General features: G+C 45.8%; 1 protein-coding gene across 1 annotated transcript; it reads right to left on the bottom strand.

The window, feature by feature from the left end:
- Positions 1-22,253: 22,253 nt before the first annotated feature.
- Positions 22,254-65,464, bottom strand: LOC115459612 (T-box transcription factor TBX18-like; the record flags this gene model as incomplete). Its single annotated transcript, XM_030189421.1, has 5 exons — positions 22,254-22,978; positions 27,460-27,554; positions 38,526-38,590; positions 45,912-46,079; positions 65,293-65,464. Coding segments are annotated over 5 exons (1,225 nt in total), but the record flags the coding sequence as incomplete, so codon positions are not given.
- Between the last annotated feature and the right edge of the window lie 6,625 nt (positions 65,465-72,089).

Below are 72,089 nucleotides of genomic sequence, written 5' to 3'. Positions count from 1 at the left end.
CAAAGCATGCGCACATTTCTAGAACAAGAAGGCATTCAGCATATCACAACAGTAGCTTATACACCAGAGCAAAATTCTGTTGCAGAGAGAAAATTTAGGTCACTTGTGGAAATGACCAGATGTATGCTGTCAGATAGCAATCTCCCTAAAAGACTATGGGGGGAAGCCATTCTCACAGCAGTGTACCTACAAAACAGAATGCCAACTAAAGGCGCTGAGCGCACACCACATGAGACATGGCATGGTAGGAAGCCAAACCTGTCACACATAAGAACATTTGGAAGTACAGCATATGCTCATGTACCAAAGCAAAGAAGGCATAAGCTAGATTCCACAACAGAAAGGGGCATTTTAGTTGGCTATGCTCCAGGACACAAAGGATATAGAATTTTGAATCTGAAAACTGGCATTGTTGGCATAAGACATGTTACATATTTTGATGAAAACAAAAGGGTTGATAAAGGCTGGATTATCCCAGATGAGCCTTATCATCCAGAATATGAAACTAGAACCATAATAGACATGCCAGTGTATATAAATGCCATACCAAGGCAGATGTCTGAAAGCAACTCACCTGTATCTAACGAGGAACAGGCAGAGGAAGCAGACACAGAAAGGATCATTGAAGAAGACAGTACAGTTGGAGAAGGGGAATCAATTGGAGAAGGACTCTCAGATTTAGAGGATGCGGAAAGGTCGGACCAACCTGTTGTCAGACGCTCATCCAGGGAAAACAAAGGTGTTCCACCCCCAAGACTGTCTTACCTAACAAAGTCAGCAGAAGCTCAAGAGCCCTTAACATGGGATGAGATTGAGAAAATGCCAGCAGAAGAAGCTGCTGAATGGCGTAAAGCTGCACAAGAAGAAATTGATGCATTGCATAAAAATAAAACTTGGATTCTTACAAAATTACCTCCTGGCAAGAAAGCTATAGGATGCAAATGGGTATTCAAGTTAAAAAGGAATGCACAAGGAAAAGTGGAAAGGTATAAAGCCAGATTAGTCGCAAAGGGATATCTTCAAAAATATGGAGAAGATTTTGATGAAGTGTTTGCACCTGTAGTGAAACACACGACAATTAGAACACTTCTGAGCATTGCAGTCTCAAAAGGCATGCAAGTCAACCACATTGATGTGAAAACAGCATTTCTTCATGGAGATATAACTGAAGACTTGTACATGGAACAACCAACAGGTTTCATAAATACAAAACAAAGACAGCTAGTGTGTAAATTAAACAAAGGTCTTTATGGATTAAAGCAAAGTGCAAAATGTTGGAATGACAAATTGCATGAAATATTGACAAATTTAGGATTTAAGCAAGGTGAAGCAGATAAATGCTTGTACACTAGGTGCAGAAATGGACAATATGCATACATTTTAGCTTTTGTTGATGATCTGCTCATTGCAAGCGAAAGTGAGCAAGAGTACAAGGACATTGTAAAATATTTAAACCTGAATGTTGAGATAAAGAACTTGGTAATGTGTCATACTATCTTGGTATAGAAATTGAGAAACAAAATGATGGTTCTTATCTTCTAAGCCAGAAGCAGAAAATAAATGAGCTTATTGAAAGTTTAGGTATGCAAGATGCCCAAGTTGTAAGCACTCCCATGATCACTGATTTTCTGAAGGATGAAACAGTAAGAGAACCTTTACCAGATAACATCCAATATAGATCAGCCATAGGTAAGCTTTTATATCTGACTACCACATACAGGGCTGATATAGCAAATGCAGTAGGAATTTTGAGCAGAAGGGTCAGCTCACCTACCAAATCAGATTGGACTGCAGTTAAAAGGATGGTAAGGTATTTAAAAGGTACCATTGATTGTAAATTAAAGATTTCAGCCAATAGTAATCCAAAACTAATATGTTACTGTGATTCAGATTGGGCAGGGGATCATTCTGATTATAAATCCACAAGTGGATATGTGTTTATGTATGGAAATGTACAAATTTCTTGGGCCAGTCATAAACAAAGTATTGTGAGTCTGTCTTCTACAGAAGCTGAATATGTGGCTGTATCAGAAGCATGCAGAGAACTGATGTGGATTGAAAAACTTTTGCTGGATTTTGGAATAGATGAACAGAGACCAATCCAGATAATGGAAGATAATCAGAGCTGCATCAGACTGTCACAGAATGACAAGGTTCAGTCACGCACCAAGCACATCGCAACGAAATATCACAACGTGCGAGAGCTGGCGAAAGAAGGGGTTATCAGTCTACACTATTGTCACACCAGTGAGATGACAGCTGACATCATGACCAAACCGTTACCCAGAGAACGTTTTGAGAATCTGCGAATAAAGCTTGGACTTTGTATGAATTAATAATTGCATGACAGTTATGCATGAGAAGGGGTTTGTTGGAATAATGTATTGTGTTTTACATGCATTGTCTGTCAGCAATGTTTTCTCTGTGATTACTCTGTGACCTCTGATGTGAATTGCCTAGAGAGGTCACACCCATGCAACTTCCTGTGGGTGTGGTTAGGAACAGCACATGGAGCTCAAAAGGGTCTCTCCTAACCTGAGGATCTATGGTGTGAGCATCCATTACCATCTAAGCACATGGAAAGAGCTGATAATCCAAATGTATTATATTATGTTATATAAGACTGTCTGAATATCAATCTAACTAAAACTGTGAGTAAACAGATGTTTTGTTAATTCAACTTTAAAGTGACTCAGCAGTGAATTATTCTGGGGTGTATGTGAGAGAGATGAAGAAAAGAAATTAACATTTCTAAAGCTGAAGCTGTGTGTATAAAATCTGCTAATTATTTACTACAAATAATCCAACACTTGTGACCTGGATTGGCCACTGTTGGAAACAGGATGCTGGGCTTGATGGACCTTCGGTCTGTCCCAGTATAGAAACACTTATGTTCTTATGTACTTTGTCAAATAGTTAAGCTCTGAAACTCATTGCCAGAGGATATAGTAACAGCGGTTAGCATATCTGGGTTTAAAAAAGGTTTGGACAAGTTCTTGGAGGAAAAGTCCATAGTCTGTTATTGAGGTGGACATGGGGGAAGTCACTGCATGCCCTGGGATTGGTAGCATGGAATGTTGCTACTTGTTGGGATTCCCGAATCTTTCTGTTCTTTGGAGTTCTACATGGAATGTTGCTACTATTTGGGTTTCTATTTGGTTTTCTGCCAGGTACTTGTGACCTGGATTGGCCACTGTTGGAAACAGGATGCTGGGCTTGATGGACCTTCTGTCTGTCCCAGAATGGCAACACTTATGTTCTTATGTACTTTGTGGAATAGTTAAGCTCTGAAACTCATTGCCAGAGGATGTAGTAACAGCAGTTAGCATATCTGGGTTTAAAAAAGGTTTGGACAAGTTCCTGGAGGAAAAGTCCATAATCTGTTATTGAGATGGACATGGGGGAAGTCACTACATGCTCTGGGATTGATAGCATGGAATGTTGCTACTTGGGATTCCCGAATCTTTCTGTTCTTTGGAGTTCTACATGGAATATTGCTACTATTTTTGTTTCTGCCACTGTTGGAAACAGGATGCTGGGCTTGATGGACCTTCGGTCTATCCCAGTATGGCAATATTTAAGTACTTATATGTACTTATGGCTAAAGGCACTTATAAAGGTAATTCTGGCACCCGTGTTTCTTTCTCAGAGAGGTTATCAATAGAAATCAAACAAAATAAAACATGGAAAAGAAAATAAGATGATACCTTTTTTATTGGACATAACTTAATACATTTATGTCCAATAAAAAAGGTATCATCTTATTTTCTTTTCCATGTTTTATTTTGTTTGATTTCTATTGATAACCTTTAAGAGTGGACTAACACGGCTACCACACCTTTCTCAGAGAGGAACCCACAACCAGCTCTTGCAGCATGCCAGTACTTTCACACAAATCTACACCAGCTCCAAAGAATGTGCAAACGTGGCTGAGTATTTTAAACAGGTACACACTTATTTTATAGTGTACACAAATGCATTGCAACTCCATCGCAGCTCCGCCCAAACTACAGCCTAGGGAATGCCTGCGAGTGGACCGCATAAACCTAGGCACGTTCTTTGTACCAACGTATTATTCACGTACATCCCTGTGCAATTTATTCAGAGCCCTTTCCACGTGTGAAACACGCTTTAAACCCGGAAACCGCTTTATACAATTACCCTCAAATGCATTTAGTGCATTTTATTTGGAAATAGCACTCACAAAAAAACAAACAACAAAATACACGGTTAATGAATACTGTGCATACAAAACAGACATGAAAAAAATATGAAATTTTGTACATTTTTTTTCCGTTTTTTTTCTTTCATATTGTTCACATTTTCTACATTGAGTGGAACAGCTACTCACCACCCTGTTAATGGAAAAACTATTTTGAATTTCCCTTCTTACAGTTTCAGACGATGACCCCTTGGCCTAGAACTTTCCTTTCCATGGAAAATACTTCCTTGCTACATATTGACTCTCCTTTGAACTTCTTTTAAACTTTTAAATTCTCTTTTGTAACTGTGGTCTCCAGAACTAAACAAAGTTCTCAAGGAAGGGTCTAAGTAGAGACAGATCTCTTACGTACCAGGCGGAAAACAGTGGAGGAACAGAAAGGAAAACCTCTCACAGATGCTGTCCAAAAACTTCTTTATTTCAGCGAACTTCAAGATCAATAGAGGAGACCTGACACGACTCGTGTTTCGGCCTGCATCAGGGGTCTAGGAATTTGTCATAGCTTACATATTTGCAACTCCTAAACACAGCCTCACACTCACTGTGTAACTATAGTGGATATAAGAAAGAGCTCTTATCTCAATTGCTGTCAATTTAAATAGATTTAAGTGGAGAGAAAAAAGGCTTCAGTATCGCCTCTCAGCCAGCCAGATATTATCCGACTACAAGGCGTGGGCCCGGCGCACCATCATCTCGCCAAAAAAACCCTCCACAATCTCCAATCTATTTATGTTCTCAATGTTGGGTATTATCAGGAAAGGTATGGAAAACAGGTGTGAGGATGTTATAATGCCGTTGTATCGCTCCATGGTGCGACCGCACCTTGAGTATTGTGTTCAATTCTGGTCGCCGCATCTCAAGAAAGATATAGTAGAATTGGAAAAGGTGCAGCGAAGGGCGACTAAAATGATAGCGGGGATGGGACGACTTCCCTATGAAGAAAGACTAAGGAGGCTAGGGCTATTCAGCTTGGAGAAGAGATGGCTGAGGGGAGACATGATAGAGGTATATAAAATAATGAGTGGAGTGGAACTGGTGGATGTGAAGCATCTGTTCACGCTTTCCAAAAATACTAGGACTAGGGGGCATGCGATGAAACTACAGTGTAGTAAATTTAAAACAAATCGGAGAAACTTTTTCTTCACCCAACGTGTAATTAAACTCTGGAATTCGTTGCCGGAGAAAGTGGTGAAGGCGGTTAGCTTAGCAGAGTTTAAAAAGGGGTTGGACGGTTTCCTAAAGGACAAATCCATAAACCGCTACTAAACGGACTTGGAAAACTCCAAAATTCCAGGAATAACATGTATAGAATGTTTGTACGTTTGGGAAGCTTGCCAGGTGCCCTTGGCCTGGATTGGCCGCTGTCGTGGACAGGATGCTGGGCTCAATGGACCCTTGGTCTTTTCCCAGTATGGCATTACTTATGTACTTATGTTACTGATGAGCACATTCATATATCCCTAATTACAGGGTTTCCATATATACAGTACTTTGCAATATAGTGATGTGTTGATACTGCCGGTAACTTATCGTAATTCCTATGCAGTTGGCTCTGTCACACCGATCAAAACCCAACAGGGAATCCCCGTTTCGCTATCGCTGCTTCAGGGGTTCACTACTTTTGTAAAGATACATTCCACACTCGTTTCATGCCGCTCATGGACACGTATATAATCCTGTGTCACGTCTGCTGCACTCCAAAGACGAGGTCTGTCATATTCCCAGAAAGATCATCGGAAAAAGTCTCCACTTGGTAATTACTGAAAAGGAAACGTTGGACAACACCGCTCTAGCTAAACTTGGGAATGCGTAAGATATGACAAATTCCTAGACCCCTGATGCAAGCAAGTAGGGCCGAAACACGAGTCGTGTCAGGTATCCTTTATTGATCTTCAAGTTTATTGAAATAAAGAAAGTTTTTGGACATCATCTGTGAGAGGTTTTCCTTTCTGTTCCTCCGCTGTTTTCCACCTGGTGCATCCTCTCTGTGGAGTTTTTTTTTTCCTTCTGTTTGTGACTGATATCTCTATGTACAACACACTTAGGCTTGGTGTCCGTCTGTTAGGGCTCACTTGCACTTTCTTTTTATCTTGCCCAACGTAAGCAGGATCCTGGTGAGACACAAGAGTTGCACAGTCCCAAAGAAAGACAGGCAAATGACCTCAACATCCACAGATGGACAAATATGAAGGGGGGGAGTGGAAGAGTGCTGCGGTCGGACTGGAAAGGGGACAAATAATGGGGTGGGAGGTAAATATATCCTTCAATAAATTTCACCTAGCGTCAGTTAGTAAGGAGTTAATATAATTCCCTGTTCCTAGTAGTGATACCTCTTTTTATTCATCCTTTATTTATTTACTACCCGTTAAGCCCGTTAAAACGGGCAAGATTTCCAGCTACCTTCCTCGCCGCCGCTCCCTCCCCCCTCCGTGCCGGGCCCCTGCACTGACCTGACAGCTGCACTGACCTGACAGCGCCTCTCACCTCCACGTGAAAGCACTGCAGGCAGCAGCAGATCGCTCTGCTGTTGCCTGCAGCGCTTCAACATGGAGGTGAGAGGCGCTGTCAGGTCAGTGCAGGGGGCCCGATACGGAGGGGGGCGGGAGCGGCGGGGATGGGGGGGAGGGTGGAGGTTGGTGCGCGTGATGTTCGTTTCCAGGCTCCAGCGGCCAACAGTCCGACTCCGTTTCCCTCTCTGTTCCGCCCTCAGACGTCATCACGTCTTGACACGAGGGTGGGATAGAGAGGGAAGTCTCTACTGCGCATTTGCAGGTGAGTCAGTCACTTGTCATTTATATGTTTGATTTAGATTTTGCTCACACCTTTTTCAGTAGTAGCTCAAGGTGAGTTACTTTCAGGTACACTGGATATTTCTCTGTCCCAGGAGGGCTCTCAATCTAAGTTTGTACCTGAGGCAATGGAGGGTTAAGTGACTTGCCCAAGATCACAAGGAGCAGCAGTGGGATTTGAACTGGCCACCTCTGGATTGCAAGACTGGTGCTCTAACCACTAGGCCACTCCTCCACTCTGGCAGCAAAAATGGTACAGGATTTGTGTCAGAACACTTATGAGGAGAGACTTGAGGAACTGAACATGTGTACTCTAGAGGAAAGGAGAGACGGGGGTGATATGATACAAACATTCAAATATTTGAAAGGTCTAAGGTGGTAGAACTAGAGGACATGAATTGAGGTCGCTGGGGGGCCAACTCAGGAATAATTAGGGTTTCCACATGTCCGGTTTTACCCGAACATGTCCTCTTTTTGAGGACATGGCCGGGCAACCAGGCGGATTTTTGCAGCCTGCCAGTTTGTCCGTCGGGCGGGCCTAATGGTACCGATTCAAAATGGCCACCGAGAGTTGAAGTCTCGCGACGCCACTTCAGTCTCGGTGGCCATTTTGAATCGGTGCCGGGACCGTGAGCACTCAGCATTGCAAGGGGAACAGGATGCAGGGCAGCACTTTGGGCAGGAAAGTGGGGGCTCTTTCCTGCCCTGAAGAGGTCACTAGACCACCAGGGCAGTAGAGTAAGGGGAGAGGAAGGGAGGACACCCTTAGGGGGGTGTGATGGGGGGTGAAAGTGGTGGGGGGATATGTGACAGGGGGCGGGGTGGGGTGTGAAAGGGGGCGGGAGGTGAAAGGGGGAGGGGCATGTGTCCTCTTTTTGGGGGGGACCAAATATGGTAACCGTAGGAATAATGTCAGCAAGTACTTTTTCACAGAGAGGGTGGTAAATAACTGGAATGCCCTCCCACAGGAGGTGGTGGAGATGAAAATGGTAATAATGGGATAAACACAAAGAAATCCATTGCATAAGAACATAAGTACAGTAGTACCTCGATTTTCGTTGACATCGGTTTTCATCGGTTTCGGATTTCGTTGATTTTTCCGTACGAGAAATTTGTCTCGGTTTTCATTGGTTGCCTCGGATTTCGTCGAAAAAGAAGGACGTCCATCTCCCAATTTGTATCAGAAGATGGACATCCTTCTCCCGATTTTGGCCGTCCTCGTTAATTGCCTCAGTTTTCATCGGTTTCGGATTTCGCCGATTGTTTTCGGACGGATTATCGACGAAAACCGAGGTTTCACTGTATTGCCATACTGGGACAGGCCAAAGGTCCATCAAGCGCAGTATCCTGTTTCCAACAGTGGATTCAGGTTACAAGTATCTGGCAAGATCCCAAAACAGTACAATACATTTTATACTGCTTATCCTAGAAATAAGCAGTGGATTTTCCCAAGTGCATTTTAATAATGGCTTATGGAGATTTCTTTTAGGAAGCTACCCAAACCTTTTTTAAACCCCACTAAGCTAACTGCTTTTACAACATTCTCTGGCAACGAATTCCAGAGTTTAATTACACCTTAAGTGAAGAAATATTTTCTCCAATTCATTTAAAATTTACTACTTTGTAGCTTCATTGTGTGCCCCCTACTCCTAGTATTTTTGGAAAGAGTAAACAAGTGATTCACGTCTACCCATTCCACTCCACTCATTATTTTATAGAGCTCTATCACATCTCCCTTCAGCCACCTTTTCTCCAAGCTGAAGAGCCCTAGCCACTTTAGCCTTTCCTCATAGGGAAGTTGTCCCATCCCCTTTATCATTTTCATCACCCTTCTCTGTATTTTTTCTAATTCCACTATATTGAGATGTGGTGACCAAAATTGCACACAATATGTGTTTCCATTCCTTTCCTAATAATACCTAACATTCTAGTTGCTTTCTTAGCTGCCGCCGCACACTGAGCAGAAGGTTATCATCAACAATAACACCTAGATCCCTTTCCTGGTCGGTGACTCCTAATGTGGAACCTTGCATCACATAGCTATAGTTCGGATTCCTCTTTCCCATGTGCATCACTTTGCACTTGCTTACATTAAACGTCATCTGCCATTTGGATGCCCAGTCTCCTAGTCTCTTAAGGTCCTCTTGTATAGAAGGCGTAGAACCAGACAAGCTTAGAGGTGATTAGATGGCAACACCAGTTATGGGAAGTGCTGAGCAGACGTCTATGATCTGTGCCCCGATCGTGGCTGGACAGATTGAGCTTCAGTAATTGGAGAACAAGGTCAGTGCTGGGCAGACCTCTACAGTCTATGCCCTGAAAATAACAATTCAATCAATCAACAAAAGGTCAATCCCAACAACGTGAAAGTCTGGCAACACAATAAAACGGACAACAGTAGAAAAATCCACAACTGAATACAAAATACAAATACATTCTTAAAAATAAATTTTTATAGAGTCCGAAGGAGAGTCCAGTATAGGCTGTACTTACAGCCGAGCAATACTTCAGTGAGTCAAGCTGCCACAAAAGCGACTCACTTGAAAGCTCTATACATCATAAAATACTCTCCAAATGAAACTCTCCATTTTTGATTCAGTGCATAAACACACAGTGAAATGTGCAATCACAACCAAATTATAAAGATAATAGAAAAACATAATAAAGTTCTCTATAAATGCCCTGCGTCACCAGAGTCCACCTAACGGAGGAGAAGAAAATGAACTCATTATTGAGTGAAGTAAAGTCTTTCAACCTCGTCAACTCGTATAACACTGAAAGATAAAGAAACAGACAGGAGCGAACTTATCTGAACTCGCAACTCTGTTGCTCATACACTGTAAGTTTTGCCTCTCCCTTGGGATTCCTATTAATAACAGCAACAAATCTTGGTCAAGTATGCATATGTTGTAGTTCATATCATACTTTATGTGATGAGTTATCTTGTTGGGAGACTGGATGAACTGTACAGGTCTTTATCTGTCTTCATCTACTATGCTATACTGCCATACTGGACCTGATTCTTAGTTTGGGCTCCCCCACATTTGGGATGAACAATATCTAGTCTTTGCCATTCTCCCTGACTGATCATTTCCTGCTCTTATTCTCCCTTTTGACTCCAAAAGTCTTATCATGCATCAGCGAGACTTTCGAGGAAAAAAACAGCATAAAATCTGTTTTACTGTTTCGGATCTTGCCAGGTATTTATGACCTGGATTGGCTCCAACAGAGGCCAATCCAGGTCATAAATACCTGGCAAGATCCGGAACAGGAAACTGGGCTTGATGGACCTTCGGTCTGTCCCGGTATGGCGACGTCTACGTTCTTATGTTCTTAATTGCAATACATTTCCACTCTCTACTGCACCCCCTCTTCCTTTCCAATGTGGACATGGAAACACTTTCCTTTATTGATGCCCCACCACCACCAGGCTCATTGGTAAAAAATAGCACTTTTCATGCCTTTAATCCAATCCCTGTAGCAGGAATTGATAATATTCTTCACTCCCTCAGCTCTGCTACTTCACCAGTTTCAGTCTGTTTGCTTAAGAACCCTAACCTGGCACTTTGTCCGTCCCTTTGCACTATGCTAATTTCAAGTTCATCCCAGAGGGTGGTAATTTCTTTCTGGAAGGAGGACAAGGTTAGACCTTAGCTAAAAATAAATAAATAAATCTAGACTCCTTTTGATGTCTTACACTATAGACCTGTGAATGAGGGAAATGATGTACTATTATGTTTAAATTTTTATTATATTGTTAACTTGTTATATTATGCTATTGTATTTTTATGCACTGTTTTTTTATGTTATTGTATCTTTTGCCAATTGAATTTTGTAAACCGCTTTTAAACCTTGCTGTATTAAACAGTATAGCAATGTAATAAATCAAATCAAAGCTCCCTCTGGTTTCCGATCTGAGGAAGAAGGGCAACCTTCGAAAGCTAATCAAGAAATGTATTAAGTTATGTCCAATAAAAAAGGTATCATCTTATTTTCTTTTCCATGTTTTATTTGGTTTGATTTCTATAGATTCTACATGGAATGTTGCTATTCCACTAGCAACATTCCATGTAGAAGTCGGCCCTTGCGGATCACCAATGTGGCCGCGCAGGCTTCTGCTTCTGTGAGTCTGACGTCCTGCGACTCACAGAAACAGAAGCCTGCGCAGCCTTCTACATGGAATGTTGCTAGTGGAATAGCAACATTCCATGTAGAATCTCCAATAGTAGCAACATTCCATGTAGAATCTCCAATGGTATCTATTTTACTGTCATAGTAATGCTTGAATGTTTTCACTTATATACACTGTCAGCTAGCACATTTGCTTATTTCCGATCTGAGGAAGAAGGGCAACCTTCGAAAGCTAATCAAGAAATGTATTAAGTTATGTCAATAAAAAAGGTATCATCTTATTTTCTTTTCCATGTTTTATTTTGTTTGATTGATTTCTATTGATAACCTTAAGAGTGGACTAACACGGCTACCACACTCCTCTACAAAAACAATGAGAAAGTGGTTCTGTTTCAGCTGACAGACTATTTAGAGAAGACTACTGCATTATATCCGAGACAATCTGAGTTCACAGCAGGTCATACTATCAAATTAGTTTTAATTATAATACTTCATGAAACTGTGAAAAAACGGATGCTGAAAAGTCTGCTTTCCTACTTCTACTAGATATGTCCGTGACGTCAGACTTAGTACATCACTCCCTGTCTCGATTCCATGATTTAAAAATGTACAATATATCCACAACTGTGTTCAACTTTCAATACCTTTATTATATGTGAACAATCTCTTAAAATCGAATCATTTGTGAGAAATTATTATTATACTGCACTTCTCTTCACTAAAACATCACCCACTCTCTTTCATGCCTCACTAATTAATATTCTGTTATGGCGCTTAACCTTCCATACACCACAGAGCTATTTCAACAACACCCACATCCACTATTTATATCATGCTGAGCCTATCAGGTCAACTCAGACCAGTCCTCCAATCCTCACTGCATAAACATTGTAGCTTGAAATGCCCAGGCATACGTTAACTTAGAAATGTCCAATGGATAAATGTCATGTTCTTCACAATTCCAAGGTACTTGAGTAATCCACCATAAATCAAAGAGTATACTGTTATAATCCCTGGTCACCAAATGCAGGAGCTTGTTATATATCACCTCCGAACCCAACACAGTCTGTGTTTCACTCGTAGTTGAGTCTTCAAGGGTCGGACCTCATATCATTCCATAATAGCTCACAGGCGAGAGGAAACTCTACTCCAAGTTCAACACACCACATGGCAGACCCACTAAGGATGTCCGCACATGAGGAGGGGACTTGCTGGACGTTCTTCCAATTGATTTAAAAATGAGAGGTACGGTGCTAGCATGATTTGAATCCTTCCAGACCACTGTATAATGGAATATATTACTCTTTGACCCTTTCTCTCTCACCTGTGTGATCTCTCAAGGATCTCTCCTAGCTCCACTTTCTTCAACCTCTTCCTTGACCCCTTAGCTACCCTAATACAGAGTCATGCGATCAGTAGCTATTATTATGTGGATAATGTTCAACTGCTGGCTTTCAGCGATGCATCATGTCCAAACCTCAGCATCACAAATACCTGTTTAGAAGTAGTGACTAATTTGTTGTATGAGCATCAACTAAACTTTAACCCTCAAAAATCCAAATCCTTATGGATTTGTAGGAAAAAGAAATTCCGACCCTAGCACCCTGCTTGTCAAAAGGTGCCACTTCCAGTTAAGGCGACCATAACATCACTAGGTATGACAACAGATTCAAAACTGACTTTTGGCTCCTCGATCTTATCTGCAGTGAAGAGAAGTTCGGAGTTTTGTACTGTGAAGCAATAAATTAAATGCTATTAAACTTGAAACTTTTGTGGTGCAAATGTCTTCCATGACCCTCCTTGAACAAAACAATCTTCATATACTGCTATCCACATTGGTGTTACGAAGGTTAGACTATTGTAATGTCACTTTCCATGGCATCACAACGCATAGGAGCCAACTTTTCAAAATTATTGGGGGTGCTAAGCCCAATTGAAATAATTCCTCCATGGACACATACAAGGAATTTTTCCAATATTGGGGGTGCTCAAGCACCCACAGCACCCACAGAGTCGGCTCCAATGCGGATTCCATGAAACATCTTACATTTCTTGATTAGCTTTCGAAGGTTGCCCTTCTTCGTGACGAAGAAGGGCAACCTTCGAAAGCTAATCAAGAAATGTATTAAGTTATGTCCAATAAAAAAGGTATCATCTTATTTTCTTTTCCATGTTTTATTTTGTTTGATTTCTATTGATAACCTTTAAGAGTGGACTAACACGGCTACCACACCTCTCTACTTATGGAACATCTTCAAACTGTCCAAAATGCAGCCATCGAAACTTGTCTGCAAGGCACACAAGTTTGATCATGATTCACCCCTGCTGATTGACGACCCTTGGATCGAGAGAATTAACTTTAAAATTCTTAGAGCCCTTATCACCAACCATCCGAGCTGCCTGGCAGATCTTTTTCTACCAGATACACCAAGCTGTTGTCCGAGATTTTCTTAAGCTTGCTTACTATTCCACCTCCAAGAAAAAATATGATTCAAAGTTACTCATTGTTCTGTCTTGAGTTACCACAATCCTTAAAAACAAATTGTATCTTCACCATTTTCAGATCAGGTCTTCAAACATGGCTCATTCTACAAGCCTGTGGGTTTCAAAACTGAGTTCTATCCTTCCACTTTTTCCCCATCTGATTTATTCCTTCCCTTTCTTTTATATGTATTGTGAACCGCTTTGATGTTCTGATTGAAAGGCGATATGTCAAGAGGAATAAACGTTATCTGAATACTGTAAAGGGGGGGGGGGGGGGTCCGCTTCCTCCTCTTAGGTGGAGCCAGCAAGCCTGCGGGGCTCCCAGGGTTCCAGGAAAGAATGCTGCTGATACTGGGACTCGGGCCCAAAGTATTTTATTATCAAGGCAATTTCATACCAAAAATCATAATATAGTCATCAAAACAAAAGGTACAGTCCTCATAAGATAATCTTCAAAAGAAAAAAAGGTACAGTCCAGGTCCCAAAATCCCTCAGCAAATGCTCAGCTCCTCAAGACCTCAGGTCTTCTATTAGGGCATTAGCTTTCCCCTCCCCCTCATTCAGAAGGGAAGAGTTCAACACACTTCCAATATAGCACAACAGTTCAGAACAAATCTTCATGGACAGTCTTTGCACATCAAACCAATACCACAAATCACCAGCCTTTTCCCAGCACAGAGGGAACCCTGTAAGGAGCAGTGTTGGCAGCTTCTCCCACCTCTCAGCACCACGCCCAGTGTGGCCTCCTCCACTGCCTTCAAGTTTTGGGCAGGGAACCTTTGCATTCTCCCACTCCGTGGTAGCTGGCTCCTCTCCCTTAGGCTGGGAATCCATTCCATTTTTTAAGGACTACTCTCGTCTCTCATTCTTGCAAGGACTCCTGGGGCCCGTAGTTCTGGGCTCAACTGCTTCACTGGGGAACCTCTGGGGCTTGCCTTGTCACAATACATATATAAGTTTATACACATATCTTATCCATATATACGGCTGCCCTCCAGCTCAACATTGAGTTCTTGAGCAATAAATATTTTAAAGCTGTAACACAGTTCTAGTCCTTGCTTGGAATTGTCTCGAGGGCCTTTTTACTAAGCCACATAAGCATCTACGCGTGCCCAATGCGCGCCAAAATGGAGTTACCTCCTGGCTACCACGTGGCTCTTGTGGTAATTTCATTTTTGGCGCGCGTCCGATACATGCATCCTAAAAATATTTTGGAAGCGCGTATTGGGCATGCGCCAAGTGGCACTTGACGCGCGTAGGTCATTACCGCCCGGTTACCGCATGAGACTTTACCGCTGGCGGTAAGGTCTCAGACCCAAAATGGACACGCGGCAATTTTTGGCAAAAATTTTTAAAAGGCATTTGTTTTGCAGGTGTGCTGAAAAATGATTCTGCGTGCGCCCAAAACATGCGCCTACACTACCACAAGCCATTTTTTAATGCACCTTAGTAAAAGGACCCTTTAGTATCTGGGCTTATGTGAATTATTTTACCTGAAGAGCAGAGACGGCATGCCACATTTTGGCAATATCAAAATGCTTTTTATCTTCTTCTGAAAGTTTTGCTAGGCTGTTCAGATTATTTGCCAACATCACAGATGTGCCAAAGTTTACAAAGATCTGCCAAGACCCTCACTGAATAAGTTTCAGGAAATGGCCATGAACAAGTTTACAGATTCATAGCTATGTGCGGTGGGTAGGGGAGGGGAGAGATTGCTGGTAATGAGAGAGCTAGTAGGGCTTTTACCGTGCTTTACAATGCGTTGTGCATCGCTCCACAGTTTACAGCTGCTAGAGAGAGTTATTTTCTCTGGCAAAACTACAGGAAAAGCAAAATGGGATGTGTCAGCACATCCACAATACCCTCAAACTGACATCAAAATACTCTCAACCCCAGTGGTATCTGACAGAAATACTATGGCTCCCTCACGTCTTTACAGAATGTTAGATAATAAATAATCTATATTCATTTGACTACGAAAATACTCCCTTATGATTTTATAATCTTCAATTACATTGGGGCTACCAACTACTGTATGTTTTCTGCGTGCTCTAAAATTATCAACATGAGAAAACTATTCTCTTGACACAGGGTGAACAGGGATCACGAAACACGAGGAGGAGGAGGTCAAACTGAAAAATTCAGTCTGAGCCCAACTATTCTTTGCAGAAAATGCTCTGTCCCCTTTCTTTCGGATGCTCTAAATTACGTATGTAAAGATGCCTTCAGCACCCTCACTAGTTCTGTACGTTCCTGCCCCAAGATCATACATTAGCAAAATTCGCCCCTTCCTCTCTGAGCACACCACCCAAACCCTCATCCACTCTCTCATTACCTCTCGCCTTGACTACTGCAACCTACTCCTCACCGGCCTCCCACTTAGCCATCTATCCCCCCTTCAGTCCGTTCAGAACTCTGCTGCACGTCTTATCTTCTGCCTAAACTGATATACTCATATCACCCCTCTCCTCAAGTCACTTCACTGGCTTCTGATCAGATACCGCATACAGTTCAAGCTTCTCCTACTAACCTACAAATGCACTCGATCTGCAGCCCCTCCTTACCTCTCTACCCTCATCTCCCCTTACGTCCCTACCTGTAACCTCCGCTCTCAAGACAAATCCCTCCTTTCATTACCCTTCTCCACCACCGCCAACTCCAGGCTCCGCCCTTTCTGCCTCACTTCACCCCATGCGTGGAACAAACTCCCTGAGCCCATACGCCAGGCCCCCTCCCTGCCCATCTTCAAATCCTTGCTCAAAGCCCACCTCTTCAATGTCGCCTTCGGCACCTAACCACTACATCTCTACTCAGGAAATCTAGACTACCCCAACTGGACATTTCGTCCTTTAGATTGTAAGCTCCTTTGAGCAGGGACCGTCCTTCTTTGTTAAATTGTACAACGCTGCGTAACCCTAGTAGCGCTCTAGAAATGTTAAGTAGTAGTAGTAGTAGTAAGTTACTAAGCAGCAGTAGGGCTAACATGCGGGTAACTTGCACCGAATCAGCACTTCCGCCAGGGTAGCACAGTAATTCCCAAGTTAGCATGTGATGTTTCCAGTGGTAAAAATGTTTTTTCTATTTTCTACTGCAAGGGGGGCGTTCCTGGCAGTAATCAGCAGCATGACCACATTAGGGCGCACTGCATGATTATCTATTGTCTTTAATTATCTTTTTATTATCTCTGTTGTTTTATACGTTGCATATTTGATTACTACCTTATTATTACATTGTTTAATTGTATTTTACTAACTGTAGCCTGCACTACGGTATTGTGTAAGCCACATTGAGCCTACAACTAGTGGGAAAACGTGGGGTATAAATGTGTTAAATAAATTAATTACTGTGCGAGTAACGCGTGAGCCCTTACCGCTAGGTCAATGAATGGCGGCAAGGGCTCAGTCAGTGGCGTAGCAAGGGCGGGGCAGTCCGCCCCGGGTGCACGCTGCTGGAGGGTGCAGAGAGCAGCCGCGCGTCTGTCAGCTCCGCTGGTTCCCTGCTCCCTCTGCCCCGGAACAGGTTACTTCCTGTTCCGGGGCAGAGGGAGCAGGGAGCCACTGGAGCCGACAGGCGCGCGGCTGCTCTCTGCACCCTCCAGCAGCCAAGCATGCACCCGGGGGAGGGGGGGACTTGATGCGCCGGGGAGGGGGGTGTCATTGTGCCGGGGGGGCTTGATGCGCCGGGGAGGGGGTGTCATTGCGCCGGGTGGAGGGGTGTCATGCTGCACCCTGGGGGGACGGACGCTGCTGCACCCGGGGGGGGGTGCGCAGCGGCGATCCACCACGGGTGGCAGTCGACCTAGGATCGCTACTGGGCTCAGGCAGTAAATAGCCTCATGCAACTTTTAATTTTACCGCACGGCCATTTACTGCCCCCATTTTTAAAAAGCCTTTTTTCCCAGCCGCAATTAAAAAAAATGACCCAGTGCGCCAATTTCCCATGTCCACCGTACTGTAGGCCACTTTTTACCACAGCTTAGAATAGTGAGAGGGTGCGACAGCTGAGCCAAATACTTAGTACCAGTGCCTAGCTATGGACAGCATTGACTATCTGGGTTGAATTTTGCCTGTGGCTGTCAGCAGCTTTAAAAACTCTTGCCCATCGTGGGCTGAATATTGGCTGCTACGATTCTAATCTCCTTTACCCCTATAGAATCCAGTGAAGAACTAATGAAACTTTGGTAATTAGCTATCCGTGGAACTGTAAGAGAGTGCCGCAGCCCATCTGCTGCTCACACCAAAACCAGAACTGCACGTCCACTCCACTTCATCTTTTACTACTCACTCCCTGTCTCATTTTACGCTTACCAAGACTTTTCCTGAAAAAGAAATGGGCAAGAGTGCAATTCGTCAGTAAAATGTTGTGGAAGGAGAGCCCCTAGGAGTCCTGGCATGCTCTGAGCCCCTTATGCCTACCGCAGGGGTCAAAACCACAAGCCATCCCCTAATGACATCTAAAAGAACATAGCTAAGCATGGCACATCAACAACGGAAACGCAGAGCCAGCTTAAGCAGACTGTTCTTCTGAAGCATGCCAGGAACTAGTTCCTGACTTGCACTCTGCTTTAGTCCAAGTCCCTCTTTTCCAAAACTTTAGTCTAGTCTTTGAAAAAGAGAACCCTTAATATATTTAAACCAGCCACTGGGGGGGTTACGGAGGGAGAAGCAACCCAGTGCCCCTGCGGGGAAATCAAATATTATTGTTACTGACTGAAGCAGGAGTGGAAGAGTAGCCTAAGAACCAGGTTTGATTCCCACTGACTCTGGGCAAGTCACTTAACCCTCCATTGCCCCAGGTACAAAATAAGTACCTGAATATATGTAAACCACTTTGATTGTAACTACAGAAAGGTGGTATATCAAATACCATCCCCCAACCACACCTGGGGGGGAGGGGAGAAGTACCTTTTCATGGAGAGGGTGGCGGATGCCTTCCCAGGTAAAAAAAAAAAAGGCATGGGATAAACACAAAAGGCCCAAAATTCAAAGGATTTGTGCTCCTAACTTTGAGAGTTATGCTGATAAACTAGCCTTTTGGGAAATTTAGTAGGTTTGAATGCATACAGACCGGTCAATATTCAGCCCATGGTGGTCAGCTGACTGCCACAAGCAACATTAGCCCAGATATTCAATGCCAGGGCACTTCTGGGCCCCTGCATTGACTATCTGGTCTAATTTGTTATGTGCTAGTCGCTGGAGCTTATGCGGGTCCTGGCTGAATATCAGTTGGGACCCGCATAGGTACTTCTGGCCACTCCTGACCCCCCCCTTCCTCCCTCCCACTCCCTGGAACATCCCCAAGTCCCTCCTCCAACCCCCACCCTCCCGAGGCATACCATGCCACCCCACAGGTTCCCCCTCCCTCCCACCCCTCAGGAGGAACATGAAGACTCTCCCTTGCTTTTACTTATGCAAAGTTCTGACTGAATATGGACCGGGACCCACGTAAGCTCCGGCAGCTTCCATATCAAGAATTAGCCCCAGATATTCAATACCAGTGCAGTCAGCACTTACAAAACTCTGATCACCATGGGCTGAACATTGACTGAATATCTTTCTTTAAAAAGATTTAAAAAGGATTATTGTTTGATTTTTATGAATGGAATTGTAATCTTTGTAATTATTGATTGTCTTTTGTACATGGATGGAGGAGTAGCCTAGTGGTTAGGGTGGTGGACTTTGGTCCTGAGCAACTGAGTTTGATTCCCGGCACAGGCAGCTCCTTGTGACTCTGGGCAAGTCACTTAACCCTCCATTGCCTGCCGCATTGAGCCTGCCATGAGTGGGAAAGCGCGAGGTACAAATGTAATAAAACATAGTATTGTTATCTTAGTTCCATGTTAGGAACTTCTTTGTTGTAAAGTGAGCAGTATCTGAAAATAAAAGAATAATTATTTTTACCCGTTTCTCCACGGCCTTTGCATGTTCCATGTGTTCATTTTGGCGGCTGATGTGTGGTAAATGAGAACACCTACCGCGGTTCAGTAAGCATATGCCCCTTTATTTCCCCTTACCTGAGGCACCTCTTTAAGGGGTCGTTTTACTAAGCTGTGATAGTGTGGGGGCATGGAATTGCCATGCACCGAGGCCACTTATTACCGTGGCCAGAAAAAAGACCTTTTTTTTCTTTTGAGCTCTTTAATGGCCGTGTGCTAATTTTACAATTGGCACACAGACATTTACTGCCTGGAGTAGCCTAGTGGGGAACTGGGTTCGAATCCCACTGCAGCTCCTTGTCACTCTGGGCAAGTCACTTAACCCTTCATTGCCCCTGGTACATAAGTACATAAGTACATAAGTAGTGCCATACTGGGAAAGACCAAAGGTCCATCTAGCCCAGCATCCTGTCACCGACAGTGGCCAATCCAGGTCAAGGGCACCTGGCACGCTCCCCAAACGTAAAAACATTCCAGACAAGTTATACCTAAAAATGCGGAATTTTTCCAAGTCCATTTAATAGCGGTCTATGGACTTGTCCTTTAGGAATCTATCTAACCCCTTTTTAAACTCCGTCAAGCTAACCGCCCGTACCACGTTCTCCGGCAACGAATTCCAGAGTCTAATTACACGTTGGGTGAAGAAAAATTTTCTCCGATTCGTATTAAATTTACCACACTGTAGCTTCAACTCATGCCCTCTAGTCCTAGTATTTTTGGATAGCCTGAACAGTCGCTTCACATCCACCCGATCCATTCCACTCATTATTTTATACACTTCTATCATATCTCCCCTCAGCCGTCTCTTCTCCAAGCTGAAAAGCCCTAGCCTTCTCAGCCTCTCTTCGTAGGAAAGTCGTCCCATCCCCACTATCATTTTCGTCGCCCTTCGCTGTACCTTTTCCAATTCTACTATATCATTTTTGAGATACGGAGACCAGTACTGAACACAATACTCCAGGTGCGGTCGCACCATGGAGCGATACAACGGCATTATAACATCCGCACACCTGGACTCCATACCCTTCCTAATAACACCCAACATTCTATTCGCTTTCCTAGCCGCAGCAGCACACTGAGCAGAAGGTTTCAGCGTATCATCGACGACGACACCCAGATCCCTTTCTTGATCCGTAACTCCTAACGCGGAACCTTGCAAGACGTAGCTATAATTCGGGTTCCTCTTACCCACATGCATCACTTTGCACTTGTCAACATTGAACTTCATCTGCCACTTGCACGCCCATTCTCCCAGTCTCGCAAGGTCCTCCTGTAATCGTTCACATTCCTCCTGCGACTTGACGACCCTGAATAATTTTGTGTCATCGGCGAATTTAATTACCTCACTAGTTATTCCCATCTCTAGGTCATTTATAAATACATTAAAAAGCAACGGACCCAGCACAGACCCCTGCGGGACCCCACTAACTACCCTCCTCCACTGAGAATACTGAATATATGTAAACCGCTTTGAATGTAGTTGCAAAAACCTCAGAAAGGCGGTATATTAAGTCCCATTTCCCTAGTTGAGATTCTACATGGAATGTTGCTAGTGGAGGAGTAGCCTAGTGGGTAGTGCAGTGGAACACGGAATGTTGCTACTATTAGAGATTCTAGATGGAATGTTGCTACCATTTGAGGTTCTGTTGCTACTATTTCAGATTCTACATGGAATGTTGTTATTCCACTAGCAACATTCCATGTAGAAGCCTGCCCTTGCAGATCAGCAATGCGGCCATGCAGGCTTCTGTTTCTGTGAGTCTGATGTCCTGCACATACGTGCAGGACGTCAGACTCACAGAAACAGAAGCCTGCGCGGCCACATTGCTGATCTGCAAGGGCAGGCTACTACATGGAATGTTGCTAGTAGAGGAGTAGACTAGTGATTAGTGCAGCTGACTCTGATCCTGGGGAACTGGCTTTGATTCCCACTGCAGCTCCTTGTGACCCTGGGCAAGTCACTTAACCCTCCATTGTCCCAGGTACAAATAAGGACCTGTATATACTATGTAAACCGCTTTGAATGTAGTTGGAAAAAACACAGAAAGGCGGTATATAAGTCCCATTCCCTCTTACCACCCCCTGTTTAGTAGGCAGTGAGGACTCACGCGCTAACCAAGCGGTAATCGGGTAGCGCCCACCAGATACGCCTACTCCCCGCCCCCACAACTAGAAGATAATAAAAGTATTTTCTGGCACAGGAAACACTCCGCATGGCAAGCTCAGAACTACCGCCGGGCATCTGGGCGTGGTTGGCGGTAGTGCTGATTTCGGTAGCCCTACCACCGCTTAGTAAAAGTGCCCTTTGAGGCAGTGGTCCATTGTATTTGAAACACATATAAACTGCTTTAACTTAAAATCAGAAAAGTGATCCAGAAATTTAAAAAATACAGATATATATGTATATTTGAGAAAGTCAGAATCAAGGAATGATTTTTGTTAGGCAAATGCTTTATATACCTAGTGCTACTAGAAATTTAAGTGAACTGTGTATAAAACCTTTTAATAATTAGTGAAGTCTGTGAATGTATATATATATATATATGTATGTATATAAGGCCACAAAAAGATTTAGTGCACCGTCCTCTTCTAAAATATACATAGTTTACAAGCTACAAATATGTTTCCTCAAATGACGGTAAAGGAAAAAGGTCTGCTAAAAGCAGATGGATATTTACGTAAAAAGAATCCTTTACACCATATGTGCAGAGGCTTGAGAGGATGACAGGGTTAGACCTCCTAGGGTCCGAGAGTCAAAGAATTTCTGCTGTCCCCCACTGCTAAGCAAGTGTACACTTTCCACGGGGGGCAACATCTGCCGATCGGTCATGGTTCCACTCGGTGACGAGCCCAGGAAACTTGCTTGGGAAGAAGGGAGTTTCTCAGGACTTGCAGCCAGTTTGGGGGACGTGGAAAAGTTGTATCCGTACAAGGCACAGGGGCTGTGCAGTCGAAAAGCATTGTATGAGTTCTGGTGGTGCTGATTCGCGGCGAAAGCGTTGCCCGATGGCGAATGCATGATGTACTGCAGCTGCGGGGACATTCCTGGCACCTGCACAGATAATCCAGGCTGAGGTCCGTTGAAGGTGTTTCCGTCGGTCCTAGCCATAGACATATTTATGGTAGTGGTGCTGGCCACCCCAACGTAGGAAGGTGTCCTTGGGGGTGCATAGGTCTCCGCAGTGGGGTTTGTGAGCCTGTTATAAGTTTCAGCCAGGGACGTGCTGTACTGGTTAAGTGTTAAGCCTGGGCGAGCACACGCTGCATAGTCGGCTGGAGCAAAGTTACAGAGTTGATTGGCGCTTGGTCCGAGGTGGAAGGCAGGAGAAGAGCAGGGGGAACCAGGCAGGAGATGAGGGTGAGTGACGGGAACTCCATTCCCCGATCCTGGGAGTAACGAGGAGGACCCTACAGATCCTGAAAACGAAAATGGAAGATGACATTGAAATATATCAAAGCCGAAAAATGATATTCTGAACTTTAATTTCCTACTTTGTATTACAGATATATATAATTTATCAAAATAAGAGCTGAATTTTATAATGACCCATTTACAAAAATCTCAATTAAAACAGCTCTCTATTCTCATGTTGTTTTACTCAAGGGGTAATGGACTTACGGTATACTAAACACAGTCTAAGTGCACATACATAAATGTTCGTTCATCAGGTGCACTAACAAGCAATGTAAATGATCTTCAAATGAGCCAAGGCACTGTAGTATGCATGTACGTATTCCAGGCATGGGCCCCCACAGATTACACCATGGCCCCCTCTACATTTCACCCCCCTGCCGCCGCCCGCCCCACCCCGCCGCCACATCATCAGGTACCTTGTTTGCTGGCGGGGGTCCCCAATCCCCGCCAGCCGAAGAGTCTTCTTCAGCGCCGGTCGACTCCGGCGCCTTCGTTTTGTGATCATCTGTTTCTGACGCCTTACATCCCGCACCGTGCATGTAGCCCCGTGCAGGACATAAGGCATCAGAAACAGATGATCACACAACGAAGTCGCCGGACTCAACCGGCGCTGAAGAAGACTCTTCGACTGGCGGGGATTGGGAACCCCCACCAACAAACAAGGTACCTGATGAGGCGGGGGGGGGGGGGGGTTGCGGCGGCGGGGAGGGTTGCGGTTGCAGGGGGGGTCGGTGGCTAAACAGTGTCCCCCCCATCTCGGGCTCTGCCCCCCCCCCCTCCTGCCAAGGTTTGGCTACGCCCCTGACCTCATCTACAAACTTTATCGTAAGAACCTCAAATACACATTCCCAGTTTCTTCAGTTATAGGTCAGTCACCTTAAGTTAGTGGTTGGAACATTTTCTCATTTATACAAGTGAATTGTTAACATGGAATGCACTGCACAGCTGGAGGGTAATTTTATAACAGGGCACAAACTTTAACCCATTAGTGCCCAATGGACAAATCAATTTGTTAATAGGGCAGAAAGGCATCTATTTTTAGTCCATTTTATAAATACACATAACCGCCTGATATTTAAAACCATTTAACTGGCCAGGAATGGCTCCTGGCTGGATAAATGGCACTTAACCAGCTGTTCGGCGATATTCAGTGGGAGATCACCAGTTATCTCCTGCTGAATATTTCCGGTTAGTGCTTAGCAGATAACCAGTTATATCATGGAACAAAACCGACTCTCCGCTAATATTCAGCATAATGCCGGCTAAGGGGCCCTTTTACTAAGCCGCGAAGGTGTCTGCACACTCCCGACATGTGTCAATTTGGAATTACCGCATGGCCAGGATGGTAATTTCATTTTTTTATGCGCATCCACTACGCGCGTCGGAAAATAATTTTAGTTTCCGGCGCATGGGCGATAATCAGCATTGGAACGTGCATCGACCATTACTGCCAGGTTAACGCGTGAGACCTTACCACTAAGTGAATGGGTGGCGGTAAGGTCTCGGATCCAAAATGTTCATTTTCAGTCCCAAAAAAAGGCATTTTTTTACAGGCACGCTGCAAAATGGACCTGCGCACATCCAAAACGCGTCTATTTCCAGCACAGGCCACTTTTCAGTGCACCTTAGTAAAAGGACCCCTAGGTTTTGCGCCCAAAGTTGGCCACTGAAATAGCAGGGCAGTGGTGTAAGAAGGGGGGGGCGGTGGGGCAGTCCGTCGCGGGTGCATGCCGCTGGGGGGGGGGGGTGTTGACTCCGCTGGTTCCCTGCTCCCTCTGCCCCAGAACAGGTTACTTCCTGTTCCGGGGCAGAGAGCAGGGAACCCAGCAGAGCTGACACAGCTCCCAGCGACGTGCACTCAGTGGTGGATCGGCTCTCTCGCCCGCCCTTCGCTTCCTAATTCAAGTAAGAATGTTCTCTGGGGGGGGAAGGTGCGCTCCGGAGGGGGGAGGGTGCGCGCCAAGGGGGGGGCGCCGTGCTGCACCTGGGGGGGGGTGCACAGCGGCGACCCGCCCCGGGTGTCAGCCGCCCTCGCTATGGCACTGTAGCAGGGTTTGGCCAGTTTCAACTTAACCAGCCAGCATTGAATATCGACTTGCCTGGTTAAGATGAAACCTGCCAGGAAACACCCAGATCTTCAATGCTGGTCATTTGAAATGGCCCACATTGAATGTCCAGGCTCAGCGCCAATCGCGGGAGTCAGCCCGGCTAATTCCCACGGTCTGAGTATCGGGCCCAAAGGTGTGTACACGCTAAATTCTGTAAATGGCGCCCAAAGATGGTATTAATATGGAAATATTTTCTAGAGAAGGGAATATGGTAAAACTCGAGATCTTGCATCGAGGTTGTGAGGCGGTAGACTTAGGAGTAATGTCAGAAAATTCTTTTTCACGGAGAGGGTGATGGATGCTTGGAATGCTCTCCCGAGGGAGGTGGTGGAAAAAAAACTGTGGCGGAATTCAAAAAGGCATGGGATGAACATAGAGAGGGGCATAATCGAACGGGGTGCCCAACTTTTCATGAGGGCGTCCTCGCAAGTCGGCCCCGTAAAGGGGCGGGGCAACCCGTATTATCGAAACAAGATGGGCATCCATCTTTCGTTTCGATAATACGGTCGGGGACGCCCAAATCATGAAATTTAGGTCGACCTTAGAGATGGTCGTCCTTAGGTCATTTTTGAGATGGTCATCCCCGATTTTCGGCGATAATGGACACCGAGGATGCCCATCTCAAAAATGACCAAATCCAAGCCATTTGGTCATGGGAGGAGCCAGCATTCGTAGTGCAATGGTCCCCCTGACATGCCAGGACACCAACCGGGCACCCTAGGGGGCACTGCAGTAGACTTCAGAAAAAGGTCCCAGGTGCACAGCTCCCTTACCTTGGGTGCTGAGCCCCACAACCTCCCCCCCCCCCCCCACACACACACAAAACCCAAAACCCACAACTGTACACCACTACCATAGCCCTTAGGGATGAAGGGCGGCACCTAGACGTGGGTAGACTGGGTTTCTGGTTGGTTTTGGAGGGCTCACATTTACCACCACAAGTGAAACAGGTAAGGGGGATGGGCCTGGGTCCACCTGCCTGAAGTACACTGCACCCGCTACAACTGCTCCAGGTACCTGCATACTGCTGCGATGGACCTGAATATGGCATTTGAGGCTGGCAAAAAAGTATTTTTAAAGGTTGTTTTGAGGGTGGGAGGGGGTTAGTGGCCACTGGGGGAGTAAGGGGAGGTCATCCCCGATTCGCTCCGGTGGTCATCTGGTCAGTTTGGGCACCTTTTTGATGCTTGGTCGTGAAAAAAAATGGATCAAGTAAAGACGGCCAACTGTTCCATTATCGGCCGAGGACGGCCATCTCCTAAGTACACCCCAGTCCCACCTTCGCTACACTGCTGACACGCCCCCGTGAACTTTGGTCATCCCCGCGACGGAAAGCAGTTGAGGGCGCCCAAAATCGGCTTTCAATTATGGCAATTTGGGCGACCTTGCAAGAAGGACGCCCATCTCCCGATTTGTGTCGGAAGATGGGCACTCTTCTCTTTCGAAAATTCACCTGAGATCTCTAATTAGAAAAACAAAACTTAAAGGGTTGCATAGGTGTTTGCTTGCATGTCAAGTGGTGCTTAGTTGGCGACTCTGTCTGTATCAACTAAGGCCGGTGTTGGTCTGGTTTGTATGGTCTGAGTCCCACATATAGCAATCCGGTTTAGGATGGGCTGGAGAGAGGAAACTCCAGTAATTTGGAACTTGAGGACAGTGCCGGGCAGACTTTTACATTCTGTATCCCGCAAATGACAAGATGGATTCAGATAGGCTGAAGTGGGCTTTGATGGAAACTCCAGTAGTTGGAACATAAGGACAGAGCCAGGCAGACTTCTACAGTCTATGTCCCAGAAACACCAAAGAAATTCAACAATCAAGTATATAATATCACGTTCATTGTTGATTTAATCTTAGATAGTGAATGCGACTGTTGGGCAGACTGGATGGACCATTCAGGTCTTTATCTGCCGTTACTATGTAAAGGGTGCTCTGTGTGGAATGACCTTTATAGACTGTTAGCTCAGTGCACATTTCGTGCTTAACTTTAGGCACAAGAATTTAAATGCTTGCGCCCAACTGATTCGCTGTGCAAATCAAGGTCATCTATAAAATTGTGCCTGATTTCTGGGAATACCGCTGACCCACCCAAGCCCCTCCCATGGCCACGCCCCCTTTTGAGTTGTGCACTATGACATTTAGGAATACATGTCATACCATAGGACGTAACTCCTAATTACTGCTAATTAAAGTGCTTGTTAATGCCAATACTCGATTGTTGTCACCTAATCAGCTAATTAGTTTACATGCGGATTTGTCATGCACCCCAAAATTTGCACGCTCAACTTTGGGCAACCTATACAGAATCTGGTGGTATGTGTCTATATGGTAGATGCATGCAAATCTGTATTACACACTGTGTGAAATGGTGCTACCTTGTTTTGCCATCCCAGGAATGTCCTCAAATGTGAGCGTCCTCAGCGATGGTCTCCAAAATGCATATGACTCAACCAAAGCCTCCAAGCCCATCCTGAGCAAAAGACAAACAATACATCACAAATAGCCTGGTCCTCTGCACTTTATTTGAATTTGGCTCATGCTTTTGTTAATTGTAGCTCACTACAACTTATATTCAGGTACAGTAGGTCCAGGGGCGTAGCTACATGGGCCCCCTTAGATTTGGCCATGGACCCCCCTGCCGACGACCATCTCAACCCCCCTCCTGCCGCCAACCTGCCATCAACCCGCCGTCTACCTTTGCTGGCAGGGGACCCCAACCTCCGCCAGTCAAGGTCCTCTTCTTCCTGTGAAACGGCTTCGTTCAGTTTCTGAGTGACGTCCTGCACGTCACTCAGAAACTAAACTAAGCCATTTTGTGGGAAGAAGAGGACCTCGGCTGGTGGAGGTTGGGGTCCCCCGCCAGCAAAGGTAGGCGATGGTGGCAGCGGCGGGGGAGGGTTGGCGGCGGGAGGGGGGGGTCGAGAGGGTCGGCGGCGGGGGGGGTCAAAGTTGTTGTTGGTGGCTGGCAATGGCGCGTGGGGGTCAGCAATGGCGCGGGGGGGCTAAAATGTGCCCCCTCACCTTGGGCCCTGGACCCCCCTCCCGCCAAAATCTGGCTACACCCCTGAGTAGGTCTATCCCTTGCACTGGAGCAGAGCCACCGAGAGACAGAGCTGGGCCCTGGGCAGGCTCCCCCACTCAGACCCCCCCTTACCTTCCTGCATCTGCTCCTTCCTCGGTCTGTCACTCTTCTGCTCCTGTGTGCCGGGACTCGATATACCGCATTAACGCAATCACCCAGGTCTCGACGCACAGGAACAAGAGACAGACTGAGGGAAAGAACCTGGAAGCCTTGCCAGTGCCGGGCCACCCTTGGAGGCTGGGCCCAGGGAATCTTTCCCTCTTCTTGGTGGTCCTGCCCTGGAGGGTTCACAATCTCAGTTTATACCTGAGGCAACAGAGGGTTAAGTGACTTGCCTAAGGTCACTAGAAGCCACAGTGGGATTTGAACCAGGATTTACCTGGTTCCCACCTCAATGCAATAACCATTAGGTTACTCTTCTATTCTACACTTTACTCTCTATTGGGGCAATGTTATAACTGAATGTCTCGAGGGCGAGCGGGAAAAGCCTGCTGTATAACGGATCCTAAGCGCCTTGGTTCCATTATAGAATACAAGCATAACCTTCAGGCACCTGCACTTACACCAGTGGCAGCATAAGTGGAAGCCCCGCCTATGCCTTGCCCATGCTCCACCCCTGTGTACGCCGCCCTTGCAAATATACCATCTGTAAGCTAAGCAGGTAATTGCAGAATAGTCCTCAGCCAGCATACTGGCATATTCTAGAATTCTAAACATTTACAGGCGCAATGGACACATAGGGCCCGCGGGAAGCATAAGTACATAAGTATTGCTGTACTGGGACAGACCGAAGGTCCATCAAGGTCAGCATCCTGTTTCCAAAAGTGGCCAATCCAGGTCACAAGTACCTGGCAAGATCCCAGAACAGTACAATACATTTTATGCTGCTTAACCTAGAAATAGGCAGTGGATTTTCCCAAGTCCATTTTAATAATGGTCTATGGACTTTTCTTTTAGGAAGCTATCCAAACCTTTTTAAAACTCTGCTAAGCTAACTGCTTTTACCGCATTCTCTGGTAACGAATTTCAGAGTTTAATTACACATTGAGCGAAGAAATACTTTCTCCGATTCGTTTTAAATTTACTACTTTGTATCTTTGTTGCGTGCCCCCTAGACCTAGTATTTTTGGAAAGAGTAAACAAGAGATTCACATCTACCCGTTCCACTCCACTCAGTATTTTATATAGCTTGATCATATGTCCCCTCAGCCATCTTTTCTCCAAGCTGAAAAGCCCAAGCCATTATCGGTGATAAGCATTGAATATCTGGTCTTTTTTGGGCCTCTATAAACTTAACCAGCTAAGTTAATATTCAGTGCTGCCTGGTTAAGTTTATAGCAGCCAAACATAAGCCTGTTATTTCGTCGGCCCAATCCGGCTGCTTAACATGGCCAGCGAAACCCTGAATATTCATGGATAGTTTGTTATATCGCATGATATAAACAGCTAGCCCATGGGCGTAGACTGTGGGGGGCGAGGGGGGGCAATGCCCCCCCAAACGACGACGAGGCGCCGCTGCGCCAGTAGTTAAAAAAAAACAGCAAAACACATGCAGGCACGCGCTCCTCTCCATCCGCTTGGCTTCCCTGCCCTCTCTGTCTGCGTTCTGCCTTCCTCTGACGTCAGAGGAAGGCGGGACGCAGACAGAGAGGGCAGGGAAGCCAAGCGGACGGAGAGAAGCGTGTCCGTCTACCCCCCTCTCTTCCTCCCTCCCTCCCTCCGGTGCAGGCAGCAGTCTTTTTCAGCGTTCCTGGCAGCGGTAGCGATGTACACGCTGCCTTCGGCTCTGCCCCAAAGCCTTCTCTTCAAGTTCCTATTCCCGCATAGGTGGGAACAGGAACTTGAAGAGAAGGCTTCCGGGGCAGACCGAAGGCAGCGTGTACATCGCTACCACTGCCAGGAACGCTGAAAAAGCTGAAGAAGACTGTTGCCTGCGCCAGAGGGAGGGAGGAAGAGAGGGGGTAAACGGAGTCACAATCTTGGACCTCGCGGGGGGGGGGGCAGTAGAAGGAAGACGGATGGAACTGGGAGGGGTGGGGAGCAGAGGGAAGGAGCAGAAGATGGATGGGACGGAGGGATGGTGAGCAGAGGGAAGGAGCAAGAGATGGTTGGGACTGGGAGGGGTGGGGAGCAGAGGGAAGGACCAGGAGGTGGATTGGACTGGGAGGGGTGGGGAGCAGAGGGAAGCCTACTGGAAAGAAGACACTGCATAAAACAGAAGACACTGGGACCAAAGCGAATAGAAAAACTAAATGATCAGACAACAAAGGTAGATAAAAGTATTTTATTCAGAATTTATTAATTGAAATGTGTCAGCTTTTTGAAATGTGCATCTGTGATATTTTGCCTGTAAATTTCAATTCCTTCCTCCATATTAGCATATTCATTTGCATATGTATATATGCAAATGAATATGCTAATATGCTCCGCCCATTCTTTGCCCCCCCAAATGAAACAGTCAAACTACGCCTATGAGCTAGCCTCTATGTGCTGATTGTGAATATTCAGCGGAAGATAACTGGCTATCCCCCACTGAATATTCATAGATAGCCAGTTAAGTAGGGTTACCATTTTGTGTCCTCTGAAAAAGAGGACACATGTCACGCCCCCCTACCCCGCCCCGCCTCATGCCCCGCCCCTGCCACGCCCCCTTCAGGTCCGGGTTCCGCCCCTATTCCCCCCCCCCCCGTCACATAGTCCCCTCCCCCCATCACATACCCCCCCCCTCACTTACTGTCTAGCCCTGGTGGTCTAGTAGCGTCTTCTCTTCGGGGCAGGAAAGAGCCCCCTCTTTCCTGCCCGGAGCGCTGCCTGCCCTTGCCTGCTGCATCCTCCTCGGTATGGCTGGGGATTCAAAATGGCCACCGAGAGTTGAAGCGGCCTCGCGAGAGTTCAAATCTCGGCGGCCATTTTGAATCCCCAGCCAGACCGAGAAGGATGATAGACAGGGGAGGCAGCGCTCCGGGCAGGAAAGAGGGGGCTCTTTCCTGCCCCGAAGACGTCACTAGACCACCAGGGAACATGGTAAGGAAGGGGAGGGGAGGGGACGGGAGACCACGCGCCGATCGCCCGCCCACACGCCCACCGCACGCACGCGCCTGCCCGCACCCGCGCCCACGTTTGTCCAGAAATCCGGACAAACGTGGGCGGGGGCAAAATCCGCCGGACGCCCCGGACATGCCCTCAAAAAGAGGACATGTCCGGGGAAATCCGGACGTATGGTAACCCTACAGTTAAGGGGCCATTTAACTGGCCAGGTCCTGGCTGGTTTTATAGCGCTGAATGTCGGCCAGAAAAATGTTAGCTCCTAGTTTATAAAACTGCCCTTCACAGGCTTGTTTAAACAAAATAAAGAGAAGATGAAAATGAATTCTTTTTGAAAAGGAAGCAGTAATAACAGTGCTGCGATTCCGATACCACAGGACCCTCCAGCTGATGCAGGCCCAGTGCATGGCCATATTCATTAAAATGGCTCCAGTTTGTGGAAGTGTCAGAATTTTACTGAGGGCTCATGCATTTCATTGAACTAAGAAAAATATAAGAACACAGAGACTATTTTACTTGTAGATGGTGTTGAGGACAGTCACACAGACTGTATTATATTATAAGATATGAACTTTTTTGCTGGGGGCTTCCCCAAAACCAGCATTAGTGCTTTTTTCCTTCCAATTTTCTTTTCCTCCAGCAATCTCCTGGTTTCAAATGATTCTGTTAAGTATACTTTTACTAGGTATGTTATTTCCTTTTCTTTGTGTTGATGTTATGTGTTATTGTCTTGGGCCCCATGTATTTATTTTATGTAGCCTTGCACTAATTGTATGTTAACTGCCTTTTGCAGCTATCAAGAGGTGGAATATAAAGTTTTAATAAATAAAATGAGGGTTCTGGGTTACCTTTGCATGGCTGCTTTGTACCTTATCATACTGGTATTCCTGTTCAGTTTACTCAGGACTAGCATTCACAGCCCCTGAGGGAATGGAGCTCCAGTCATTGTGCAACAGTGACACCTAGAGGCCGTATTCAGGGCCCACAACGAGCTCTGGTGAGAGGCCCTTAGCTGAAGGCTGTGATTGACCTGAGTTAGGTGGCTATAACTTAGTAGTAGGGGGAGGGGTGTATAGCTGCAAATGAAGGGATATCGTGACATAGACCTACTGGTGGTCTGTTCTTTCAGAGTTGGAAATTCATTTTCTCCTTACTCCCCTGAGAGAAAAAAGAAGCAGGAAGAAAGCCACCAGGTAGGAAAAACTAGGGTTACCATATTTTGTCCCCCAAAAAGGAGGACACATGCCCCGCCCTCACCACACACACACCACGCCCCCTTTCACACCCAACCCAACCCCTTTCACACCTCACCCCGCCCCCTTTCACGCCCTCGCTCCGCCCCCTGTCACATTTTCCCCTCCCCCTGTCACACACCCCGTCACTCCCCCTCCCCGTCACCCCCCTCACCTTACCTTACTACTGCCCTGGTGGTCTAATGACCTCGTCGGGGCAGGAAAGAGCCCCCTCTTTCCTGCCCGGAGCGCTGCCCTGCATGCATCCTTCCTGTTCCTGATCTCGATTCAAAATGGCCGCCGAGAGTTGAAGTCTCGCGAGGTCACTTCAACTCTCGGTGGCCATTTTGAATTGGCGCCGAGATCAGGAACAGGAAGGATGCATGCAGAGCAGCGCTCCGGGCAGGAAAGAGGCGGTAGAGCACTAGACCACCAGGGCAGTAGTAAGTAAGGGGAGGGGAGGCTAGCAATCTGCCTGTTTGTCCGGATTTCTGGACAAACGGGCAGATTGGCAAAACCCGCCCGGTTGCCCGGACATGGCCTCAAAAAGAGGACATATCCGGGTAAATCCAGACATTTGGTAACCCTAGGAAAAACAAACCTGCCAGATGTGTAGTAAAGGGCTAAAAATTAAAATGCTTAGTACATCTGGTTCTGAGTTACTGGACAGTGGATGATTAACTTAGGACAATTCTTTCCTTTACAGATATCAGTGGACAGCGGGGACATTTCATTCCAAAATGGTGTCTTACTCTTAAAACAATATACTCAAAGTTTGCATTCTATTGCCGTTACCTTAACCAACAAAGGACCACTTTAGGTATAGATAAATAGTAAGAAAATCAGTTTAATTAAATGTGAGAGACTTCTTAGAGCTACTGAGGCTGATATTCAGACTGTGGGAGTTAGCCCAGTCAGAACTATCGATGCCGGGCTGTTTCTGGTGACCGGCGTTGACCATCCGTTTTATTTTTAGCTGGCTTGAACATATTCAGGCTTAGCCAAAAACCGGCCAAAGATATCCAACCTATTCATGCAGCCAAATATGTTAGTTGAATATTTTTACTGCTGTAATTGCCTATCACTCATGTTTGATCTATTCATACTGTACACCGCGCCTTGAATGAATTCCTTCAAAAAGGCGGTAAATAAATCCTAATAAATAAATAAAATATAGCCACTAAAGTGGGACTGAAAATTGGCGGATAGCTGGTTATGTCAGCCGATATAACTGGCTATCCGCTAGCCTCTAACCGGCAATATTCAGTGGGAGATAGCCGGCTATCTCCCCCTGAATATTGCCGGATAGCTGGTTATGGGGCATTTAACCGGCCAGGTTTGAATATTGAGGGGACTATGCCTAGGGCAGTGGCGTAGGAAGGGGGGGGCGATGGGGCGGTCTGGGGGGGTCTGGTGCACGCACTGGGGGGATGTCGGCGCCACTGGTTACCTGCTCTCTCTGCCCCGGAACAGGTTACTTCCTGTTCCGGGGCAGAGAAAGCAGGGAACCAACGGAGCCGACGCAGCTCCCAGAGACGACTTGCACTCGGCGGGGCGGAGCGCCAGCGGTAAAGATGCACTCCGGGGGGGGGGTTGCGCGCACCGAGGAGGGGTGTGCCGTGCTGCACCCGGGGGGGGGGGTGCGCAGCGGCGACCCGCCCCGGTTGTCAGCCGGCCTCGCTACGCCGCTGGCCTAGGGAAAATATATGTGATGGAGCCTGGATGCCAAAGCCTTCACTGCCCATTCATCAGTGGTCCTGATAGGAGGAAATGTTTTTTCACTCAACGAATAGTTAAGCTCTGGAATTCTTTGCCGGAGGATGCAGTAAGAGCGGTTAAAAAAAGGTTTGGACAAATTCCTGGAGGAAAAGTCCATGCTATTGAGACAGACATGGGAAGCAACTGCTTGTCCTGGGATTTGTAGTATGCTGTGTTGCTAGAATTTGGGTTTCTGCCAGGGACTTGTGACCTGGCTTGGCCACTGTTGGAAGCAGGACATAGGGGTTAAATGGACCAAGGATGTGACCCAGTATGGCTGTTCTTATGTTCTTACATTACTTCCAGAAAAGAATACCTGCTGGTCATAGTTGCAGAAAGGATATACAAACAGCACTTCCTTGCTACAGGTGATGCATATACATAACATTTGGGGTGTGATTGGGAGGGGGGGGGGGTAATTCTATAACAAAAAGGTGCCAGCGTTTAGGTGCCTAGAATGCACACAAAAGACCAAAAACACCAGTGTCTTAATGCAATGGTGTGTACTTTGAAGGTGGGATACGCATGAGTTGGAATCACAGTAGAATATGGACAGAGCGCATAGTTATAAATAGGAAACTGGCCTCCCTCTTAGCCAGTGGCGTTCCTAGCTTGGATTGCACCCGGGGCGGATCGCCGATGTGCCCCCCCCTGGGTGCAGCGTGCCCCCCCTGTGAAATTGCACCTCCCCCCCCGGCGAAATGACCCCCCAGGTGCACGCCGCTGGGGGGGGGGTGCCACGGCGCGCGCCTGCGGGCTCTGACTTCGCTAACTTCCCTTGTTCGCTGCAGCTCCCTCTGCCCCGGAACAGGAAGTAACCTGTTCCGGGGCAGAGGGAGCTGCAGCGAACGACCGAAGTTAGCGAAGTCGGAGCCCACAGGCGCGCGCCGCGGCACCCCCCAGCGGTGTGCACCCGGGGCGGACCGCCCCCACTGCCGCCCCTTCGTACGCCACTGCTCTTAGCCATCTGTCTCCTCTTCAATCAGACCACAACTCTGCTGCGCGACTCATTTTCCGCCTTAGTCACTATACTCACATTAGCCCCTCCTCAAGTCACTTCACTGGCTCCCTATCCGTTTCCGTATTCAATTCAAACTTCTCTTACTGACCTATAAGTGCATTCACTCTACCGCTCCCCAGTATCTCTCCACTCTTGTCTCTCCCTAAGCCCCCCCCCCCTCGGGTACTCCGTTCTGTAGACAAATCTCTCGTCTGTCCCCTTCTCCTCTACTGCTAATTCCAGACTCCGTTCCTTTTACCTTGGTGCACCTCACGCCTGGAATAGACTTCCCGAGCCTGTACGTCTAGCCCACTCTTTGGCCGTTTTCAAGTCCAAACTTAAAGCCCACCTCTTTACCGCTGCTTTTGACTCCTAACCCTCACTTGCCCTGTCCTTTTATCCTCACCTCTTTATTCCCTTACCCTTAATTGTTCTGTCTGTCTGCCTGTCTTATCTAGATTGTAAGCTCTTTGAGCAGGGACTGTCTTTTTTGTGTATGGTGTACAGCGCTGCTTATGCCTTGTAGCGCTATAGAAATGATAAGTAGTAGTAGTAGGATTCTGGGTTCTGTGACAGCTTCAGGTACTATGGATGTTCATGGTATTATATATTTTTTTATTAATTTCTTATATACCACCTGAAAGCTATTGAAGCAGTGTACAGTCAACATGGGCCCTGTGGTTTTCAGCTCACTGCTCTAACCAATAGGCTACTCCTCTGTATGGATATCTATGTGTCCATTTCATATCACGCAGAAAATCAAAACAGTGGGTATTCATATCTTATGAAAATGAAAATCAAATGAGTTCTGGAAGAAATGACCTCATATGGCCAGCACAATGGTTGTAGTGCCAACGGGCAAGCGAGTCTTTACACATATAAGCCCTGCTATAATCACAGGTCAAAAACTCCCATGTAAATAAATATACATTATTTTAAAAATTATATTTAAATAGCATTTTATTACGAACTGTGTAATACTGCTCACAAATTCAGTTGTACTATGAAAGTCTTTAAAACTATGTCCTTTATAAAATGTAAGACTAGCACCATCAGTAATATACTGACATGTGGAGGGGCATAATCGAACGGGGACGACCATCTCTAAGGGCGCCCATCTCTAAGGACGTCCCGGCGAAGGGGCGGGAAAACCCGTATTATCGAAACAAGATGGGCATCCATCTTTCGTTTCCATAATACGGTCGGGGATGCCCAAATCTCAACATTTAGGTCGACCTTAGCGATGGTCGACCTTAGAGATGGTCGTCCCCGGTTTTCGGCGATAATGGAAACCGAGGACGCCCATCTCAAAAACGACCAAATCCAAGGCATTTGGTCGTGGAAGGAGCCAGCATTCATAGTGCACTGGTCCCCCTGACATGCCAGGACACCAACCGGGCACCCTAGGGGGCACTGCAGTGGACTTCATAAATTGCTCCCAAGTACATAGCTCCCTTACCTTGTGTGCTGAGCCCCCCAAACCCCACTATCCACAACTGTACACCACTACCATAGCCCTGGCGGGTGAAGGGTACAGTGGGTTTGTGGTGGGTTTTGGAGGGCTCACATTTACCACCACAAGTGTAACAGGTGGGGGGGGGGATGGGCCTGGGTCCACCTGCCTGAAGTGCACTGCACCCACTAAAACTGCTCCAGGGACCTGCATACTGCTGTGATGGACCTGAGTATGGCATAGAGGCTGGCACAAAATATTTTTAAAGATGTTTTTTGAGGGTGGGAGGGGGTTAGTGACCACTGGGGGAGTAAGGGGAGGTGATCCCCGATTCTCTCCGGTGGTCATTTGGTCAGTTCGGGCACCTTTTTTGTGGCTTGGTCGTATGAAAAACAGGACCAGGTAAAGTCGTCCAAGTGCTCGTCAAGGACGCCCTTCTTTTTTCCATTATGGGTCGAGGACGCCCATGTGTTAGGCACGCCCAAGTCCCGCCTTCGCTATGCCTTCGACACCCCCCTCCCGTGAACTTTGGTCGTCCCTGCGACGGAAAGCAGTTGGGGACGCCCAAAATCGGCTTTCAATTATGCCGATTTGGGCGACCCTGTGAGAAGGACACCCATCTTCCGATTTGTGTCGAAAGATGGGAATCCTTCTCTTTCGAAAATTACAAGAGGACCTTACGAGACTGGGAGACTGGGCGGCTAAATGGCAGATGATGTTTAATGTGAGCAAGTGCAAGGTGATGCATGTGGGAAAAAAGAACCCGAATTATAGCTACGTCATGCAAGGTTCCACGTTAGGAGTTACAGACCAAGAAAGGGATCTGGGTGTCGTCGTCGATAATACACTGAAACCTGCTCAGTGTGCTGCTGCGGCTAGGAAAGCGAATAGAATGTTGGGTATTATTAGGAAAGGTATGGAAAACAGGTGTGAGGATGTTATAATGCCGTTGTATCGCTCCATGGTGCGACCGCACCTTGAGTATTGTGTTCAATTCTGGTCGCCGCATCTCAAGAAAGATATAGTAGAATTGGAAAAGGTGCAGCGAAGGGCGACTAAAATGATAGAAGGGATGGGACAACTTCTCTATGAAGAAAGACTAAGGAGGCTAGGGCTATTCAGCTTGGAGAAGAGACGGCTGAGGGGAGACATGATAGAGGTATATAAAATAATGAGTGGAGTGGAACAGGTGGATGTGAAGCGTCTGTTCACGCTTTCCAAAAATACTAGGACTAGGGGGCATGCGATTAAACTACAGTGTAGTAAATTTAAAACAAATCTGAGAAATTTTTCTTCACCCGTGTAATTAAACTCTGGAATTCATTGCCGGAAAATGTGGTGAAGGCGGTTAGCTTAGCAGAGTTTAAAAAGGGGTTGGACGGTTTCCTAAAGGACAAGTCCATAAACCGCTACTAAACGGACTTGGAAAAATCCCAAATCCCAGGAATAACATGTATAGAATGTTTGTACATTTGGGAAGCATGCCAGGTGCCCTTGGCCTGGATTGGCCGCTGTCGTGGACAAGATGCTGGGCTCGATGGACCCTTGGTCTTTTCCCAGTATGGCATTACTTATGTACTTATGTCATCTGCTTTGACTCATCTACTCGATAAGGTGATATAGGAAGCTTTAATGAACTATAAATTATAACTATAAACTAAGTACCACTGAAGCAAAGCCAGCAGTTTCTTTACTGAAGATCTTTGATCCCAATGAATGCTGAAATTTACAAGAGTACCAACAGAAATTACAGACATGCTCATGAATACACACTTTGCACGCACTCTGTTTGCCATACTGTTTCCATACATACTAATCAGCCATTAATAAGCTGATTGAAACACATTGGGAAAAATTATTTCAGAATATACCTGTTGCGTCCAGAATCTCTAAATCCTTTGGCAAATGGATTCCTATCGATCTTTAGTCGCGTGATCTGTAAGAGGAGATGCAGAGTTGCATTAGAACTTTTTAAAAATGCAGATCAAATACTAGAATCCACTAGAAACACTTGCTCATCATGCCTCTAATTTCATTTTATTTTATGTATGTTTTTTGTTTTGTGATTATTAATGTTAATTGTTTATGTTTGTAAGTTGTAACCCACTTAGATTTTTAGATAATGTGGACTATGAATTTTAGAAATAAATGCAATTCTTCCAATGCCACTGATGCCATCTACAGTATACCCACAGAATTTACAGTAAGTGGACACAAAGTTATATTAGGGGCCCTTTCACTAAGCCATGTAAGCATCTACGCACGCCCAACTCACACCAAAATGGAGTTACCACCCAGCTACCACATGGCCCTTGCAATGATGTCATTTCTGGCGCACGTCTGATACACCCGTCTGAAAATAGTTTTTTATTTCAGACGCGCGTATCAGATGGAGCGCCAAGTGGCGCTTGACTCGCGTAGGCCATTACCGCCCAGTTACTGCATGAGACTTTACCGCTAGGTCAACAGCTGGCGGTAAGGTCTCAGACCCAAAACGGACGCGTGCCAATTTTGATTCTGCCGCACGTCCGTTTGCAGGCGTGCTGAAAAACGGATCAGCGCGCGCCCAAAACACGCGCCTACACTACTGCGTGCCGTTTTTTCAGCGCACCTTTGCTAAAAGGACCCCTTAATTCTTAAAGTAAGATGATTAGTAGGATATAAACATGGACTTCCTCACTGATCCGGTAAGATTTGAAGTCATTGTGAAAAAATGTTGAAATGCAATATAAAAGTATCACTTTCCTTATGTTTTATAACCACATGTTGACTTTACAGTTCTGTGTGTTTAAAAAGAAAATAACCAATGGTGATTGAGCTTAATGCACTAATATTATGTTATATTACACGATTCTTGTATTCTGTAATTACCATTGCTAGATCTATGCAGATCACATGGCAAGGCAGCAGGAACAATTTCCCAGAATTAACAATCCTATTTGATTACATAATTATAATTACAAGTATTTTACAAATAAGTAAAATCAGCTGGCAGCACCGGTGGTTGGGAGGCGGGGCAAGTACTGGGAAGACTTCTACGGTCTATGCCCCGAAAATGGCAAGGATAAATCAAGGTCAGGTATACACATATAAAGTAGCACATATGAGTTTATCGTGTTGGGCAGACTGGAATGGACCGTACAGGTCTTTATCTGCCGTCATCTACTTTTTTACTATGTTACTGTGTCATTTTTGATGGGAAAAAATTATCCCAGACTGCTTAGTTAATAACGACGGAATACTTCTATTCAGGTTCTTTGGTTGATGAAAACCTCAAACACAGATACCATTTAACAACAAATTCAAAAGAAAAATTAAATTGTATACTTGAAAAGAAACAATACAAACTATAAACCAGGCCTGCTGGTGGGTGAAGCAGCAACTCAGATGATGATGGAAGAAGGAATATCCCTCCAGTGATGCAGCTGGCCACGACTGACCATCTGAAGTGATGCAGATTGTCCTTCTGAAAACATATGGAAACTTATCTCCTTCACTTCTGTACTGAAAATGATGGCAATAGGGAATGCTGGTGACAGCCACTCCCACCAATTCCTATCCTCCAAGTGGGAACCACCTTCTGAAAGGGGTGGAGCCAGATGGCCAATTTTGGGTGGGCCTGAGGCTGAGGTGGGTGGGCATGGAATTCGTTGTCATCTCCCCTTCCTGGCTCCACTCTCCACCCGTTTTCTAAAATATTACATACCTGAGCTGGCGGGGATTCCCAAACCCTCCTCTTTGGCCAGCCAGCGCTCTTCCAAACAGCAGCTGTGGCGCTTGCCTCAGGCTGATGGTTCCGCCAGTAAGCCATGCATGCTCAGTGCTTGTACACGCACGAACACTGAGCATGTGCAGCAGGGCCAATGTCAGCGTCAGCTCGAGGCAAGTGCTGCTGTCTGCTGTTTGGAAGAGCGCTGGCTGCCCATGGAGGAGGAAATCTTCAGCTGGCAAGGTTTAGGGATCCCAGCCAGCCACAGCAACAGTGCCAGTATTTTGAGTAGGCCTGAGACCAAGTTGGGTGGGCCTCAGCCCACCCAGGCCCGCCTGTAGCTACACCACTGCCTTCTGATTTCCTTGCTGCAGACTTTTCAAGACTATTGTTCTCTGCAACCTGAGGGTACAAGAGGCTATTTCCCAAGACCAGTGTTTCTTAACCCACTCCTTCGCCCACATCCAGACAAGTCAGGCTTGTTTTCAGGTTTTCCACAGCAGGCTCAATATTCAAAAATTTGTCAGGAGTTAGCCAGACACATCTTGCTGTTTTCATTTTCTCAGCTTCTGACTAGCTCAGTATTGGTCAGACAAACTTTAGTCTGCACAAAACTTAACTAGACAAGAAGGGGTAACCCTGGGGTATTGGCATAGCATGGTTAATCCTTAGCTGGTCAGTTCAGCTAACTTTAGACTGGATATTCATCCCAAACATTCCCAGCCAAATATCCTGATGGAATGGATTAGACAGAGGTGTCTGGTTCACTTACCCACGCATAGATGACTGTATATTGGCTTCTATATGAATATGCCCAATTTAATTGAATAATGAGCCAATTAGTACAGATAATTGGGAGCAATCAGTGCTAATTAGCATTAATTTAAAATTCCACATGTGCGCCTAGATCCACAAGTAAATATTACACATGGCTCCAAAAAGGGGGCACAACAATGGAAAGGACATGGGCAGACCTTGGGCATCCCATAATTTATCCATATTGTTATATACAATAAGGAGGATCTTAGATGTGGGGATTTACTCCGAGGTCGCACCTAAACGTAGTCATGGTTTCCGGCCTATCTTTGAGCACTATTTAAAGAACAGCGCTAAGTGCTACTTTTTTCAGCGCTGATTTTTAGGTGCCATTTACTGAATTTACCGTGTCGCAACTCAGTTCAACACGCATCATGCCTGCTGTGTGCATCACCAGCGTGTGCATTAGCGTGAATTTAAGCATCATTTGTTTTTACGTATTAGTGTGAAATTGTTGAAATTTGCATGTGGAAAACTGTGTTGTCAAGTTATCGGTGAGACTAGAACAATGATGTCGGTCAGAAGTGCATTTAAATAGCCAGGAAAGTGCCTCCTTAGGTTTTGAGAGAATTGCACGCACAACTTAACTGATTAACGATCAGCACCAATAATTTGTATTTAATGACCAATTAGCAGCACTAATTGGCTTTAATTAGAATTTACGCACAAAACTTTCTAGGCATATTCTATAACATGGTGCACATAAATTCTAATGTGCTCAGCTGAAAAGGGCGTGACTCTGCTGCGCGACTCATTTTCCGCCAAAGTCGCTATGCTCACATTAGCCCTCTCCTCAAGTCACTTCACTGGCTCCCTATCCATTTCCGCATTCAATTCAAACTTCTCCTATTGACCTATAAGTGCATTCACTCTGCTGCTCCCCAGTACCTCTCCACTCTTGTCTCTCCCTACGCCCCCCCTTGGATACTCCGCACTGTAGATAAATCTCTCTTGTCTGTCCCCTTCTCCTCTACTGCTAATTCCAGACTCTGTTTTTTTTATCTCGCTGTACCTCACGCTTGGAATAAACTTTCCGAGCTTGTACGTCTAGCCCCGTCTTTGGCCGTTTTCAAATCCAAGCTAAAAGCCCACCTCTTTGACACTGCTTTTGACTCCTAACCTCTACTCACTTGCCCTGTACCCCACCTCTTTAATTCCCTTTAATTCTCTTTTATTCTTAGTTGTTCTGTTTACCTGTCTTTTTAAGATTGTGAGCTCTTTGAGCAAGGACTGTCTTTTCATGTATGGTGTACAGCGCTACGTATGCCTTGTAGCGCTATAGAAGTGATAAGTAGTAATAGCAAGTAGTAGACCATGAGAGTGGAAAGGGTGGGTCACAGGCATTTCAAACAACTATATGCGCTATTAGAGAATAAACCTGATCTGCGCCTAAGTTAGGTGCAGCTATTTAGGTCCGGTTTTAGGTGGCCTAAATGGGTGCACCTAAATTTTAGTCGCAAGGATGGCCGCTAAGTATATTCTATAAACTACGCCTAACTTTAGGTGTAGTTTATAGAATTGTGCTAAGCATACGGTTTTTCGGTGCCGATTTTTAAGGCGTCATTTATAGAATTTGACCCTAATTCCCCTTCCAGATCTTCTCCCACATCAAGGCTGTACAGAGAAGTTAGTCCACAGTTACTCCAGTCAGGAGTAAGTGCTGACAGAAATTATTTTCCGAAATATATGCATGCATTGCCATGAATATTTTAATGGATCACCCAAACCACACCCAAGCAGATATATGTGGTAGAATTTAAAAATCATAAGAACATAAGAGTAGCCATACTAGGTCAGACCAATGGTCCATCTAGCCCAGTATCCTGTTTACCAAACAGTGGCCAAGCAAGGTCACAAGTGCCTGGCAGAAACCCAAATCGTGGCAACACTCCATACTACAAATCCCAGGACAAGCAGTTGCTTCCCATGTCTGTCTCAATAGCAGACTATGGACTTTTCCTCCAAGAATTTGTCCAAATCTTTTTCAATCCCAAATATGCTAACCGCTGTTACCACCTCCTCTGGCAAAGAGTTCCAGAGCTTAACTATTCGTTGAGTGAAAAAATATTTTCTCCTATTTGTTTTAAAAGTATTTCCATGTAACTTCCTCAAGTGTCCCTTAGTCTTTGGCCTTTTGGAATGAGTAAAAAATCGAGTTAATTCTACTCGTTCTACACCACCAAGCTGAAGGGCCCTAACCTCTTTAGCCTTTCCTCATATGAGAAGAGTTCCATCCCCTTTATCATTTTGGTTGCTCTTCGAAGAACACAAGAAGAGCAGTCTCCACACATCAAAGCACAGCAACAAATAGTGAAGATGGCCAACAAGGTCTTCGAAAAGGTCTTTTATTAGCAACAACTCACATAACATACAAAGAAGAACACATTTCCACTCAAGAAATCTTTTTGGCTCGACTCTGCTATTTTGGTCATCTCCACTATCTGTTACCCAGCATTTTAAAATCACCACTTGTATGTAGATGATGATTTAAATATGTAAAGTAGCTTTTTACTTCCCCTACCTCCCAAAGGATTCCCCTCCCCCTCATGGCTGTACCTTAATTCCATGATGGTCTAGGGGGCACTGAGCAGGAGTGAACCCCAGTCACTCCTACTCAGTGGCGTAGCTATGTGGGGCCACGGGGGTCTGGGCTCCCGTAAATTTGGCCCTGGACCCCCTGCCGACTATCCTCTCGACACCCCCCCTGCCACCAACCCTCCCCTGCTGCCGCTGTTGCCGTGGGCTACCTTTGCTGGCGGAGGTCCTCAACCCCCGCCAGCCGAGGTCCTCTTCTTCCGGTACAACGTCAGACTCACAGAAACAGAACGAAGCCTTGCGCCGGAAGAAGAGGACTTCGGCTGGCGGGGATTGGGGGTCCCCCGCCAGCAAAGGGCGGCGGAGGAGGGTTGACGGCGGGAGGGGGAGTCAAGGGGGTCGTTGGCAGGGGGGGGGTCAAAGTTGTTGATGGTGGCGGCGGCAGTGGCGGGGGGTCGGCAATGGTGGGGGGGGTCAGCGGCGCAAGGGGGGGCTAAAATGTGCCCCCTCCCGCCGAAGTCTGGCTACGACCCTGCTCCTATCCTTCCAGCACCATCCCAAAAGGGTACAAGACTACTGCTAGGAGCACCATTGCGTGGGATATCGTACATCATGCCTATCACATCCAACAGCACCTTTGTAGACTCTTAGGTTAGGTGCCTAGTGCTGAAAATGAGCTGATGAACTCACTCGATGATCCCATTTTCTAATTGGGTGATAGTGTTTGCAGTACCTGATTTTACCATTGATAATTATCCATGCTAAGAATTAAGATGTTCTGAGTCAAAGACAAATGTATATATAAAGAACTGTTAAAAGCAGCCATTCTATCCTGTCTCTCATCAATGGCATTGCTTTCATAATAAAATGACATTGCAAATAAACAGCGGCATAGCAAGGGCGGGGTGGTAGGGGTGATCCGCCCTGGGTGCACGCCGCTGGAGGGGTGCAGAGAGCAGCTGCACACCTGTCGGCTCCGCTGTTTCCCTGCTCCCTCTGCCCTGGAACAGGTTACTTCCTGTTCCGGGGCAGAGGGAGGAGGGAGCCAGCGGAGCCGAGAGCCGCATGGCTGCTCCCAGCTGGGGGGGGGGGGGTGTCATTGCGCCGGGGAGGGGGGGGTGTCTTGCTGCACCCGGGGGGGGGGGGGGGTGCGCATCGGCGATCTGCCCCGGCTGGCAGCCGACCTAGGATCATCACTGCAATAAATTATCTTAGCATTAATCTGAATGTGTAACTTTTAGGGGGTCCTTTTACTAAGGTGCCCTGAAAAATGGCCTGAGCTGGTGTCGACGCGTGTATTGCACAGCTGCAACAAAGGCCTTTTTTTCACGAAAATGAACGTGCTGCAAAATAAAAATCAGCGCACATCCATTTGGGCCTGAGACCTTACCGCCAGCCATTGACTTAGCAGTAAGGTCTCACGCAATTAACCAGGCAGCAATCGTCAACACACATACACTGCCGATTACCGCCTGGTTAGCGCCACACAGTAGAAAATAAAAAAATATTTTCTGCCACCCGTATCGGATGCATGTAAAAAAAAATAGAATTACCGCCCGGGGCATGTGGTAGCCAGGCGGTAGTTCCAAATTGACGCACTTTGGACGCTCATAGGCGAATACGCGCTAGTAAAAGGGCCCCTTAAAATTTTATCCTTTGCAACTGTGGCCAGATTTAGTGGACTTCAGCTGCCAGGAAATGACCACTGAATCTGGCCAATGATTGGCTATTTTTTAATTTAAAAAGTTAGCGAGAAGAAGCAATGAGTCGACACTTGGAAAGGTTCTCGATTTGGATAATAATGGAACCTTTCCTCTATTTTAGCCTGTCCTTAGTTCAGTGGCTTAGGAAGGGGGGGTGGTCTGCCCGGGTGCACGCCGCTGGGGGGTGTCGGCTCCTATGGTTCCCTGCTCCCTCTGCCCCGGAGCAGGTACTTCCTGTTCCAGGGCAGAGAAAGCAGGGAACCAGCGGAACCGACGCAGCTCCCAGCAGGTAAGACTGCACTCCAGGGGAGGGGGTTGCTGCGCCGAGGGGGGGTATCGATGCGCCCAAGGGGGGGTATCGATGCACCCGGGGGGGGGGGTGCGCAGTGGCGAACCGCCCCGGGTGGCAGCTTGCCCTCGCTACACCACAGCCCTTAGTTTAACATATGTACCCTCTGCCCTACCAAAATACCCAAAACGATCAAGAAAGGTACCTGTTGATTCTGATACGCTGTAACAGTAGTGAAAATCGTTTCTGGAAAGGAGAACGCTTTCACTCCTTCTCCTGAGGGAATGGGTTTGGTGGAGGACAGGTCGTCGCCGCAGTCTTTACGAATGACGTGTACACGTGGTTGATACTTGTGCATAGAGTGAAGGATAATCTGCAAAGGGTAAAAAGTATACCGTATAAATATCTTTTGTTAGACTATGTTTTCATTTTGTTGAATATTAATACACTGTTGTCTTATAAGAGCGGTCACTGCACTGTAAAGTGATGCCATGATCGAAATGGAAGGAAGTATATAGGCAGAAATGGCTGACAGAGAACCCGGTGCATTATTGGCCTTGCAGGAGGACTGTGCAAATCTTGCAGCCAGGTATCACTACTGGACGGGCCGCCGAAAGGGGGGGGGGGGGGGGACAAAATTCCCCAGGCCTGGGCCTCCAGAGGGGGGGGCCCGGCACCGCCGCCGCAGTCCTGCCCGCCCGCCCTCCGTCGCTCCCTGACATTGAACTTAAGTGCCTCACCTTCGACAGCGCAGCAACAAGCAGCGGCAAACCACTCCTTCCTTCCGTGTCCCGCCCTCGCCTGATGTAACTTCCCGCGAGGGCGGGACAGGGAAGGAAGGAGTGGTCTGCTGCTGCTTGTTGCTGTGCTTTCGAAGGTGAGGCACTTAAGGTCAGTGCAGAGGGCCTGGGGGTGGAGGGGGGCCCGGCGACGGCCTTGTCCCGGGCCTGCCCCAGTCTGTCGGCAGCCCTGCTACTGGGTACCAATTGCTGTCAATTTCTATTAATGAGCAATAAAGTTTATTCAATAGTAATACAGCTCTGTGACTCAGCTTCTGGCAATCTAAGGGGCCCTTTTACTAAGGTGCGTAGGCACCTACACGCATCCAACACGTGTCAATTTGAAACTACCACCTGGCTACCGTGAGCCCTGGGCAGTAATTCCATTTTTTATTTTCTACCATGTGGTGCTAACTGGGTGGTTAATCAGCAGTGTACGCATGCTGACGATTACCGCCCTGGTTAAGGCATGAGACCTTACTGCTAAGTCAAAGGTCTCAGGCCCAAAAATGGACGCACGCCAACTTTTTATTTGCCACACGTCCATTTTCAGCCAAAATGAGGTGCCTTTTTTTGCAGGCACATGAAAAAATGGACCTGTGCATGTCCAATACAAAACGCCTTCAACAGCGTAGGCCATTTTTCAGCGCTCCTTAGTAAAAGGACCCCTAAAAGAACACTGGAGGGAGCTAAAGAAAAAAAGGCCCCATTTTCTAGTTTCCCCCTCAAAGATGCACAACAGAGAAAGGAAGCCTCAAAAAAACAGGGCCTAAGTGACATGTCCCAAGGTCACAGTAAAGGTCAGTAGTAGAAGCAGAAGACCTCAGCTTGATGACTCCTGGTCTAGTACACTAACCCCTAAAACCACTCCATCTAAAATGGATTCTTTTTACCCGAGAGTCCTTTTTGAATTTGTATTCCCCTTGGAAATGGAGCTTTCTCTTCTTTCCTATCTTTTTTGAATTGACCTTCCTGTCATGTGAACAGTTTACTGGATGAGGCATTTTACTTTGTAACTCAGAATTACAGCCTGGGAGTTTGTAGAATTGCATACATCCATATCCAAGAGATGATGATACCCTATTATATTCAATTTTATATGCTTCTATCTAGATTTTGAAGACGTTTGATTGGGCCATCCTAAACATTGAAAAAAAAGTTTATATTTTTTTTTTTCTTGTGCCATCATCAGTGCAACACTACTTCCTCAAAGCATTCTACTATTCTCGAAGAGTGCGTTATTGAAAAACTAGTTAAAAAAGGCCCGTTTCTGAGAGCAATGAAACGGGCGCTAGCAAAGTTTCATCAAAGTGTGTATGTTGAGAGTGAGTGTGTGAGAGAGAGAGACAGAAGTGATGTGCGAGTGTGTGTGTGACAGAGTGAGAGTGTGTGTGTGGAGTGTGTGTGCGAGAATGAGAGTGTGTGTGTGAGAGGGAATCCAGCTTCAGGGTGTTGACCCCCCCCCCCCTCCCTTGGCCTTTCGGATGGTGGTCCCTCCGTCGCCCGGCGTTTTCCCCCTCCCCCCTGTCTTCCCTCCCCCCCCTTCCTGCCCTCCCCCTTCCCCCCTCGCAGCTTCAGGTTCGAGTGCCCCCCCTTCCTGCGCCTTTCAGGGTCGTGGCCCTCCCTCTGACTGTGACGTTGAAGCTGGCTCCCTTCGTGGGCATGTTCAGGCAGGCAGGGCATGCTGGCTCCCTGCGTCTGTCCGACGTTCAGGCTGCCTGCCTGCGTCGCTCCCTCCATGTCTCCGAGTTTGGCAGGGCGATGGGAGTCCTGCGGATTTGGAAATTGGCCGTGGGGGGGGCCAAGGGGAGATCGCGCGTCGCCGATGCCACTGCGTCCCCGCCTCCCTCCCTCCGACGGTTGTGCGGCGGCGATGTTAGTCCTCCGGAGGGGGGAAATAGCCGCCGAGGGTCAGGGGAGATGGCGTTTGGCCGAGTGTCATTGCGCCGCCCTCGACGTCATGGCGTTATGACGCGAGGGCGGGCCAGACACTCCTGGCCAAACCGGATATCTCTGGCGCCTCAAGTTTCCGGCTTGGGGCTCATGGAACGTTGGAGGTGCCTTTATTATATAGAGATAGTGTGTTCCTGTGAAGAACAGGAACCCTGCTGAGAATTGTGCACACCATTGATGAGACTTAAAACCCCAAACAAAAAATGCTAAAACAAATGACAAACCCTGGAACAACATGGGAAAAAAGAAATATTCTGTCTGTGATCGCCTAGTAGACTTTCAGGAAGGAACATCCCGAAGGCTGGAATAGCTCAATTTATGAGGCCCTGAAAGCTACAAACGACATCTATGAAAAGATAATGTATCCTCCGACATTTTATTTTCCTTGGCCTAGCAGAGCAACAAACTCGCTCTGTAAGCTTGCTTATTTTAGAGGAAGTCTTAATATTTTACCGAACATTGTTACAGGATGCAGTATAGATACTGAGATAAATCAAGAAATGCTTGTTTTCAAGAGACAAGAAATGGATTCCATCACAGTTATGCATTCTATAATCAACCAAGGAGAATATAAAAACAAAGAAAAGACAAAACCGCAAGGTCTAGACATTGCTTGTTGAAAGCTCATATGGGGAGGCTGCGTATCTCACTGCATCAAAATCTGCCATTTCTCTGACTACTTGGGTTGGAGGTTGGGTTAAGTTCAGAGGCTTTCCCCCTTAATTCCCTTTAAAACAGATGCACTCCACAGAATCTTTAGTCTATTGTTGAAATTACTATTTTTTTGCCATTACATGAGAGAGTTTTGTACAGACTTATGCATACTGACACCTGGTATAAATGATAGCATCCAAGATAGGTGTGCTGAGGCAGTATTCTATAACTGTGCAACATTCGGAATGTCCCGACACACCCGTGGCCACGGCCCTTTTCAGTTACACGCTAGTTGTTAGGCTTCAAGGCAGAAACTAGGTTCGTGAGCCCTTGGACCACTGCCGAGGAGCGGCAGTGGCAGGCAAAACCACCCCACCCCAGAGTCAAGGCAGAACTCTGACAGAAACAGCTAGACTTCACCTGCACTTGACCGCCCCTGGGTGCCGGCGGCCGGCAGGACTTACCGGACTGGGCAGGAGCTGGATACCAACTAGGCTGAACAGGGACTGAGGGTCCGAGGGGAAAGGAATATACATGGGCAGCAAGGCAGAAACTGGGCTAGGACTCACAGACAGACAATACTACACAAGGCAGGAAATGGACAAGCTAAAGGACAGGAACTGAAAGCTGCCAAGCAGCCACTGAAAAACACTGATAGACAAGGTCAGACTGAAAGCTGCCACAAGACACACTGACAAACAGGAACTAGACAAGGAATACAGACCAGAAACAAGACTAGGGAATAAACAAACCTAAGCTAAACTACACACAGACTAACTAGAACCGGACAAGAAACTCAGACAAGAAACCAGGCTAGGCAGAAGTGCACAGAGCACACCAACATACCAGTGACCTTAGACAATGCAAAGGTAAACACAGAAGTTTCCAGGTGGCTAATAAAGCCCATCAGCAGCTGAAGTTCACTGCAGAAATCACAAGGCTGCTATGGGTGCTGTACAGGCACAAACAAGAAAAGCAAATCTGGCAGCCCGGAAGATCCGGACCGAACTGGGCTGAAGTCTGGAACGTGTGGACAGTCCATAGCAGCCACTGGTTCTGGCCACCAGAGGGCGTAGTTGAGCACAGACAAGGAAACAGTCACCATCGTGACACTAGTAGAGATAAGCACCATTCCTTATAGAATAGCGATAAGCACCATTCCTTATAGAATAGCGGACAGCTATCTGGGTGTACAAATTATAATAGTGCCAATTAACCTCAATCATTGGTTGTGAGCACCCAATTATTGATAGTTAAGGGCTTGTTACTCAATTAGGGTCCTTTTACCAAGATGCGGTAAAAGGACCCTGCACTAGCGACAGGGGCCATTTTCGCTGCGCCTTGAGGCCCTTTTTACTGTAGTGGGTAAAAGGCCGAAAAAAAAAGACATGGCCACGCGGTAGATTGCTCTTACCATGTGACCACGAGGGGAGGGAACACTTACCGCCACCCATTGAGATGATGGTAAGGGCTCCCGTGCTAACCTGGTGGTAACCGGGCAGCGGTGGCATTGCACGATTACTGCCAAGTTAGCACCGTGCTAAAAATTACAGGTCGGTTTTTCCTAGCACAGGAAATGTTGCGTTGGGACTGAAACTACTGCCAGCACCTGAGCTGGCCAGCAGTAGCTCCAGATTAGCATGCTTCACGTTTTGGGAACACGCACAAATATGGGCACGCAAATCTGGGAACCATATATACAACCCAGGGGCTAGCTTCTTTTAAATATTTACTTATTTATTTTATTGTTACATTTGTATCCAACAATAACCGATAAGCAAATCCGGTGTGTACGATATCCCAAATGATTGGAAGGGGGTGGAAAAGGACCTTAGACAGGTGATAGTCAGCCAAATTGCTGAAAACTGCTCGTAAAGCATCACCATACTTCAATCATCGGTCAACCCAACCTCCTCCCTTAGAATGGACGGCTATACTTTAAAAAAAAAAAAAGATTTTTATAAAGAATGCTACATCCACTGTGTCAATCAAAACCTCAAGACATCAAAATGTAAAAATAAGGAAAGAAAAAACTTAGCTTGAAGCAGCGTAAGGAACGGGCTCCCCTGCCTGACGGACCTGTTTCGCCGCTGGGGCTTCTTCAGGGGAAAGACACCCAATTAACAATCACTGCTCAATTGCGAATGATGATGCGTGCTTGACGGTCTGACTCGCAGCTCAAAATGGGCTGGCCATTTTCCCACCTATTGCAGGCTCAATGTGGCTACAGAGTACCGTAATGGCGTTCGCCAGTTCCAGTATGAACAAATACAAGGTGTTATTGCGTTAGAATAGGGTTCATGTATGGTTATATAATGGGGAGCTTAGGGAGGTGTGTCCATATACGTTCTTTGGATTTGTTGTGTTGCAGGTACTCAGTCTTTTTATGTTGGATCGGTGGGATATGCCTTCCCGAACGGTTTGTTTTTAGTTCTTTCCGGAATTGAGGTGGTCGTACTTGTTTTTACTATTTGGGCAGAGCGTTCCATATTGCCCCAAATATTCTTTATACCTCTCTAGTGTGTGTGAAGGATGGGGGAAAAGAAAAAGTGTTGAAATAAGAAACCTTTAATCTATATAAAAAATAAGTGATGCAACTATCAACATGGGCGACTATCACAATGGGTTTTTTGACCAAGTCATGCTATATTTTATGCAATGAGACTTTGTGGTAAACTACCATGAGTTGTGGTAAAATAATGTCTTAATGCTGGCCCATGTTGATAACTTAGAAACACAGAAAATGTAGGCAGATGAAGACCATCCAGCTTATAATCGAAAGTAATCGCCGGCTATTTCCCGACACAAATCGGGATATGGCCGGCGATTTCGCAAAAGCGGCGAAAAGTGTTTAATCAAAAGCTACATTTGTGATAGCTTCGCCGCTTTCCCTTCACCTCGCTGGCGAAAGTTCAAAGGGGCGTGTTGGCGGCGAAGCGAAGGCGGGACATGGGCAGGCTTGGACGTGGCTACCAGATGGCCGGCTTTCGCGGATAATGGAAAAATAAAACCCGGCGATAAGCAGTATTTTGCCGGGTTTACTTGGTCCTTTTATTTTCACGACCAAGCCTCAAAAAGATGCCCCAACTGACCAGATGACCACCAGAGGGAATGGGGGATGACCTCCCCTTACTCCCCCAGTGGTCGCCAACCCCCTCCCACACTAAAATTATTAAAATACAAACCTTTTTTGCCAGCCTGTATGCCAGCCTCAAATGTCATACCCAGCACCCAGACAGCAGTATGCAGGTCCCTGGAACAGTTGTTGTTGGTTGCAGTGGACTGCAGAAAGGCAGAGCCAGGCCCATCCCCCCCCCTATCTGTTCCACTTGTGGTGGGTAATGTTGAGCCCTCCCAAACCCCCCAAAACCCACTGTAACCACATGTAGGTGCCCCCCTTCAGCCCTTAGGGCTAGGGTAATGGTGCACACTTGTGGGCAGTGGGTTTTGGGGGGGATTTGGGGGACTCAGCACACAAGGGAAGGGTGCTATGCACCTGGAAGCTAATTTGGTTGTTTATAAAAGATGTTTGAAGTGCCCCCTAGGGTGCCCGGTTGGTGTCCTGGCATGTGAGGGGGACCATTGCACTACAAATGCTGGCTCCTCCCACGGCCAAATGCCTTGGATTTCGCCGGGTTTGAGATTGCCGGCAGTTTTTTCCATTATCGCGGAAAAACAAAACTGGCGATCTCAAACCCGGCGAAATCCAAGGCATTTCGCCGGGCCACACCGTATTATCGAAAAAAAAGATGGCCGGCCATCTTTTTTGAAAATACGGTTCCGGCCAGCTGTTGCGCCGCTGCCAAAATAGATCGCCAGTGACCTATTTCACTGGCAACATTCGATTATTCCCCTCCATATGGCCTATTCAGTCTGCCCATCAATGCCATCTACCCTCCCTATCCCTTCCTTAGGGCTCCTTTTACTATGCGGTGGTAAGCCCAATGCGGGCTTACCCGCTCGCTATACAGGAAGTACCGCTGGGCTACCACAGCAGCCTGGCGGTACATCCCATAACTATGCCATCCTGGGAAAGACCAAAGGTCCATCGAGCCCAGCATCCTGTTTCCAACAGTGGCCAATCCAGGTCACAAATACCCAGCAAGATCCCCAAAATGTACACAACATTTTAGACTGCTTATCCCAGAAATAGTGGATTTTCCCCAAGTCCCTTTAATAATGGTCTATGGACTTTTCCTTTAGGAAGCCGTCCAAACCCTTTTTTTCAACTCCGCTAAGCTAACCGCCTTTACCACATTCTCTGGCAACGAATTCCAGAGTTTAATTACACGTTGAGTGAAGAAACATTTTCTCCGATTCGTTCTAAAATTTACTACATTGTAGCTTCATCGCATGCCCCCCTAGTCCTAGTATTTTGGAAAGCATGAACAGAAGCTTCACATCTACCCATTCAACTCCACTCATTATTTTTCATAGACCTCTATCATATCTCCCCTCAGCTGCCTTTTCTCCAAGCTGAAGAGCCCTAGCCGCTTTAGCCTTTCTCATAGTTACATTGTGCTCACGCCTTTTCAGTGGTAGTCAAGGTGAATTACATTTAGGGATTGTTTACTAAAGCTTAGCTCGAGTTATCTGCAGCAGGGCCCATAGGAATAAAATGGGCTCTGCTGCAGATAACTCGAGCTAAGCTTTAGTAAACAACCCCTTAGTTAAAAATAGGCACTTTCCTGTTCTAAAACCTGTATTTTCTAACCTGCAGTAGAAACGTGTGTTTGTAAGGTATTTTACTACCAGAAAGTCAGAAGATTCACTAACCAATGGTAATTCAGTACCACAGACTAGTGAATCTCATTGGTAGATATCTTATTGTTGCTGCAGCCATAAACAATGCAAAAATAGCCCCAACTCAGCCCTGTTACTTGTCTTTTCATTTTAATTTTAATTAAATATTTCAGGAACCCATCCAAGAAACAACACCCTGTAAAGAAATTCAAAGAAGAAAATTAGGGCCCAAAATTCAAAACAGATGAGCTAAATTATGTTCCTAAATTTGGTTGAAAATAGATCAGAAATGGAGTATAAATTTTCAGCTGAAAATCCATCTTAATTTTGGAGTTTAAAAGTTATGCTTATAAATTGAGGCCTACTGTCCAATTTTCCTAGATTTATGAGCCTAATTATGACCCTAGAGCTGAAAATCAGTGATAAGTGCCCCAAAAAGGTTTTCCCTACCCTAATCCTCCCCTGTTACCACCCACTTTTTAAGCTCCTAAATTAGGACGTTTAGTGAAATCTTGAGTATAAATTTAGGCCTTCAGCCTAATAAAGTTTCAAAGAGGCCAGTTTAGGAACATAACTCTCACAGTTAGAGCACAAATTCTGGAATATCAGGACCTCAAATTACAATTTCATCAATCCCAACAAATTCTGTTATTTTCCTTCAAAATCATCCACCATGTAACGAGGGAGAGGAGAATGCCACACCAGGGAATTTTAAGCAAGAACGTGGCCTGAGTAATTGGAAAACCCAGTGGAACCTGATGTGCAGGTAGCCTTACTTCACAGAGAGAAAGAGCGCAACTGTACCTTATGTATCTACAATGAAAGGGAGGCTGCCAGCGGCAAAATGACCTCCTTATTATTCAGAAAAGTAGCAAGCTGCGTAGGTCATAAATAATGTACTTAACAGAATGATGGTCGATAAAAATTTACAAGGAAATTTCAACCAAAACATTCCACCCAGCTGCAGCACTTGGGGTCACAACAACAAAAACTGACTACATTTCTTCTGTGTGGCCTTCATCACATCTGGAAATACTCTAATTTAGCAGGCCAAGTTGCAAAACATCATCATGCTTGGAAATAATTGAAGCACCCCTAGTCTCTATGTGCATCCAAAATAGCTATATACCTAACTGCTACTACTACTACTACTTAACATTTCTTGAGCGCTACTACGGTTACGCAGCGCTGTACAAATTAACAAAGAAGGTCGGTCCCTGCTCAAAGGAGCTTACAATCTAAAGGACGAAATGTCAAGTTGGTGCAGTCTAGATTTCATGAGTAGAGGTGTGGTGGTTAGGTGCCGAAGGCGACATTGAAGTTGTAGGCTTTGAGCAATGATTTGAAGATGGGCAGGGAGGGGGCCTGGCGTATGGGCTCAGGGAGTTTGTTCCACGCATGGGTGAGGTGAGGCAGAAGGAGCAGAGCCTGGAGTTGGCGGTGGTGGAGCAGAGTACTGAAAGGAGGGATTTGTCTTGAGAGCGGAGGTTATGGGTAGGAATGTAAGGGGAGATGAGGGTAGAGAGGTAAGGAGGGGCCGCAGATCGAGTGCATTTGTAGGTTAGTAGGAGAAGCTTGAACTGTATGCGGTACCTGATCGGAAGCCAGTGAAGTGACTTGAGGAGAGGGGTGATATGAGTATATCGGTCCAGGCGGAACATAAGACGTGCAGCAGAGTTCTGAATGGACTGAAGGGGGGATAGATGGCTAAGTGGGAGGCCAGTGAGGAGTAGGTTGCAGTAGTCAAGGTGAGAGGTAATGAGAGAGTGGATGAGAGTTTGGGTGGTGTGCTCAGAGAGGAAAGGGCGAATTTTGCTAATGTTATAGAGGAAGAAGCGACAGGTCTTGGCTATCTGCTGGATATGCGCAGAGAAGGAGAGGGAGGAGTCGAAGATGACACCAAGGTTGCGGGCAGATGAGACAGGGACGATGAGGGTGTTATCAACTGAGATAGAGAGTGGAGGGAGAGGAGAAGTGGGTTTGGGTGGGAAGACAAGACTGCAACTCACCTTTGAACTAGCAATGAAAAGCATGATCTAAACATTATAAAAAGTTAACTTTCATGATATACTACACATTTACAAGGAAATCTGAGCTGAAATTTAGCCCCCAATAGTATTGTCTCTTGTCTCATAAGCAAAAAAAAAATGTTCTCCTCTCTTGTGTGGATCTTGAAACATCCGGAAATATTTGAATTCTTTCCCCCATAAATATTACTGAGGAAATTTGTCTTAAATACCATTTCTTTGATCCACTGCAACTTCGCTCTTTTTAAATGCAAGACTACCTAAGCCACCATAGGATTCTACTGAAGGACTTTAATTTGTTTAAGATGTAACATACCCGACGCCTTTCTGTTTCTAAAATTAATGTTGTCTTCATAACATAATAAGGGATAATCCCCATAAAGAAACATATATATATTCATAGTCTCCCCAAGTTTTGAGGACTATGAATCTATGATATATATATATATATATATAATATATATACCGTATTTTTTGGACTATAAGACGCACTTTTTCCCCCCAAATTTGGGAGGAAAATGGGGGGTGCGTCTTAAGTCCGAAGGTAGCGATTTCCCTCCCTCCTGCCCTCCCCCCGAGTTCGGGATCGTCCTCCCCCCGGCCCTGTCACCACTTCTCCCTACTCACGTCACGCGATCTTCCCTGGTGGTCTAGTGACGTCGGGGCAGGAAAGAGCCCCCTCTTTCCTGCCCAGCGCGCTGCTCTCCGTCCTCCTGTATGCAGCCTGACGGTCTCGGCGAGATTCAAAATGGCCGCCGAGACTTCAATTCTCGGCGGCCATTTTGAATCAGGCAGCATACAGGAGGACGGAGAGCAGCGCGCTGGGCAGGAAAGAGGGGCTCTTTCCTGGCCCGACGTCACTAGACCACCAGGGAAGATCGCGTGACGTGAGTAGGGAGAAATGGTGACAGGGCCGGGGGGAGGGCGATCCCGAACTCGGACAAGATGCACCGGAGCACCTAGGTTTTAGAGGAGGGAAAAAGGAAAATTTTTTTTTTCCTATTTCCCTACTCTAAAACCTAGGTGCGTCTTATGGGCTGGTGCGTCTTATAGTCCGAAAAATACGGTATATATGTTTCTTTATGGGGATTATTCCTTATTATGTTTATTTCTACTGAATTTATATTTGTGTTTATTTCTTGACAAAGCTTTGCTTTGGACTGTAATTAAAAAAGTGCATAAATAAAAAAAAATTTTTTTAATTAACAAAATAGACAGAATAGGCTTTTCATCATCAGTTGAGTCAAATTAGAAAATTCTATACAAATTGTTATTAATACCTCCCCATCCTTTTCATCAAGGGGATGGAGATAATACCATCGGGAGACTAGAAGACTGTCTGGAATATTAAATATTTCATGCAAATATCATTTAAACCTACTAAATTTGAAAGTGCCAGGCCATTACTTTATAAACTCCATTGGCTTCCAATGGAGGCATGCTCAATTTTTAAGTTTAATGCCATTTGGTCTTTTTAATTTTATATGGCCAAGGACCACAGTATATGGTAAATTTAATTTCTATACTTAGTAAGAATTGCGTTAGCAGTTCCAGACATTATTTGATGGTTCAGTGTCATTCACCTCACTGCACAATTTATAAGACATAATTCTCCTTAACTGTTTCATATCAAGCAGCAAAATGGTGGAACATGCTGCCGAACAACACACGTTATGAGTCTAATTATATGATTTTTTTTTTCAAAAATTGTTAACTACTACTACTATAAATCATTTCTATAGCGCTACCAGTCGTAAGCTGCGCTTCACAATTGAACATGAAGAAAAGACAGTCCCTGCTCAAAAAGAGCTTAAAATCTAAATCAGGACAGACAGACAGGACAAATAAGGATAAGGGTAGGACACATAGGAATGATTCTAAATGGAATGTTGCTACTATTGGAAATTCTGTTGCTACTATTTGAGATTCTACATGGAATGTTAATGTTGCTAATCCACTAGCAACATTCCATGTAGAAGCCTGCCCTTGCAGATCAGCAACGCGGCCGCGCAGGCTTCTGTTTCTGTGAGTCTGACGTGAACGTGCAGGACGTCAGACTCACAGAAACAGAAGCCTGCGCGGCCGCATTGCTGATCTGCAAGGACAGGCTTCTACTACTACTACTACTACTACAAATCATTTCTATAGTGCTACCAGTCGTACGCTGCGCTTCACAATTGAACATGAAGAAAAGACAGTCCCTGCTCAAGAGAGCTTACAATCTAAATCAGGACAGACAGACAGGATAAATAAGGGATAAGGGTAGGACAGACAGATAGGACCAGGGCTTTTTTTGAGGGGGTACTTGGGGGTACTGAGTACCGGCACCTTTTCCGCTGTCTGCTAAACTTGACCCATGGTTCTCATATTTAACTGAAAGAGCTCAGGTTCTACATACAAATTCTGCCTTGTCATAGATTCTATGACTGGCTGCAGGGGTCCTGGCTATTGTGGGGTGAGTCCCTCAATGATCACTCCACCCCCACCCCCCCACCCCCCCGAAGGGTGGCCTGGCATTTGAGTACAGGCACCTTTTTTGCTAGACAAAATGCCCTGGATAGGACACATAGGGAAAAGGGACTATTGAAGACAGGAAGACAAGATAAAGGTTACGAGCAGATGACGTTAGGAACTAAAAGCAGCATCAAACAGGTAGGCCTTAACAACGTGGTTATTCAAGAAGTTTGCTTTAGGCTGAATTATGACAACTATGGCTTTGATTTTATGTTAGAGCTGTTTCATTTGTAAGTCAAAAACCATATGTGATGTGTTTAATGGTTTGGCCTACTAACAGAGTGGAGGAGTATCCTAGTGGTTAGAGCACTGGTCTTGATATTCAGAGTGTCTGGTTCCAGGGGCGTAGCCAGACCTCAGCGGGAGGGGGGCCAGAGCCCAAGGTGGGGGGCACTGTTTAGCCACCTCCCCACACCGCCGACCCCCCCTCGCCGCCGCCGACCCCCCCCCCCCCTGCCCCACTTTGGACCACAACAGCAACCCCCCCCCCCCCCCACTGCCACGGCCGCCACATCAGGTACCTTGTTTGCTGGCAAGGGTCCCCAATCCCCGCCAGCCAAAGAGGCTTCTTCAGCGCTGGTCAACTCCCGCCTTCATTGTGGGATCATCTGTTTCTGACGCCTTACGTCCTTCACGGGGCTACATGCATGGTGCAGGATGTAAGGCATCAGAAACAGAATGTCCCACAACGAAGGCGCCAGAGTCGACTGGCGCCACAGAAAACTCTTCGGCTGATGGGGTTTGGGGACCCCCGCCAGCAAACAAGGTACCTGATGTGGTGGCGGGGTGGGGGGGCAGGCAGCAACGGAGGGGGGTCAAATGTAGAGGGGGCCAGGGCGTAATCTGTGGGGACCCATGCCCCCGTGGCCCCACGTAGCTATGCCCCTGGCTTATAGAAATGATAAGTAGTAGTAGTAGTACTTCTTGTGATCTTGGGCAAGTCACTTAACTCTCTGTTATGTCAGATACAAACTTAGGTCGTGAGTAGGACAGGGAAAATACCCAGTGTAGCTAAATGTAACTCACCTGGAATTGCTCCTTAAAAAGTATGAGCACAATCCAAATAAATGATAGCTTGGTTATTTTAGAAGCTTTGTTTGAAAGCCGCATAGAATTAAATTTGAGTAGATGCGGTCTATAAGTACTAACTACTACTACTTATCATTTCTATAGTGCTACTAGACGTACACAGAGCTGTACACTGAACAGAGCTTACAATCTAATCAAGATAGACAAACAGGACAAATAAGGGATAAGGGAATTGCTTAAGGTGGGAATGATAAAACAGACATGGGTACTGAACAAGTGAATAGGAGTTAGGAGTTAAAAGTGCTTCAAAAATGTCGGCTTTTAGCCTAGATATGAAGATGGCCAGAGCTGGAGCTTGACTTACTGATTCAGGAAGTCTATTCCAGGTGTATGGTGCAGCAAGATAAAAGGAACGGAGTCTGGAGTTGGCAGTGGAGGAGAAGAGTAAAGATAAGAGAGATTTACCCAATGAACAGAGTTCCCAGGGAGGAGTGTAGGGAGAGGTAAGAGTAGAGAAGTTCTGAGGAACTGCAGAGTGAATGCACTTGTAACCCAATAAGAGTTTGAATTGTATTCAGAAACGGATAGGGAGCCAATGAAGTGACTTGAGGAGAGGACTAATATGAGCATAGCAACACTGGCAGAATATAAATCATGCAACAGAATTTTGAACAGATTGAAGGGGAGAGAATGGCTTAGTGGGAGACCTGTGAGAAGCAAGTTGCAGTAGTTTAAATGAGGTGATAAGAATGTGGATAAGGGTTTTGGTAGAATACTCAGAAAGGAGGGGACGAATTTTGGTGATGTTATAGAGAAAGAAATGATAGGTTTTAGCAGTCTGTTGGATATGTGCAGATAAAAAGAGAGGAGTCAAAGATGACCCCAAGGTTATGAGTTGATGAGTCAGGGAGGATGAAAGTGCTATTCACAGAGATAGAGAATGGGAGAAGGAGAGGTGGGTTTAGGGGGAAAGATAAGAAGCTCGGTGTTGGCCATGTTTAGTTTCAGATGGCGGTGAGACATCCAGGCAGAAATGTCAGAAAGGCTGAGATATGAGCTTGGATTCCTGCTGAAATTTCTGGTGTGGAGAAGTAGATCTGGGAGTCATCAGCATAAAGGATATTGAAAACTATGGGAGGAGATCAGAGCACCAGAGGAAGAAATATAGATGGAGAAAAGAAGAAGTCCCAAGACAGAGCCCTGAGGTGCACCAACTGATAGAGAGATAGAAGTGGAGAAGGAACCACCAGAGCATAAACTAAAAGTGTGATGGAAAAGATAGAAGAACACAAAGAAAGAACAGAGCCCTGAAATCCAAGTGAAGACAGTGTATCAAGGTGTAGGTGGTAGTCAACAGTGTCAAAAGCAGCATGAAGGATGAAGAAAGAATAGAGACCTTTGGATCTGTCCAGGAAAGGTCATTGGAGACTTTAGCAAGGGCTGTTTCAGTTGAATGTAGATGGTGAAAGCCAGATTGAAGTGGATCAAGAATAGCTTGAGATGAAAGGAAGTCAAGACAACGGCAGTAAACAGCATGTTCAAGTATCTTGGATAGGAAAGGGAAGAGGGAGATTGGTCAATAGTTGGAAGGGCAGGTAGGGTCCAATGAAGTTTTTTTTTAATGAGTGATGTAACTACAGCATGTTTGAAGGCATCAGGAACATCACTTTCCACTGCAAATGTTGCCTTAGAAAGTGAAAGATGGGTGGGAATAGAATCAGAAGAACAGGTAGTCAGTTTGGAGGAGGAAAGAAAATGTGCAATTTCCTCTTCAGTGATTTCAGAAAAGGAAGAAAAAGAGGCAGGGGTTGCAGGAACATTGACAGAATGGACTGGGGAAAGGAGAGGTGACTTGGTTCAGAACTCGAGCTTAATCTTGTGAACCTTATCATGAAATTACTCAGCCATAATCTGTGGAAAAGTGAAGGAGGGGTTGGAGGTGAAGGAGAGAGTTCAGTGTGGCAAAGAAATGCTGAGGGTTTGAGCCAAGAGAGTTTGTCAAATGGATGTAGTAGTCCTGTTTGGCAAGTGAAAGAGCAGACTGGAAGAAGGTCAGCAAGAATTTGAAATGTATGAAGTCAGCATGGGCATGAAATTTCAGCCAAAGGCGTTCAGCAGATCTGGCATAGGAACGTAGGTAGCAGATTCTAGAGGTTGGCCAAGGCTGGAGTTTGGTATGCCTTACAGAACGGGAAATGGGATGAGCGAGAGTATCCAGAGCAGAGGAGAGAACAGTATTATAAGAAGACAGAGCCTCATTGACAAACCTGGATAACATGGTGGTTGAGAAGAGGGATGAAACGCTGGTGGAGAGTGCAAGAGCCAACAGCCTGAAGATTCCTAAATGTATTGGTGGAGATTGGACAGGAATGGGGGGAAGGGGTGTTTAAGTGTGAAGGTTATCAGATGATTGTCAGAGAGGGGAAGAACAGATGTGCAGAAACTGGAGACTGAGCAGTTGGAAAATAAGACAAGATCAAGACAGTGGCCATTTTGGTGAGTAGAGGGAAGTGGAGCACTTCTGAAGATTGAAGAAGGATGTTAAAGCAAGAACTGAGAGGCATAAGAGTCAGAGGGATCATTAGATTGAATGTTAAAATGTCCAAGAATGAGGGAAAGAGATGAGGGTTCGAGAAAGAAGGAAAGCCAGTGGTCAAAGTAATGTAATTTAATTGAATGTAATTTACACAAATCCGCAGAAGGAACAGCTACCAATTTTGGAAGATGGCTAAATCTTATCATATTTTCCGAAGGCTCCATTTTATAATGAAGCACCAAATTATCCTTTACCAGAGAATCCACAGATATTTCCAATGTCTTAATTTTCTTATCGGCAGAATCTAGATGCATAGAGTTTTCATCAAACTGTGTTTGCAAACCTGTCAAATTAACGCAGAGACTGCTAACTACTGCCTGCTAGATAAATAACAATGATATTCCACCATTTTCCATGTAGCTAAGTGGTTTCAGTGAAAACAGCCTTTTTGCTGTCCTAAATTAAACCACGGAGCAATATGAAGAGCGGTTGAATATTGCCAACTATCTGTACAATTCGGTGGATTACCCTAGTTCCACCCTCAGTATGGCCTGGCACAATCCAGGTAGTGCTGGGTTGGAAGAGTTTTCAGTGGCACTATCAGTTAGAGCAAGCTCTGTTCCTCCATCTGGTTTGCCGTAGGACTAGGGCACCACAATTACTGCATTGAGGAGTCCTTTTACAAAAGCGTGCTAGTGTTTTAGATGCGTGCTAAAAATAAGCACTGCTACATGCTATAGAAAAGCTGTATTATGGAAAGAAAAACAAATTTATTTGATTGCCACTTAAATCTTAATTGTCCTGGGAGGCATTTCTATAGGTGGGTTCCTCTAGTGCCCCGATGCCACATGGTGAGAACCTATTCTATAAAGGCATCTTGGCACCCAGATTCCATTTAAGAAGACTGGTGATCTTGATATCAGCATGCCTCACATTACACCTCACAGTTAACACCAGCTATAGACCTGGTGTAATGAGCACATAAATGGAGGAACTCTATAGGATGTCCAAGTTGGAATGTCTCAAGTTCCACTAGTGTCTTAGAATAGAATCTGCCAAGATAGAGCCTGTTCTCAAATGCATGGAGAAATGGACACTTATGCACTGCTACGTGCAGAAGGAACATCTATTTTAGAAAAATAGACATCTAATACTCAAGAGTAATCTAAGGAATTATGTTTTCATGGAAAGGGTGGTGGACGTGTGGAATTGCCTCCCGGTGGAGGTGGTGAAGACAAGGACTATGTCTGAATTTACGAAAGCGTGTGATATGCACATAGGATCTCTTAGGGAAAGGAGGAGATAGGGGTTGCTGTAGATGGGCAGACTGGATGGATGAGAGAGAGAGAGAGAGAGAGAGAGAGAAATTCAAACAAGGAGAACCAGGTTTGATTCCTACTGTGGCTCCTTGTGACTTTTGGCAAGTCACCTAACCCTCCATTGTCCTTGATACAAAAAACTTAGATTGTGGATTTTGAGCACACTCTGAAGTTGCTGCTCCCCTAGGCAGAGGCTTCTTAACAATGTAGAACCCCAAAGAAGCGAAAGATTCTGGAATCCTAAAGAGTAACAAGATTCCGGAACCCCAAAGAGTAGCAACATTCCATGCTACCAATCCCAGGGACAAGCAGTGGCTTCCCCCATGTGTAGCTCAATAGCAGACTATGGACGTTTCCTTCTGGAACTTATTTATTTGTTACATTTGTATCCCACATTTTCCCACCTATTTGCAGGCTCAATGTGGCTTGCATAGTACCGTAGGGGCATTCGCCATCTCCGGTAGAGAAACAAATACAAAGAGTTGTTGTGGTCGAATAAGGTTCATGTGTTATAGACACATTGGGGAATCGTATAAAGGAAGAGTTATACAATGTCTATTACAAGCTTTGGTTTCATTGTGTTGCAAGGTTTAGGCACTTAAGTTGGGTCGATAGGGTATGCCTTTTTGAACAGGTTGATTTTTGGTGATTTCCGGAAGTTTAAGTGGTCATACATTGTTTTCACAGCTTTCGGTAGTGCGTTCCACAGTTGTGTGCTTATGTAAGAGAAGCTGGATGCATAAGTTGATTTGTATTTGAGTCCTTTGCAACTTGGGTAGTGGAGATTTAGGTATGTTTGTGCTGATCCGATTGTGTTTCTTAATGGCAGGTCTATGAGGTCTGTCGTGTATTATATCACAATTTCAGAATTGCTGTTAACACAGAGAAAGATCTGTGCTGATGGGAGCCCACCATATAGTGCAAACAATGCAAGAAGGATGGGAGCCAGCTGGCACTCCGACGAGCTACTTTCTCACTTTTTTGCCCATGGTGACATTACAGGGGCAGGTCCTGTGAGCCAGGGGGAGGCTGAGCTCAACAACTGGAGGAGACTTGTATGACTTGTGAGATTGTCTGCAAAAGTTAAAGAGGGCCTTTTGGACGGTCCAGCCCCTGTGTTTCAGCGGGGAACATGGAACTGACATTATTAATGGACGCTTTGCTAGTTACAATGCCCAGCTTGTGAGTAAGGCGGGCGTAGACTTGAACTGTGCTGTCTTTGACAACACACAACCTAACTGGACAAGGAGGATGGCAGGTCATTGAATACACCGAGAGTACGCAATGCCCCAACTTGTAGAAGGCAGGGCAAGCTGGAGAGCAGTGATTAATTTAAGCCTTGAGTGTTCCAAGAATTGTTTAATAGATACGCTAATAAAGCTTTGTTCCCCACAACTTATTGAATCCTGACTGTATTAAAGTTAAGTAAGCGAATATATAAGATGACAGGTGACGCAAGCGCTGCCCTGCCTATGTTATATCTTTAGAGGCGAGAGCAGCAGCGTGGCTGAGCTCTTCTACTTGCTGAAATTCCTGGCTCCTATATGTTGGACACCGCAAGTCCCTGACATTGAAATGCTGGCGATCGTCGGACAGATGCGGTGGCAAAAGATATTAAGTTAATTACTTATCTGATCATAAAACATTGTTAAAAAAGGCACAGGGGGTCTTTTTATGCCGATGATAGAGACAATGAACCAGAGGCGTTGCTAGGTGGGGCGCCAGGGGAGCGACTGCTCCCCCAAATGAACTTCAGACAATGTCAGCGCCTGTTTTTCAGGTGGTCTGTTGCATCTATGCAGTGCGTGCACGCATCTGTCCACTCCCCCTGGCATCACAACCTGGCTGTGATTCTGCACTGAACTCGTTCAGACCATAGCTATTTTTCACTCCTCATTTTCCGGTGTGAGGGGGGGGGGGGTTCTTATTTAATTTATGTTATATCTTTATCACTAATTTTCACGAAATCCTGACCTGTACACCATTTTCTCTCATTATAAACAGAAAGCCCTAAAAGGCGCTCAACACTCACATGTCCTTGGTCATCCAACTCGTTGTTCGTAAGTTTCAGTTTGTCAAAGCTGATCACCTGCCTCATCCAGGTCTCGCCGGAAGCCGGTGAATCAGGGTGAATATACACACGAGGAGGAACAGGGGAATCCGCATTACCAGCCACCATCCATTTAGAACTATGGTACACATATCTGTGAGGGGAAAAAAACAGCATAGACAAACCATAGTTATACGAAAACCAAGCAATACTATGGCAGCTTTTAAGGGAAGAGCAGACAGAATAAAAATAGAAAATTATCCCTGTCAACTGCTAAACAGCTTGCAAATGCAAACAAAGGACACACTTTGAAATTAGGAGTGGGCAATTAACGCATTAATAATGCAATCAGGACTCTGTTTAGTACGTTGCATTATAGGCATGTTAATGTCTTTAACGCGCGTTAACCATGTACATGCATTAACCATCTACACGCCTACAATATCCATATATGTGCCTACACGGTTAGCACGCACGCTAATTGTAAGGCGCGTTAAAAATGCTAACACACCTTAGTAAACAGGGCCCTTTAATGTGTTCATTTTTTAACGTACCAAGTTAATTTTAACGCTGCAACATTTTTTTTTAATGCATTCCGCCCCCACCCCCGTGCTTACCTTTACAGCTGAGCTCCTCATTTTTCTCCTTTCTTGCCGTCTCAAAGTCTTTGTCTTCCGCTGCACGGCTGGGCTCTGTAGATACTTGAGCCGCACCATGCAGGAAGTTGGGGAAGTCTTATCGGACTTGAAATTGTGAGATTTCCCCAACTTCCTGCATGGTGCGGCTCAGACTTTGAGGCAGCGAGGAAGGAGAAAAATCCTGAGCTCAGCTGTAAAGGTAAATACTGGGGGGGGGGGGGGGGGGGGGGAATGCTGAGCTGAGCGAAACAGAGCCAAACCCCTCAGTAGTCATTGGTCAGCATTACTTGGGTGACTAGCACTGGAGTGGAGGAGTGGCCTAGTGGTTAGAGCACTGGTCTTGCAATCCAGCCAAGTCACTTAACCCTCCATTGCCTCAGGTACAAACTTAGATTGTGAGCCCTCCTGGGACAGAGAACTATCCAGAGTACCTGAATGTAACTCACCTTGAGCTACTACTCAAAAAGGTGTGAGCAAAATCTAAATAAATATATGGAATGTTGCTACTATTGAAAATTCTACATGGAATGTTGCCACTTTTTGAGATTCTGGAATGTTGCTACTATTTGAGATTCTAGATGGAATGTTGCTACTAGTAGAGGAGTGGCTTAGTGGTTAGAGCACTGGTCTTACAATTCAGAGGTGGCCAGTTCAAATCCCACTGCTGCTCCCTCCCTGTGATCTTGGGCAAGTCACTTAACCCTCCATTGCCTTGGGTACAAACTTAGATCATTGTGAGCCCTCCTGGGACAGAGAAATATCCAGAGTACCTGAATGTAACTCACCTTGAGCTACTACTCAAAAAGGTGTGAGCAAAATCTAAATAAATAAAAATAGCACTAGCAAATCAGTGGCAATTTCTGGAAAGCAGTAGCAGTTTAAGGTAGGACAGGTTTTTTGATGGTGGCTGAATATCACCAACTAATTCTGTCTGCTGAGAACAAACCAGTCTCTACCCTTCCACTGTTTGCATGGTGCATGCATGGCCTGTTTTACCCGTAGATACTGGAACTTCATATAGCATTCCCAAATGGGATCTTTTATGACCTGCTCCAATAACACGTTTCCCCTTCTACAACTGTATCCGTAGATTTGAAAATCAATGGCAAGCACATTCAGGATCAGAAACTTCTTCTCAGGTTGCAGAAATATATTTTGCTGGGTTTTTTTTTTTTTTTTTTCATTTTTATTCCTTCCCCGCATTGCATTTCACTTCAGTTTCAGTATTATGTGTTGTAAAGGTATACGACACTTTTGAAAGTTTGTTACGTTTTGTTGGAATTACAATTTATGGGCCACAACATATACCTTTTAAATTTCATGATTAAATGCACGATTAAAAAGCTCGAATGCAGGATTAATTGCAATTACAGTTTTTGATCGTTGTCCACTCATTTTACAAAGCCACGCTAGTGATTCCTGTGCGGTAAACGAGAAGAAGCCCATCCAATTCCTATGGGCTTCCTCTCATTTACCACGTGGAAATCGCTAGTGCTAAGGGGGTCTTTTACGTAGGCAAATTGGTGTTTTCAGCACGCTTTAAAAATAGGCACACGCTAAAGACGCCCATAGGAATACATTGGTATCTTTAGCATTTAGCGCACACCTATTTTTAATGCGCACTAAAAATGCCAGCGTGCCTTCGTAAAAGAACTCCTAAGTTTGCTTGAACTAGGCCCAGCCTTTCAAAAAGTTATAAGCAGGATACACGTGGAGTGGCATAATCGAACGGGGCGCCCTAGTTTTCCTGAGGACAACCTTGCAGGATGTCCCCGCAAAGGGGCGGGGAAACCTGTATTATCGAAACAAGATGCGCGTTCATCTTTCATTTCGATAATACGGTCGGGGACGCCCAAATCTCGACATTTAGGTCAGCCTTAGAGGTGGTCGTCCTTAGAGATGGTCGTCCCCGGTTTTCGGCAATAACGGAAACCGAGGATGCCCATCTCAGAAACGACCAAATGCAAGCCATTTGGTCATGGGAGAAGCCAGCATTCACAGTGCACTGGTCCCCCTGACATGACAGGACACCAACCGGGCACCCTAGGGGGCACTGCAGTGGACTTCAGAAAAAGCTCCCAAGGTACATAGCTCCCTTACCTTGTGTGCTGAGCCCCCCAACCCCCCCAACCCCACTCCCCAACTGTACACCACTACCATAGCCCTTAGGGTTGAAGGGGGGCACCTACATGTGGGTACAGTGGGTTTTGAAGGGCTCACATTTACCACCTCAAGTGTAACAGGTGGGGGATGGGCCTGGGTCCACCTGCCTGAAATGCACTGCACCCACTAAAACTGCTCCAGGGACCTGCATACTGCTGTCATGGAGCTGGATATGATATTTGAGGCTGGCATAGAGGCTGGAAAAAATATTTAAAAAAATTTTTTTTGAGGGGGGGAGGGGGTTAGTGACCACTGGGGGAGTAAGGGGAGATCATCCCTGATTCCCTCCGGTGGTCATCTGGTCAGTCCAGGCACATTTTTGTGACTTGGTCGTAAAAAAAGACCTAGTAAAGTCGGCCAAGAGTTCATCAGGCACGCCCTTCTTTTTTCCATTATCGGCCGAGGACGCCCATGTGTTAAGCACGCCCCAGTCCCGCCTTCGCTATGCTTCCAACACGCCTCCGTGAACTTGGTCGTTCCCAGAATGGAAAGCAGTTGAAGACGCCCAAAATCGGCTTTCGATTATGCCGATTTGGGCAACCCTGTGAGAAGGACGCCCATCTTCCGATTTGTGTCGAAAGATGGACGCCCTTCTCTTTCGAAAATAAGCCTGATACACACACAAAACCAAGAACTGCAATACATGCACGCTCCCAGAAATTAGCACTGTCTGATGGACCTGTTTCTTCATATTGAGCTGAGACAAAAAAAATTCATAAATATTTTATACATTATTTTATTTGTAGCATCACTTTTAATACCGCTGATCAAATGTGTTATATCAAGAGGTGAGAAAATGTCCATTTTAAACTTACTGAGAAAATTGTACTTTTGGATACTGGTGAGACGAATGCCCTCCTCAGAAGAGTGTCACAGACTATTTTCAGAACAATATCATTTCTTTTCTAGACTTATAGACACTTTTAAGAGATATATATTTTCCCGGATATTAAAGAACACGTAGTGAAAGTGCATTGCGTACTTTGAATTCATTTCTAGTTCACTCACACCATTTTTTGGGGAGTTCAAGGAGACTTAAAATAAAATATAAGAGGAATGTCCCTACCCCCGTGCACCTATTCAAACATCTCTGTATATTTTCTCCTCTGTTCAGTACAAAGCCACACATTCTCATATCCGTCTCATTGAAAGAAGAAACCCCACAGCTGCTACAGTTTTGAATTCAGAAACCTATTATTTATTTTTATTTTTGTTACATTTGTACCCCACGCTTTCCCACTCATGGCAGGCTCAATGCGGCTTACATGGGGCAATGGAGGGTTAAGTGACTTGCCCAGAGTCACAAGGAGCTGCCTATGCCTGAAGCGGGAATTGAATTCAGTTCCCCAGGACCAAAGTCCACCACCCTAACCACTAGGCCACTCCTCCACTGTTGCTACTATTTGAGATTCTACATGGAATGTTGCTATTCCACTAGCAACATTCCACGTAGAAGTCGGCCCTTGCAGATCACCAATGTGGCCGCGCAGGCTTCTGCAGGACGTCAGACTCACAGAAACAGAAGCCTGCGCAGCCTTCTACATGGAATGTTGCTACTGGAATAGCAACATTCCATGTAGAATCTCCAATAGTAGCAACATTCTATGTAGAATGTCCAATAGTATCTATTTTATGTTTGTTACATTTGTACCCCGCGCTTTCCCACTCATGGCAGGTTCAATGCGGCTAACATGGGGCAATGGAGGGTTAAGTGACTTGCCCAGAGTCACAAGGAGCTGCCTGTGCCTGAAGTGGGAATCAAACTCAGTTCCCCAGGACCAAAGTCCGTTACCCTAACCATTAGGCCACTCCTCTACTGTTGCTACTATTTGAGATTCTACATGGAATGTTGCTATTCCACTAGAAGTCGGCCCTTGCAGATCACTAATGTGGCCGCGCAGGCTTCTGCTTCTGTGAGTCTGACGTCCTGCACATACGTACAGGACGTCAGACTCACAGAAACAGAAGCCTGCGCAGCCTTCTACATGGAATGTTGCTAGTGGAATAGCAACATTCCATGTAGAATCTCCACTAGTGGCAATATTCCATGCAGAATGTCCAATAGTAGCAACATTCCATGTAGAATCTCCAATAGTATCTATTTTATTTTTGTTACATTTGTACCCTGCGCTTTCCCACTCATGGCAGGCTCAATGCAGCTTACATGGGGCAATGGAGGGTTAAGTGAGTTGCCCAGAGTCACAAGGAGCTGCCTGTGCCTGAAGTGGGAATCGAACTCAGTTCCTCAGGACCAAAGTCCACCACCCTAACCACTAGGCCACTCCTCCACTGTTGCTACTATTTGAGGTTCTACATGGAATGTTGCTATTCCACTCACTAGCAACATTCCATGTAGAAGTCGGCCCTTGCAGATCACCAATGTGGCCGCGCAGGCTTCTGCTTCTGTGAGTCTGACGTCCTGCACGTACGTGCAGGACGTCATACTCACAGAAACAGAAGCCTGCGCAGCCTTCTACATGGAATGTTGCTCGTAGAATAGCAACATTCCATGTAGAATCTCCAATAGTAGCAAAATTCCATGTAGAATCTCCACTAGTGGCAATATTCCATGCAGAATGTCCAACAGTAGCAACATTCCATGTAGAATCTCCAATAGTAGCAACATTCCATGTAGAATCTCCAACAGTAGCAACATTCCATGTAGAATCTCCAATAGTAGCAAAATTCCATGTAGAATCTCCACTAGTGGCAATATTCCATGCAGAATGTCCAATAGTAGCAACATTCCATGTAGAATCTCCAATAGTAGCAACATTCCATGTAGAATCTCCAATAGTATCTATTTTATTTTTGTTACATTTGTACCCTGCGCTTTCCCACTCATGGCAGGCTCAATGCGGCTTACATGGGGCAATGGAGGGTTAAGTGACTTGCCCAGAGTCACAAGGAGCTGCCTGTGCCGGGAATCGAACTCAGTTCCAAAGTCCACCACCCTAACCACTAGGCCACTCCTGCAGATGGATTGAGTACATAAATTATCATCAGGAGGGGACAATATATGGTAAACTCATTTAAGTCAATCTTCCTCATATCCTGAAACCGTAACTAGGAGTCATTACATCACTCCCATCACTGCCGCTCCCGGAGAAGAGCAATGCTCCTGGCCTCCTGCTGACAAGATAGAATTCTGGCAGCTCTGCCAGCCACTCAGTGGATTGTTTAAACACCCTCTGATTACAGGCAGCGGTAATAGAATTAAGATGACTGCTGAGGGTTTTTATGGAGACATCTGGATCTAATCTGAAAAAACAAGACATCATCATTGCACATATGGAAGCATGTGTGAGTGTGGCAGAGACCTGCCTGCCTGTTTTCTACTCTTCTGAAGTGCTTCCATATATACTTCTGACTGTTAAAACATCCCCTGGACTTTTCGTCCCTGTGAATGAACGGCAGCTCTACTAAAATCACTTGCTGTGATGGGTTGTTTTTTTTTTTTAATAGCCAAATGTTCTGCTCTTGAACCAAGTTTGAAATTACATAGGATATGATATTATTTCTGGCTGGCTGGTGCCACGCAAAGGGCTTCGATTTGATTTGCAGGCCAGCTCTTCTGTTCTCCAAACCGGACAGAACTGGGAATGCTATGCTTCACAAACCCTTGGGAGAGGGCGCTTCGGCCATTCTTCAGGGGGTGACACCTAGTGGCCAGAGTCAGCATCCACGTGAGCAGGTTTTGTAAGGAGCTGCAGCCTGTGATCCCTGACCCAGGGGCTGTCTCAGAAATGCCTGCAGTAATTTGGGAGTGAGATATTAAAATATGCAAAAGCATTGCCAGGCATTATTCCCCCTTATGCTACTTGTAAATGAAGTGTTATTCAATCTGTATTGCTCTCAACAGTTGTTATTAGTTATGGAGGAAAAGACTTCATATGAGAGCAAGCCAGACTCATATTTGGAAAAACAAAATATGAAAGTGCAAAACCCCTAAGAGAAAAGCTACACTGGCTTCCACTC

The sequence above is a fragment of the Microcaecilia unicolor genome, unplaced genomic scaffold (assembly GCF_901765095.1).
Source record: "Microcaecilia unicolor unplaced genomic scaffold, aMicUni1.1, whole genome shotgun sequence".
In the NCBI taxonomy this organism is placed as follows: domain Eukaryota; kingdom Metazoa; phylum Chordata; class Amphibia; order Gymnophiona; family Siphonopidae; genus Microcaecilia; species Microcaecilia unicolor.
This window is presented reverse-complemented; position numbering and strand designations above follow the sequence as displayed.